The sequence below is a fragment of the Anser brachyrhynchus genome (genome assembly GCF_964034855.1).
Source record: "Anser brachyrhynchus genome assembly, chromosome: 1".
Taxonomy (NCBI): Eukaryota; Metazoa; Chordata; class Aves; order Anseriformes; family Anatidae; genus Anser; species Anser brachyrhynchus.
This window is the reverse complement of record NC_137694.1, coordinates 30,935,239-31,007,327: the sequence shown is the minus strand read 5'-3', so window position 1 is coordinate 31,007,327 and position 72,089 is coordinate 30,935,239. Positions and strand designations below refer to the sequence as shown.

Sequence of the window (72,089 nt, the reverse complement as noted above, 5' to 3'; positions counted from 1 at the left end):
TTCTTGAGCAGGAGAGACAAGGCTAATGCTTTTTGTTGTTGTTGTTGTTGTAACACTTTTATCATTCTTTGTTCTATGGCACAAATTCAAGAAGTAACATGAAGAGAGCTATCTTAGGAAAGTACACTCTTGTCTAGAAATAAACAGAGAAATGGATGAGCACAAAGGCTGTTCTATAAGCCATTTAACTATTGTCTATAACAGCAGCATTAGGTTTAAAAATTAGGCATGTGGTCATTAATGAAAGCGCTTTAAAATACACAGCATTAGAGGTACAGGAATGTCAGAGGTCAAACCAGACATCCCCTGGAGCAAAGCTAAAAAAGAAAAAAAAAAAAAGAAGGAGCTCTGTAGAATGGGGAACAATGATATCGAAAAAATAATAATCTTTCCTGGTTTCCTGGGAATGAGAAAGAGAAGATCTTGAAGCAGAACTCTAGTAGGAACTCATACAGGAATGCTATCATACATTTTGTCCCTATGGGACTAAACCTACACCCTGATTCACAACCAATGTTGTTCTAGACCTTCAAAGCAAGATGAGAGCGCACCTTCAACAAGGCAAGATGATTTGTCTGAGCAATCCCATGAGATCCCAGACACCTTCACAGAGATGAGGAGGAGCAGATGCGGCTGAGTGCACAGCTGACTACTTGCCACCATGTGCCATGACATCTTGTTTTCGTAACGATAGAGACATATATGTTGAGATTAGACACACAGCTCTGACACATGGACCTGCATAGAAGCTCAAAGATGTAAGATACTCACGGTGAACCTTCTGTGATCTGATTTTGTGACCTTCAGAGTAGGTGATTGCAGAAAAGAGGCTAACACTAAAATACAGACTAGCAGGTATTGTTCAATGCAAGCTAAATGAAGGCTGCAGCGGTGTATCTCTACAAAGCTATTTGAGCATGTCTGCATCAGATCAGAAAATGAGCAATATTCAGTCATTTTCTAATCTGCTGTTTACTGTTGTGGAGAAGGGATTTATGAGATGCAGTGTGTTTTTTGCTTTTACAAATAAAGTCTGACAGGATGACTTACCTTCTGAAGAAACTCTTTATTCTTGTTTCGTTTGAGGTAACCGGGAAAGAAAAGCTGTCCAGGAACTGTCACGATAAACAAAGTACTTACTTCTTAGCTGCGTTTTAGAAAGCTCTAAGAGCACCTAATTAGAAGTTCTGTTTGCTGCTTCATGCAGGCTCCATCTGCTTTGCAGTTTCAGAGGCCTTCTCTGCAATGAGGAGCACAAGTTGTCTTCTCTTAGTGTGCCTCTGGCAGCAGCCATAAACAGACTTGTGGTTCTGGAGAATGACCCAGCTGATGTCCTGGGACCATGCTCTTCTCGGAACAGGACTTTTACACCACCTTGCAGGACACCTCCTCTTGTAGTCCACAGTGCTTTGAGACTGCCAGCACATACTCCATGCCACCACCTCTATGGTGCATGCTTCTCCCCACACAGATAGCCCCTCTCTGTATAAACATGGCAGCACTGGCACGTTTTGGGACCAGTTATGTTTTTCCATTACTAAGGGGACAGTGCCCTCTCATGCTATAGAAAATTTGGTTACGTTTGGAATAGCAGCCTGCTTATCCCCCTGTCACTCCTAGATGACAACCGAAAGTCATACAAGGGGCTTGTTGGTTTAGCAGAGCAGCATCATGCTTATCTTTTGGCTTGCTCAGGAAACACGCTCCCTTTCTCAGCACACCTGAAAACATTCTCTAACGTCCCCCAGCCCAACACTAAATCTAGCTGGGGAACTTTGCTGTCTCATTGTAAAGTAGGCAGAAGGTTGGCATGGGAGTCTTCTACTCCTGAACTGCCCAGGGCAGAAAGCAGAAGGCTCATCACCAGCTCCATGTGAAGAATTAACTCTCTGCCCATTTGATGAACAGCCTTACATGTTGGGCATTTGATGCCAGGGGATGAGCTCTGTTAGAGGTGCTCCTGGTAGAATAAGGTTACCAGGACAAGGTACCTACTGCCAGCTGGAGGTTGATTTGTTCTGGGGACTCTGCACTCCTGCAGTGTTTTTGCGATGGAGAACTGACCATGGGGACCTTCTGCAAAGGGATCTCTTCACGCTGCCAGTCTTTCACATTGCCTTTAGAGTTTGGCAGTCTAAGCTCCACCGGAAACCAGATATTTCAAAGTAGCCTGGGGACCTGAGAAATTGTCCTTTCTGGTACTTATAGTGGCTTTTAGCTGCCTCTGGGCTGTTGTGACCATGGGGCATTGTTTTCTGAGGCCTGGCTGCAAGAGCTGCTTCTTTACAAGTAGCTATTGTGAGCAAGGAAAGCAAAGGCATTGTGTCCTGAACAGTAATGATCTCAGTCTTCTTCCTCATTATCTCCAGAAGGAAGAGAATAATATTCTTCTGCATGGCTTGCTTTTTAAAAGGACTGACTACTAATATGAAGTAGCTACAACTCTAATGTAAGGGAATAGCTGCTGAATAACTGATTGCTGCCTGAGCACGGCCACCGCAGCCCCCCGTCCGTTCCCGGAGTGACCACGCAGCACAAACTGCATGGAAGTGATGCTGCTTTCTGGGTCTGCCACGGCGAGAGTACATTACAGCAAACTCCCACCGGTTGCTGACAAAAGATGGTACCAGCCCCCCAGTTTTGCTCTAACACATGCTGGGTATTTTCAGTTCGGGAAACTATTCTCTTTTTTAATAATGTTTGTTTTAAGTTGAAATATGATGAGCCTGCTGAATTGGTTTGAAGAGAGATGACATTTACCTGAGAAGCTGCAGTGAGCTGAGCCCTGCATAATAGATGAGGGAAAGCTTTCCTTTCCTCAAAGACCAATTGAAGTATACAGGCTAGATGTAAAGTGCATAGAAACAGCAAACACGCTGGAAATATTTCATCTTGCTTTTTTCTTTACTTTCTCCAACATACACCGCGATATATATATATATGTGTGTATATGAACCCACACAATATACAGCTGTTCAGAGCACACTCGCTTCCTGCTAATCTCATCTGAGCTTTCCTTACTGATCTGTAGCTCTTCCAAGGATTTATGACATATCTAGAGTAAATTCATTAAAACACAGTCTACTAAAGAAATTTTATTGTCTTTCCTGCTGTATTTATACCCAGCGATTTTTCAAAGCTTTGTTCAATTTGCTTGGTGAGAGCTTTAGGTCAAGTATGCAATAAGAAGTAAATCAGCTAGAATGGACAAAGTGCTTGGGTTTTGAAGTTATGACATGCTTATGTCTTAGTAAACTCTGCAAAATAATCCTTTAGGGCCAGATTTAGTAGTAGCATGGTTTTGTTCTGTGACTCTACATTTAAATAAAGCTTGATATACCTGCCTTTCCTTGTAGGGGGAAAGAAATACTCCCTACCTGGTTTTTAAGCTCTCCAACATTTGTGAATTATTTTTTTTCTCTACGATGTCTGTCATCTTGTTTTATTATTAAGAGTACTGGAAATGTATTCAAATGAGGTGTACATACAGAACATATTTCCAGGCAGGACAGGACATATTTCTGATTTCTACAGAGCAGCCAGCAAGGAAGCACGAAGCAACAGCAGTTTTTCTGAGATTATGCCTGAGAGTGGACACAGAGCAAGTTTTTAAGAAATTACTTTGTGGAGTTTGCTATCAAAATTTTGAGGCATTCTGAAAGCATGCTAACAAACAATACTTACTGTGATGATTGTTATCTCATTCCATAATGAAATAACAGTGTGAGCACAAAAAGCTGTTCCCTTTTCAATTTACAAGGTTTTGAAAACCAAGAAAGCTCTTAATTGTTAAAATCAAAAGTTTGCTGAGCTCACGCATTGCATTTTAATGGTCTCAGTTATCTGTTTAGTTTGCTTTTATGGTTTAATATGAAAATACTGTATTACAGCTTCTTCCTGAAAGATAAGGATTTGGGGTTATTGGTGTGTATTTTTTTATGCTACTGCAACTATATGGTGAGATAGCCACAGATGATAGTCTTACGAGAAACTGCTTAAATTAAATGAAATCGTGAATAAAAAGCAAAATTGCATTACTGCTAAAGATTAAACATACGTTACCAGGGATATAAGTAGGGAGCTGTTACAGAGCTTGTTATATTTTTATATTGTTATGCTGAAATCTTATGTTAGTGGTTTCCCCTTAGTGAAGTCTGCCAACTTAATTAAAATAACTAATAGAATTGTCTTCATTAAAGCTATTAAAATCTTGGAGAAAAAAAAAAAGTCTTTTATTATACAAGTAGCTGCAAAGAGTGAAGGCCATCAGCCAAGTTTTGGACCAGGTGGCACACAAGGACTAAAAGGTGCGTACCTGGAGATACACGACTGCAAGTGCAGGAATGAGGAGGCTGGGGGCGAGGAGGCTGAACTGCGAACAGGTAGGACATGATTCTAGGATATGATTTCAGTTGCATTTAATTAGCCAAGATGTTTATTTCTGACATTTTAAAAAAAACTCTCAGGGGACAGCAGCCCCCTGAGGTCACACCTCAGTAATGTGGCCTTTTGGTGGGGCTGGGGCGAGGAAAGAGCCTGCTCACCTTGCTTCTGCAGTGTATAAGGAGGAGGGACTTGGCACGCTTATTTTTCTTTGTAAATGATGTGATTACACAAAGAATATACTTTATTGTTGGCATTGAACTGTCCTTCAAATGGAGCAGTTCTGCATGGTCTGAAAATTTGACTTTTGGGGCCAAATGGCAGAAGTGAAAAAAAAAGAGTAGTTTTTTTATTATTATTATTACTGGTTTTTTTGCTTTGTGCCTTATCTGGTTGAATGTGAAAGGCTCCAGGCTTATATCACAGCTGTGCCTGGGAGTCCAGCCCTCAGCAAGAACAGGAAGCGTTAACACAGCCCCTCCTGCAGAAGATTAAGCTTATATTTAATACTGGTCAGTATTTTGTTTTGAGAACAGTCTTTTAATGGAAGAAAATCGGGACTATTTGTTGACCCAGCAGCATGTAAGTGTTCTAATCTCTGATGAAAAAATAATGATGCTAATCAGTAATAAGCACTTGCCAGATTTTTCCTTCACCTGTCATGTGCCTTGTATTACTTCAGCCTCTGTCAGCTCCCTTTACCAGCGAGGCAAGGAAAGCAGGATAAATGAAATGCTCTCTAAGTGATGGATCAAAGATAAGACATAATCCTCACCTATTAGGCCTAAGGAGAAGGAGCTGCTGAGGGGCCTTTTCTGAGACAGAGTAGTTTGGAGGCATATAGGGTGCAGAACATCCAGAATTACTTCTTTCTATTAGGCAGCGTTGCTTCTTCTAAAATTAATTGCCTTTTCAATGTCTAGGCATTAAACTGCTTTTGCACAAGGGAATATAGCCCAGGACAACTGCTAGAAGAGGCCGAAGGAAGCATGGCTACCTCCATCGGCTTTGCTACCGCTGTGCTGTAAGCGCATCCACAGGATCCAGAGAATGGGTGCACAATGGAGCCAGAGGGAGGTGATTCCTCCCCTTGCTCCCCCTTTTTTCTGGGCTTTACAGGGTAGCAGGGTACAGGTATACAGCACACCTTTCCCCTCACGCACACTTCCATAAACCTACGGATTCTGCTGTATATGAGGCGTTAATGAGCTCTTTCCTACTGCAAGGGTTAAAAGGGCTTCTGATGGCCTTGGAGCCCGCAGCCCTTCTAATATTGCATTATAGAACCCCATCCATGAATTGTTTTTAAAACTTACACTAATACAGTGTCTTTTGCCCTGTTAATTATTTGCACAACTCTGCAAAATTCTGCACTTGGAACTTTTTTGTTTTCTGTCTAAATTTAATTCTGATCAGTTTAGACACCCTTGGTTTTATGCAAGCGTTGTCCCTTAGTTTATTAGCTCTTCCTTCTTGAAGTATTTTTGAACAAGAGCATATATCCTCTTCCCAGTTCTTGTTTTCTGTGATGAAACAAACCATGCTCTCTTCATCTTCCCTTTGGCAGCCCTTCTTTGCATCTGTTTTAGTCTGAATATCTCTTTCTCTAACAGCAGTGACCAAAACTATAATTATATTCAACTGCTGCTGTCTGCGCCCTGTGCAAAAGAATTGGTATCTTCAGATTGCTACTGGAATTGCCACTGGCAGGAAATACCTTAAAATCAATGCCTCACATTACAACATTTAAAAGTTTTATTTTCTTTCCTTTGGTAATGAATCATCTTTCAATTGAGATCTCCTTCTGCATAGATAATTAGAAACTAAGACATGGCGTAGGGGTGTTTTCTTTCTGATATTGCACAAAGGGAGATTATTTTATGTCTTTACCTTTTCATTTCCTGGTCTGGTCTCTTTCTTCCTGCCCTTTAAAATCAGAGCAAGGACACTATGTCAATTTTGCAAAGATTTGACATTATCACTTTCTAAATTAAAGTATGAACTTCCTGATTTTTTTTCCAGCATGCAAAGCTGGCAAATTCAGTTGTGAACATTCATCTGGGCAGACAAACTTTGCTGTCTTCTCTGACAATGAGTAACCTGGTATGGTTATCTACTATCTTGTGATTTTTAAGTTTCTTAATTTTAGATTCAAAATTCACATCGATGCCTCATTTTTCAGGTTCACTCCCATCTTCCTGCCCATGGAATTCTCCATGGTGCATCGATACACATCGATACACATTGATACACATACTTATTTTTGTAGCTGTGAATTCGCTGACTCAATTTCAGTTTGGAAGCTGGATAAATGCACATCATTTCCACGGGTACTTCTTCAAAGCAGGATTCCTTTAACTTGATTTTCTGCATTATATTATTATTCCTTCCATTGTTGTTATATTTGTATTTTTCAGGGGCACTTTTTTCATTCTAGCCTGTTTTCTCCTTGAATTCATGCTGCCCTGAACTCCCATTGTTCAAAATATTCATAATCCCTCCTAGATTCACCTGTTAATTATCACGTTCTTCAGTCCATTGATTATTTAATATGCTAGTATTTGACCCACAACTAAACCATCTGCTCTCTATCAATAACCCAGCCCCCCCTCAATTTAAAAGATTTTTTCCTTGTCTAGCCAGTTCCAATTTCCCTATTTCATTTTCTTCTGTTTTACAGTATCACATGGGATTCCACACCTAATGCCTCAATAAACTTCCTGAAAATAATTTTACTTTATACTCTCTGCTATAGGAACACATCCATGATAGTTAGGAATCCTTGCAAGCTGCTAACGTTTTTAAAGTAACTTAAAACTAATTACAGTTAGAGCGATAAATCTGTTGTGCCTGCGCATTTTAAAGTGGTTTTGAAGGGAGCACAAACTCCTAATTAGTGCCTGATAGTGCAGCACTGGCAATGCTGAGGATCAAAGAGTTTAGTTTGAAAGGATCTGATACATGCATCCTGTGAATTTATACACACAGTGGCCTAAAACAGTCTGAATTAATTATTCTGTAGCTCAACTCAATTCTATGTGTATTTATAAAAAAAAACCCACACCTAGGAAAAAGTAGTTACAGCAATAAAGAATAGAGGAAAAAGGGCTTCCAACAAAAAAAGAGTATAATTTGCAAATCCAGATCTTGCTCTGAAATAAACACCTCCTTCCCTTTCCTCAAGACAGCAATATGTACAAAAATTAGCAGGTTTTGGCTTTTAAAATGAACCAGAATCTTTTCATAGAATGAACCTCATTTAAACACAGGTGTTTCTTGCTCTTAATATTTAGCCTCAACCTCATCAACTTAAGAGCTATGATTTTTTTTTTACACATAGTCACAAGAATGAACCCGTGTTTCATGTGAGATTTATGCACTATTGATGCTTTATATGCACGTGCTCCATCTCACACATGTACATAGCTCCGGACCCAACTTCCCTTACTGCACACCAGAGATCAAAATCGAGCTTTACAGAGGTCTAAGATGAAGCTTGTGCTCTTCTCATGTCCTTGCTTGTGGGCTGACACTGGGACTTAGCAGCGAGAAAGCAATCAGTTGCAAGTAGCGTTTTGCCTTCACTCCTGTGAGCTGATTAAATGCATTTATGTATATCCATTTGGAAAGGACACCTCAAATAACACGGAGACAAAGTAGACGTCTTAGCAAGTACACTGTAATTTCTTAAATATGGGATCTCAAAAGTCAGCCAAATAGCTGCACTCATCAGACTACTATGTGTTTAATGTATTCTACTGAAAGGCTGATGAGAAAAGCCAAGGCTCTGCGCCAACTGATTTTTTTTTTGTTTGTTTGTTTTTTAAACAGAGCTGTGTAGTGGAAGCTTAAAAGACAGTTCATAAATTAGAAAAAATAACCCAATATTTAAATGAAGCTAATTTGAGATATTCTGTACCTATTGGAAAGACTGCAAGTCAGTCTTCCAAGTTTAAGTTCTTTAATCAACTTCTAGTAATGTTAAAGTTTTCCATGCAAAGAGCACTCAGAGAACTTTTGAATGAAGAAAAACTCCTGCATTACGGCAAACAGAAGTTATATTCCACCTGCAAAGTCATTTCATATTAAGAGACTAGATTAGCATATGCACTTACCCAGGTGTCTCAACACTAGTAACTTGCAGATTTTATTCCTGTAAAAATTAAATGAAATTTTATCACTCTGTTCACTAGGGGTGTTTTTAAATAAGTGCTTATCCCAAAAAGCTATGACTGGAAACTTATGAATTCATAATAGCGTTGTTAATATCCCTATGGATGATGCTGTGACTTTCCTCTTTGCCAGGGGAGGAAGAAGTGTATTACGTATGTTGTTACTGGACAAGGTCCTGCGTTGTCTATTATGATTTAGGATACGAGCAACACATCTCGATGCTATGCAAAGTGCCTTGATCAAAATAATGTTGACTTTTTTATGCTTAAGTGATCTCTTACCAACTGGAGAAGGTTGATCTCATTTTCTTTTACTCAGCTCTTAGTAATTGGATTGAAGAAAGGAAGCTGTATAAAGTACAGTTGTACCAAGATCATAAAACTTCAGCTTTGTAACTTTTTTCTTTTTCCCTTCTCCCTTCCTCACAGACTGAATGACAAAGGCTTATTTAACCCTTATGCGCCTGTTTGTTTGCATTGTGAACTTTTAAAAAGAAATTGAAGGTTACAGCACCTTTTTGCTAATGGCACTTACTACATTTGTTGACCAAACCAAGTCATAAAATTGAGGGAACGCTAGAAAATAATGGGTATGAGTACAAAAAAAAAATCAGAAAAGCACAGGTAAGAGTACTTCTCACATTAAAAAAAAAAAAAAAAGAAAAAGAAAAAAAAAAAAGGAATAGTCCAAATCAAATGTTTTCCTGCAAAGTCACAGAATACTATGCAACAGCTCCTGAGATACCAAAGGATCTCAGATCTCAGTTGTTTTCTTCCAAGTCCCTTTCTTAAAGGTAGCCTAAATCACATTTTTGATGATTTAAGAAGACAAGTACAGAAGGTGACTATCAAAGTGTTATTTTTACTAAATAATGCAATGGCACTTGATTACTCCTGAAAACTAAATGGACAAATGCACTGCTTTTTGAGGAAACTGGACATTTTATGTAGTAAATAGTTTAATGTAGCTGTATACTAATAGGCAAAAACTGAGAAACCAGTCAAGCAGTCTTACTGATGGGTAAATGTCCCAACCTGTGACAGCAGCTAACTCAAATTTCACTGCAGTCATATTAAATCATAGAATTATTAAGATTGAAAAAGACCTCCAAGATCATCTGGTCCAACGATCCCTCAACCACCAATACTACCCAATAAGCCACGTCCCTAAGCACCACATCCAGCCTTTCCTTGAACACCCCCAGGGATGGTGACGCCACCACCTCCCTGGGCAACCCGTTCCAATGCCTGACTGCTCTTTCTGAGAAGAAATGTCTCCTCATTTCCAACCTGAACCTCCCCTGGCACAACTTGAGGCTATTCCCCCTGGTCTTATCACTAGTTATCTGTGAGTAGAGGCCGACCCCCAGCTCCCCACAGCTTCCTTTCAGGCAGTTGTAGAGAGCAATAAGGTCTCCCCTGAGCCTCCTCTTCTCCAGACTAAACACCCCCAGTGCCCTCAGTCAGTCCTCACAGGACTTGTGTTCCAGGCCCCTCACCAGCTTTGTAGCCCTTCTCTGGACATGCTCCAGGGTCTAGATGTCCTTCTTGTACTGAGGGGCCCAGAGCTGAACACAGCACTCGAGGTGCGGCCTCACCAGAGCAGAGTAGAAGGGGATGATCACCTTCCTGGTCCTGCTGGCTACACTATTCCTGACACAAGCCAGGATGCTATTGGCCTTCCTGACCACCTGGGCACACTGCTGGCTCATGTTCAGGTGAGTGTCAACCAACACCCCCAGATCCTTTTCCTCTGCGCAGCTTTCCAGCCACTCTGCCCCAAGCCTGTAGCGCTGCATGGGGCTGTTGTGGCCACAGTGCAGGACCCGGCACTTAGCCATGTTGAACCTCATCCCACTGGCCTCTGCCCATTGACCCAACCTGTCCAGGTCCCTCTGCAGGGCCTTCCTACCCTCCAGCAGATTGACACTTCTCCCCAACTTGGTGTCATCTGCAAGCTTACTGAGTGTGAGTTACTCAATTCTGGCATCCAAATAATCAATAAAGATAGTAAAGAGGATGGGCCCCAACACCGGCCCCTGGGGAAATACATTGGTGACCCGTCGCCAGCTGGATTTCACTCCGTCCACCACCACTCTGGATCCGACCGTCCAGCCAGTTTTGAACCCAGCAAAGCGTGTACCTGTCCAAGCCATGGGCTGCCGACTTCTCCAGCATACCATGGGAGACTGTCAAAGGCTTTGCAGAAATATAGGCTGAAATCATCAACAGCCTGTCCCTCATCCACCAGGCAGGTCACCCGGTCATGGAAGTAGCTGAGGTTGTTCAGGCAGGACTTGCCTTTCATGAACCCATGCTGGCTAGGCCTGATCCCCCGGTGGATCCCCCGCATATGCTGTGTGATTGCACTCAAGATGACCTGTTCCATCCCCTTTCCTGGCACCGAGGTCAGGTTGACAGGCCTGTAGTTCCCCAGGTCCTTCTTAACGACCCTTCTAAAGATAGGCGTTACATTAGCAAGTCTCCAGTCACCTGGGATATCTCCATTTGACCATGACTGCTGATAGATGATGGAAAGCGGCCCAGCAATCACATCTGCCAACTCCCTCTGCACCCTCGGGTGAACTCCATCTGGTCCCATGGCCTTGTGACAGTCCAGGTCGAGTAGCAGGTCTCTGTTTCCACCTGAATTATGGGGGGGTTATTCTGCTCCCCATCCCAGAGTTCCAGGAACACCCCGAGGATAAGTGGTCTGACTAGTAAAGACAGATGTAAAGAAGGCATTAAGAATCTCAGCCTTTTCCTCATTCTCAGAAGTCATGTTACTGTTTCTAAGAACTCACTTGTACCTTCCTGTTGTTGAAAATGTCACTTTACTGATGTCCAGTATTGCCATTGCTTACCACACCACCGTGCTCGATGTAAGCAGGAAGTTGCAAAGAAATGAGTAGTAAGATCGTAGTACGCTGTAAATAAAACTTTGCAACTTGAACTATTTCTAGAGAATTCACATATGAAAGCTAAAAGATAAAAGGAAATGCATAATTTATTATTTCAGGTATCAACTGCTAAATTTCTCTTGCCTAGAAACCTGTGAAGTTTGGCATCCAGAACTGCAGCTTCTATAACAAGCTTCTCACTCGCATAACATTTTCAAACAGTTCACTAGTTATTTCCTGTATTCTCTGACAGGAATAGCAGCTCAAATGAAATTTGGGGGCTTGGGATTATTTTCAAAATAATGAATGAACCAATGTGAAGTCATTCCAATAAAAACAATAAGCAGCAAGTCCCCAGAATATCAGTTAATTTTGATAATTTAATATGCCATTTATAGTCATCCAAACATCTTACTGAATACGGTTATGTACAAAAACATTGGAAATAATAAAAAAGAACTTTGATGTTATCTTTCAAACATAAAAGTGCAATTAACACAGGAAAAGTGTTTTTAAGATGTTACATTTCTTTATATTAACTGGCTACGTAAGAGCCTCAACAGGTATATTGCCTACTCTAAGGCGAATGAAGATTTTATTTTTTGTTAATTTTGAACAAGCCTGGTAGTTGATGAATAAAGGCTCACTGCCACCATAATTATGGTACATACATTGAAAAATGTATAGCACAATTGTTTTCATAATTTTCAGTTTTTACCAACTTTAACAAAATTAAGTAGAACAACAGTAAGATCCCTAAAGTTCAAAAAATAATTAACACCATAAAACTTTATATCAAGTAAGTGTGCACAAAACAGCCATCCTGAACTGCTTTCACCAGAACGCTGCGGACAGCTTTCCAGAGATGTTATTTACCCACAATAAACATTCTTGCTTTACAGTACTGGATGAGTTTTTTGGAATAGGGTTTACATTTACAATCTTCCATGCATTACATATTCACAATTTGGAAAGAAAGGGAAGGCCTTCATACATGTCAGCCTTTAATCTTATCCAATCATGAAACTTCTGCAAAGTCGATTTTTCTTGTGTTAATATTTTTGCAGCTTTTTTCAGTTTTTCTTCATTTCGTTCTAAATAACGAATTCCATCTGTCTGCAGCTGATTGAGTTTCTCTTTCCGACTTTCATCCAGAGGTATGTCTTCATTCATAAGAGGGTTAAATCTGAAGTAAGTATCTGGTGGTAACAGTGCATCCAGCATGGTGTGAACTTCTGTATTTAAAACAAATGTACGAAACTGTTACATTTACAGGAGAGAGACACAGTCCTACAATCTGAACACCAAGTGCTTTGGAGTGACACAATGATTGTAAGTATGTGCTGCTTTGCTAAGTAAACATCTTTCCACAATTGCCTTATCAAAAAAAAAACAACAAAACAACACACACAAAACACAAAAAACCACCTTTCTCACTAGAATTTTGCAGACAACCCTATACATGTTTTTTTTCTCTGGACAATGTTTATCTTGTATTCTAGGACAACCTCAGTTATGATAATCAAGAATGATAATTCTAAGAATCTTAAAAAAAAAAAGTACAGTACAGTACCAATGCACCTTAAGACACTAACCTTCTGTATCAGTTGCACTGCTGATAACATTTGTGAGTTTGGCTTTCAGACTCGTGTATGTGACATTCGTCTTTCCTTCACTTTCGTAACGACCAGTACCCAGCGATATCAGACACTGCAACGGAACATTTGGCCAAAGGCACTTGCACTCGTGAACTGCCAGTGCAGAAGGATTATTTAGAAGCAAACCTCCATCCTGTAAATCAAAAATAAAGGTTTAGCATTATATATAATACATGGTCGTAAAATAAATTACAATGATAAACTAAACTAGAAATAGCATTAATATACAAAACTATTTCAGTGAAATAGGCATTGATTTCCACCTTCCGTGCAATTGTTCTGTTTGTGCTATGCAGCAGGTTTCCTGGGCTTCTGGACTCTCTCAGAGTACCTCTTAGGTTGCTGGTCAGTTCTACTGGTGTGAGTGTTGTATGGAAGAGAGATGTTCAAACAGTAGTATTCACTGGAAAATCTGAATGAAGTTATGAGTTCATCTTCTGAAGATCTTTAAGCTAAGATAGATAAGCTACTGAGAATTTTTTTAACAACCCAGAAGTCTGCATCTGAAAATGTTTATTACTACTATTACAAGGTTATATTCTGTAACAAAATCCAAACCTGCAGATCCTAAAATAAAAAATGACAAGAGCTAAGGATGCTCTATAAGCACAGTAATTACATAGGATGCTATAGCCTGGATTTAAGACTTGGAAAAATGACAGAATGGTTTAGGTTAGAAGGCACCTATTGAGATCATCTAGTCCAACCCCGCTCCTCAAGCAGGGTCAGCTGGAGCACGTTGCTGAGGGCCACGTACAGTTGGGTATTAAATCTCCACAGATGGAAACTCCAAACTTCTCCAGACAACCTGTTCCAGTATTTGACCACTCTCACAGTCTTCTTCTGTTCAGATGGAATTTAATGTATTTTAATTTATGCCATTGCCTCTTGTCCTTTCAGAGGGTACTACTGGGAAGAATAAGGCTCCCTTTAATTTGTACACATGGGTAAGACACCCTACGTAAGCCTTCTCTTCTCTAGGTTGAACGTTCCCAGCTCTCTCTGTCTCTCCTCATGTGCGAGATGCTCCAATCCCTTTGTGGTCCCACACTGAACTTGCTCCTGTATGCACATGTCTCTCTTATACTGGGGAACTGGATACAGTATGCCAGATGCAGCCTCATCAGGATGGCAAGTGAAGATCATCTCCCCTGACCTGCTGGCACCACCGTTCTTAATGCAGCCCAGGATGCTGTTGGCCTCTTTTGCCACAAGAGTGCATTCCTGGCTCACGTTCAGCTTGTCCACTGGGACCCCAAGGTCCCTCTGCACAGCTGCTTTACAACCAGTCAGTGTCAGCATGGGTTGGTGCCTGGGGCTATTCCTCCCCATATGCAGGATTGCGTTTCTCCTCTTTGAACTTCATGAGAAGTCTCCAGCCTGCTGAGATCCCTCTGAGCAGAGACACAACCATCTGGTGTACCAGTGACTCCACCCAGGTAACGTATGATCCGCAAGCTTCCTGCAGGTGCACTATGTCCCATCATCGAGGTCATTAATGAAAATGTTAAACCATACTGGCACTAGTACTGACCTCTGGGATACATCTCTAGTGACTTGCTTTCAACTGGCCTTTGTGACACAAACCCCTTGGCCTGGCCATTCAGCTCATCTGCAATCCACCTCACTGTCTACGGTGCTATGGGAAATGATGTCAAAGGCTTTTTTTTTATTGTTAAGGTAAACAATATCCACTGCTCTCCTCTTGTCCACCAAGGTAGTCACCTCATTGTAGAAGGCTATCAGGTTGGTCAATCATGAGATGCCCTTTGTACAGCCATGCTGACTACTCATGAACATGCAGAAGATTTGGGTTTCAAGATTTCTGTAGTAAGTTATAGCAGAGACCAAGATTTTTTTTAGCTATTCAAAAATCAATACAAAAAACCTCAAAATATAGAAGAGAAAGAATATGGACTACTATAAGCATTATGCAAAAGCTCCCTCAACTCCCTACGCCCTATACCTGACAACCATATTACAAGAATAGGAAAAAAAATGAATCAACTCAGCTCAATAAGAGTTTGGAATAAAAACTGTTTTGGAATCAGTGCACGCTTTACTGAAACTCCTTTTAACTACAGCTGTGCTAGATAAGTAAAAACAGGATTACTGAGCTTTGATTTTTTTTTTTAATTAAGCTTCCATTTCAAACTACAAAAAGATCTTTGAACTCCTTCTGGACTACTGTCCACTTTGCTCAAAACACTGCTAAAATGAATAGTCTTTTCAGTGCCTATTATCCTTACGTTTAAATTAGATTCCACAAAAAAAAACTAAATACAAGGATGTTTTTGTCCTTGATAAAATTCCCCATGAATCTTAATCTGAAATCTTAATACTTATCTTCGTGGTGCTTATTTTCTTTATATCCTAGATGAAGAAATGCTTACCAGATAATTTTCACTAAGTTTGTCAATATAATTTAATTAAACTTGATTTTTTCCACCATGGGAAAGATTAGTGTTATCAAAATACACGATGTAGTTAATACTAGAAAATTACTGCATTTTTGTCAATTTGACAAATAAAAGACCTAAGGAATGTATACTACACATATCAAATGTGCACTATGATGACACTACCAGCTTCATGCAACTACTTCCATACTTCAACATTCTCCAATTTAGGTTTATTGGACTGACAGTAAATATCCACTCCTAGTAATTTTTGGACACCTTTAATATAATTTCTAGCATTTATATAGATATATGTAATTTTTGGCAAGTTTTGAGTAGGACTCAATAAGGAAGGGAACTGATTTCTTTTCTTCACCTGCAAACAGATTACAATTGATAATGACCCAATCAATATCGTGTTTCAAATCAGCTTACTCTGTTAAACAAAGGTGTTCATCCTGTTGCTCTTCTGCTTACAATGATCGACTACTGAAGCAGTAAATAATGTTACTATAAACTGGACTTCTGAGGACTCAATGAAGAAAATACTGCAATAATTTATCTCAGAAAGCTTAGAACAAATTATGTCAAAGAATGAAATCTCGATGTAAAAAATATTGCACAAGTTGTAAAATTGGTTTCAGTGATCTCACATGTATGTGAATTGTAAGGAAAACTGTAAACAAACAAAAAATCCAGGTCTAAGTTTAAAAAATTGACCTTTCTGATTCTGAATAATTGTTTGCTTTCTTAATCTTCATAAAATTGCACAAAAACTCTTCCTTGAGAAATAAATTGACTATCAATATTGAATGACATTGACTATCAATATGAAAGATTACTTTCTTTAAAATTCAAAGAAATCATGACATATCTTTCTTCGTGTTCGTCCTTGGGACACTGGAATACAATTCCAAGTGATTCAGTCTGCAGTTTTGTACGTAAGATACACTGAGATTACAGGGATCTTCACGGATCTTTGCTAAGGAATTCCCCTGCGTTCAGCCTATCAATTTAATTTGAAGAACCACTGAATTTATTTGGTATCTTTATTTTTTTTCAATTCTATTTAATATTTATATAATTTTATACAAAGTGATACAAATTATTTATAACTGACCAATTAGAATGTTTCTATTTTAAGTGCTTAGCTTTTTAAAGATATATTAACCACAGTGCAGTGTAACCAAGAGACTGAATGGCTGCTAGTAGTATGCAACATCCCTTGAATAACACAATAGCTTCCTCTTCCATTATTACTTTCTATGAGCTTTCTTGCCACTTTGAAAAGTTTCATACAATTAAACAGCTGGAGATAAATGATAAAATAAATTGGCCTTGTTTATTTTATCTATAGGTACAGAGATGCCTGTTGGCCAAAATCTGATTCTTGTCTCTATTTCCAGAAGGACGTCATTCAGTTTATGGGTCCATTCCATTTCAAATGCTATACTTTCTTGGTACAATCTCTCATCTTTAATCCACCTATTTTTCAAGCTCAGATTTAAGTGTTCCACTTAGTAGGAGGGAAGAACTAGGATCTACACAACATGCTTCTGCAGCAGGGAGGAATGACAAACCAAACATGGTAATCCAGAAGGAAGAAGTTTCACCGAGGCATTTAAATGTATTGATGAAGGACATGGACAGAAGGACAACCATGGCTGGGGAATGTACAAACCAAACATTAGTAAAATACTTTGTAGGAAAAACAACAAACTAGGTAGTTGTGATGTGCTATGGGGAAAAAGTATGATATCACTGAAAAGATATGGGAAACTAGGTATCGTAGTGACAAGCTGCACTCAGTACTTCATGTAATGGCAACTTGGATGTGCCTGAGTTTTCACAAATAAAACTATTTACAAAATAATGCGTTTTACAATGTTTGAAAGTATGGTGATTAACAAATGTTGATATTAGCAAGACATGCAAAATGCACTGTGACAGAATGCAGCCTTCAAAGTGTATGAAAATTCTTGTATGCCTCGTGTCCATTATCTATTTTAATTAAACATTTTCACAACGTTATCTATAATGGAAGAGCAAACATATAATGGATCCATGCTAGGATAGCACAATTCTGCTCTCCCAAAGCCTTCATATAAACAAAATAAAGTAAATAAAAAAGCGTTTTTATACCACATATAGCATCACAAAAATCTTGTTGACATAAAGTGATAGTTCAAATTACACTATAAGCTTCAGATGCGATTCCAGTTCTAGAAAGCAATGCTTTGTGTGGCCCTAAACCTTTTCGCTTCCTAATAAATTCAGTTCCTTTTTGACAGACTAAAGCATTTCCAAGTACTGTGGTGCCCCTTTTATCTACATTACTAGATAAGAGCCATACTACAGCAGTAATCTGTGTACATATAGAAAAAACAATATGAATGGTTTATTAGACATAATACTATATTATCAACACACATTTGCATGCATGAATACTGATGACATATTAGGTTAAAAGCATAACCAGTAGGTCGAGTGAAGTGGTTATTCCCTTTTATTGAGTACTCAGGGGGTCACACTGGGAATATCGTGCCCAGTTTTAGACACCCACTTATGAGATACTGAGAAACTGGAATGCGGAGAGTAAAGAACCACTAAGATGTTTTGGGGGCTGAACATGAAAAGTGAGAAGATTTTGGTTTGCTCAGCCTGGAAAAAGAGAAAGCCAAGAAAGAGTCTAATCAGTCTTTTACTATTGAAGGGGGAGGAACATGCAGCCAGACTCTTTTTAATAAGTGCAGAACAGAGTGCAGATAGAGAAAGCCGTACAATCTCCATTCTTGGATACTTTTGAAATTCAGCTGGGTGAGGCCCTGCCCTGAGAAAGCTGCCCTAACTTTGAAGTTTACCTGCTTTGGAACAGGAGGCTGGACAAAACCACCTCCTGAGGCCTCAACCTCTTTCGATTTTTCCTGAAGTTCTACTCTTCTTGAAGAAATAGTACATGAAGCATTGTAAAGGCATGTTATTTTAGCTGTAAAATGAACCCATTTTAAAAGCCATTCTTACAAGAAATGGAACTTTGTCAGTACCATCAGAAGTCTTATAAAAACAATATATATGCAAATATGCTTTTTCCACTTGCTGCTCTTAGTTTGGAAATGAACCGAAACTTATAGGAACTCTTTAAATGACTGAAGTGCTGACCGACATCCACAAAAATGTGCAATTATCTGAAGTTCTGACTATGTGCTAGGCAAACAGCCAGAGTAGAGCAGTGCCTCACTGTTTGTTCTCCCATTCTTAGATCGTTTGTCCTTGACTACGTTTCACCGTCTTCTCTCGTTTCATTAGTTCTCAGTGTAATTGCAATCTTTTTCACTTCCCAGACATACATGAGTCACCCCTTTCCTTTGTGTTCTGTGCTGCTGCGGTCAGTGCGCTGGCATCTCCTGTCCACTTCTCCATATTCTGAACTCTGCAAAACCAATCCACACTTAAGGCAACTTCATTTGCTGGCAGCACACTGAGCACAAAGCGCCAGAGTAGGAATGTCACTGCAAGCAAGTGCTGAAGAAGAGTTTATAACTTTCCTAATGACAGTTAACAGTAGAGAAGGCTTTAAAAAAAATCCAGTAAAAATAATTGAGGAATTTAAGAATCAAATCTTAAAACAGAGACACGTATAAACAAGCTTGCTTGTGATAGCAAAGCAATAAAGTCACTCAGACATTACTTTCAGTCTTTTGCCAAAGGCTTTCCAAGTGGCAAACATACAATTATTATGCTTTACTCAACCTTTTATCAAGTAATTCCTAACTGAAGTTTATGAAATGTTCTCCCCTCCCCATACAGATTTTTCTAGAACTTTCCCAATGCAACTGTAACCTTATTTTTAGGGACTAGTGTTGGTTGGCTAGAGTCTAAAGCTGTAGCTAATATTTTCTACAAGTGTATTTAAAGTTACAAAATAGTCAGGGAAAGCTCCCTCGTCATTTGTCTACCAGATCAAATTATTTAAAGTCCCCCGAATTCTCTTTTTGTAGGCACATGCTCCAATGAAATCTCTTTACTGAAAATACATGGCTTACACAGTTCTAGTGATAAAGAAAAGCCTGGTTAAATATTGTCAATTTTTCCTTCTTTATTTCATAATCAGAAGGAAGACACCAGGAGGTCTCAAAGAAAGCAAGTGCTGCAGACCACCTGGAGCCTGGTAACACAGAACCTGCTGAAAGTCCTGTCCCATATAAGTAGGTATGGTGAAAGCACACAAAATCACCACTCAGATATTTATCTCAGTAATTTAAAACCAGTTATTAAACTGATGTTAAACAAAAATCGGTTTGAACCACACTTTACTATGGACTTTAACTGAAATTCAGAATACACCATACGCTCAAAAGCTATCATTACATTTCTTAATTGTGTCAGATTCAAGTTGTGCCTTGTAATTGCTCCCTGTAACATCCTGTGTGCTGAAGTTTCACTTAAGTGATGTTAAGCTTTGTGGAGAAAATAATTTAGCATTGGGTGAAGGATATATGACTTAGGAAAGCCAAGTCTGATATTTGGAAGCCGAGTTTGTTGGCTCCATAGTAACCATTTCACCTCACTGCCTATGCAGACATGCTTTGCATTTTAGTTCACTTTTACAGACTTGCTCTGTTGTTTACTTTCATTGTATTTGTGGAAGAAGTGGAGACAGAATTAGTACAAAGCTACCAGAGGCTAAGACAAGACAGGCTGAGATTCTGAACAGACTTTTTTCAAATTTTTTTCAAAAAAGTGTTTTTCAAATTCCACGTTTAAAATCAACATAATCATGAACAGACACGGATTAAGGCTAGGGCTTATCGTTTCAAATGAGGAGTTTGAAGAGTCTGCACTTTTGCAAGTGATTACTTGGTTGAAAAATTAAAATACTTATTCCAAAAACATTTACTAGAGTTTCCATAGATAAAAAGGTATGTCTTGCCGAGTCAAAAGCAAATTCAATATGTTTACAGGAGTAGCAGCAAATGTTCTCAGAGTAGAAAACAGGAGGGTTGTTTGACTACTTGTACAATCTCCCATACCGGTATCTTCAAGATTCAGATCCCAGTCAGTCCTCTGATTGCACTGGGCTCCCAGCGCTGGCATGATACTATTTGTATATTCACACAGAGAGCGTCATGGCTTGCTCAGCCAAACGTCACTGGGCTACCAAATTACAGTTCTTAATACATACATTGTGAAAAAGGAGAGAGTGTGTATTCAGATTTAACTGGACAATAAGCCAGCTCCCATAGCGTTCAGTACAAGTATACTCTCCTCAGTACAAAAGTTAACGTTTAACAAACCAGGGTAATCATGTAATCTAATATTTCAAACTTTTTTTTGTATTATGGCTTTCCTTTTGTGAGTAATCAGTCAGGGCACTACTAAGGATGACTCCCAGCAAGCACAGGAAATCTTTATGTCCCTGCACAAACTATTTTGACCCTATAAGATATTGTTACAAGCAGTAAAGAGTGCATTAGTAGAACTGTTTCCTCTCTATTGGTAGCAATGGGAGGCAGTGCCAATATTCCTAACACATCTCTAAAAGGTACGGTGTACCAGAACAATTTGGTTTAGCTTCCTTCTAATGGTGGGTCTGATTTAATTTCATGCTTGAAAGATGAGTGAGAAAACTTTTTTAAAATAAATCAGATTATCTCCTGTACAGCATACAATGACGTACAGTTAGCTCTTTATACAAATGCCTCATGCACTTTAAGAAAAGCCACCCTTGCCTCACAGCCATGCTAACAGAGATGTCACTGGGCCATCTATGTACAATTTATAACGTCTTCTGTGCAATGCTGCTTCCTAACAGAGGCCTTGCTTGGTGACAGAGGTTTAATGCACTCCTCTTACACACCAAATTTTTAACTATTACAGAATGAACAGATGTCATTACTTAAGAAGAGGCAGAGATGTTCCCTTAAGTTTCCTCAAATGTCTTCTGGTCATTACTCTATAAGGCTATCAAATTTTTTTTTTCCCCAGACCCTAGAAAAACTAATGCTCAAACAACTGCTCCAGTGGCGACTGGGAAACCGATTCCACTTGAACTGGCTAATAGCAAAAGTCTTTAGAAGGTGCTCGTACAGAAAATTAAAATTAAACACATTTGCATTTATATTGTTAAATGGCACTAATATTACTCCTGTCTTTGACAATTAAAAAGAATTTAAAAGCTGTATTTGTACTTCTGCTACATCAGTTGTAAAAAAGAACACCCTACGCTGAGAGATCACATTACATAAAAGATAAAAATATCTAGTAAAGATTGAAAGTTTATTGAAAAGGTTACTGTTCGCCCATACCGTACTTACTTTTCTAAAAATTAGCAGTGCCATAGCATACTGTTTGTATACACACAAATGTCATGCTAAACGCTTCTGAGAGCTACCAGCACTATTGCCATCACTAAACATTTAGTAATGTATCTTAGGTTTTTTTCCCCCTACACTACCCATGTTTGCTCTTGACATTTCTTTAGAATGAATGGTTGGCTGCGGAAGACTAGGTGATTATCTTAAATTATTAACTCATCCCAGCTAGTCATTAATTCACAGAAAGTGACCAGCTGTTCTGAAGACATTATTGAATTAATGTTTTTATGTCAGATAAAGAAAATGTACTTGCATTGTACTGATGAAGATTTATTAGATATTGGCAGACATCATGAAAAAAATAAAATATAGTCAGATATTTCATTAAAAGCATAAGCCACGTACCACATTTAATTACACTAATTTAGCAATGTCACTAGGATAGTACGTATTTAAACTGGTTCCCAAACAATGAACAAGAGAGGATTACAGACTGCAACCCAAGAAAAAAAAATAAGCTGGCCTGTGGTTGAATCCATACTAGCCCTAAACACATACCCCAGCTTGAGAAGCACAGGCAGTGTTCAAGATGAGTTTTGCCTTTCATATTGTAATACCCAACTGAAATTGGGCTTCCCATATATTTTTTTTTTATTTAACAGAAATCTATGCAAGATATCTGAATCATTTAATATAATTTTATTCTTTATTTGTTGACTCAGACATTAGATTTCATTGCAATTGGAACAAAGCAGGTTGATAACTAAAGGATTTGATCTTAAAATGGACAAAACTTGAGAAAAAAGAACTAATTATTGCAGATAATTGCCATGAAGGGTTGGGATTTGGATATGAACTAGTTAGTATTTGCAGCCCCAACGAGGTAGAGAGGGGAGAAAGAACTGAAGGAAAGGTTCTGCACCCAAACAGAAAAATAACTCTTGAATAACAGAATCGTATCACACAGAAAACCTGTGGAGAGGGGAAAAAAAAGTACTGAGGGTCAGAAAATGAAAAGGAACGAAAGATTAATTTGTTAGAACTCATAAAAACATTAAGAATTTTTTATGAGTAATCTAAAGACAGAACAGGGAACAACTTAAAAGTGCCTATAGCTCATGCTATGTTGAGTTATTTCAGCTGTTCTTTTCTTCATATGTTTTTATAGAGATAGGCACATTGCAGAGGTTGGACAATGGTTGCAAGGGTCGCTTTCCTTCCCTGTTCTGTGGTAGTATTATGTTCATTACTAATGAAGAGATGATACCATCCTTTTTTAAATAAAGTTTTTTGCAGCTAAACAACACTTTCCTGAGTCCTGTAGGAATTCATTCTCTAAATTAAACACATGCCTGGATGATGAAATATACCATGGATTTATTGAAGGCTTGATACCAAAATTGAATCAGAATTTTTAGATGAAGAAAGTCTGGATTTATCAAGCACCTTACATACCAGACCACTGGAAAGTGATTAAAGAGACTACAGTGGAGAATAACCAGATGGGACAAGAGTCTATGTGAGTGAGGAACTCTTCGGTTGGGGACTGCTTTCTATCAGAAGTACTAGAAGGCTGGTCTGGGTCTCATCCTCTTCACCGTTTTCTCAGAAGTACGTAACTACTAATCAAGTCTGCTACTACAAAGTTAGAGGCTTTGTAAATACAAAGACTTTGGAATAAATACTGAATGACTCTGATGCCTAGGAAAACCCAAATGAGATGACACATGACAAAAGTGCTCATAAACACAAAGCTGTGATCTTCAGAACTAAGCTGGGTTCAGACCAAGAATGAGAAAGATCAGGGTAGAGCACCATATCACAATCATTTAAACCACCTACACGAGGTAGCTGTTGAAAAGGCAACTGTAATTCTACGCTCTATCTTCCTTTGAAAAAAAGGAATTTAATGACACAGCTAAAACATCATCTAGAATACAGTGTTCCAGCTGATCAAATTTGCTTCTCTGAATTTTGCTTCTAATTTAGAAATGCTAATTTTGAATCTGGTGTATCATTCCGCTTTCCACAGTATGTCTTAGGTCATGCCAAAACACACTGAATAGTCCAGTTTCAAGAAACATTACCCAAACTGCAGCAGGTGCAATGAAGGACTATTAGAATGATCAAGGGAACACAGAGCCTATTTTGCAAGACTGAGACAGCTTGGCATAGACAGACTAGCAAAATAAAAAAAAAGGATAAGAGTACTTTCCATATACACATCAGAAGTGTAAATACTACTAAAAGAACAGTAAATTAAACTGGAAAACAGTACTGGCACAAGGAGAACTTGTGTACACTTGCTATGAACAGAGTGAAAACCAGAATTTTTCTGGCCATTAAAAGATGAAGAAATATCCTTCTCTAAATAACCTTCTACTAGGGCAGCAACAGCAAAGACCGCTTTACATGTTTATGAACTACAGTCATCAAACGCAGTCCATATACTTGGCGACTATGACAGAGGACTGGATTTGACCCAAGGGAAACTTGTTTTCTTCTATGCTCTTATCTTTTTCCCCTCCTGAGGAAATGCCAACTGAAATAAATCTAAAGGGTTCTGCAGCCCCAAATCTAAAATATATGTGCTACTAAAACCAGCAATGCATATATATATACCCAGTAAAACAAAAATTGGAAGATAAACAATCTTTGAAGAGATCTCCAACCTGTTTGAGATTTTCAAAATTAGCACTACAGATAATCCTTGCAATGGAAGAGAAACTCAGCACAGGAAATAGGGCTTAGGGTACCCCACTCAACTAACGTAAGGGGACTTGGTATTAACCAACTTCATGCATATTTTCTATACATGTTAAAAATTATTAACATCACCGTGGTAGGACCTGCATCCATGACAATCAGAGGGCAGTCTCCCAAACTATGCTATGGACGGCAAATTAGAGTGCATGGCAAGTGGCAAAGCATGAAGTGATTGCCTGCAATACGCATCAGACTGCCATATATCATAAACAAGCTTTCCTTAAGGGGAGAAGTTATCGTGTATGAAGAATAACACTACCTTATTAGGCTTTCCTTTGCAATGACTATCAGGAGGCTATTTCAGACGGAAATATGCCCCCCTTCAAGTCAGCATTAGATGAATATTCAGCCTGACAAAGTAAAAATTACAAGCGATAAAAGAACTGACAGCAAGTTGTCCGTATGATCTCCTAAGAAACGATGGTCAGCAGCATCAGAACTAGCGAGGAGCACCCTACATTGACTGGACAAATTTCTGAATTGACTCAGCTCTTACTATTCCATTGTACCAGTCTCCTGATTTTACAAGGTTTATGTACAGTGAATATTAGCTGGTAAACTGTGTCAGTAAAGGTATATACACTCGGGAGTCTAAACAAAAATATTTAAATATAATACAACTTCTTTGGAAGTGACTGTCTTTTCTTTAATAAGCCCTCTGAAAATTACATTTACAATAACAAAGTATCACTGAACCATGGTAGAAAAAAATTACAATGCTTCCAAGTTAAATGCCTACACGAAATACCCTCTCAATTTTGTTTCACTAAACAAATCTTCCAAAACCAAGCCACTTAGCAAGTCCCTGCAGGGAATCCTGCAGGGAGTCTGCTCTGCAGAGTAACACTGGCACAGTAAACAGCATTTTCATGAAGGCTGGTAAACCGCATCATCAGCATCCACCCTAAGAACTGATAACCAACCCTACAGAATCTGTAAGAGAAAAAGAATTGCATGTATCCATGTAGCTAACGCATTCCAGTAAATTCCTCTTCCTTAACCAGTAGGAGGTATTACCTCAAAGGCTGTAGGAAAATGTGTATGGCAACAAGTAGACAGAGAAACAAAGAAATACTTGTTTCTATCATTGTGAGAACAAGATACACCTATTAAACCACAGTCTGTATAAGCTCTGGTGCATACTGATCACCGTGGCATATCCTAAGAATGAAAAGAACTCCAATGTGACCTATATTCTATGTCTTCTTAGAGCCTGGGAAGCACCCTTGAATCTAATTTTAAAAGCCACCATGTAAAACCAATTAGGGCAGGATCCACTAAGTAAATCACTTTTGAAGCCTCTCCCGTAACAAGCTACAAAGATGAAATGGCTTGGCAGATTTACCATCTCATAAAAGGAGGGGAAAAGATGAAAAAATACAGCTTCTTATTTTTCAGACAAGGTGAAACTTGAAATTTTAGTTACATGTTATTGTATTGTGTGCGTGTATATATATATTTATTTATAGGTCATATTCTCACCATATGTACTGTTACCCTTACACTAAAGCTCCACTAACAGACTAGCTGCCAATTTTTTAACCACTTCAGTATTTGATTTGCTCCAAGGTCAGAAAACATGGTTATTTGAACACTACTGTAAGTCAACACCAGCATTTCATTAAATGGAATTGTATTGCAGCAATGAAATCATGGGAAAGCACCAAGAAAAAGTCGTTTGTGTTAAACTGAGTATATTTTATTTTTAGAAAAATACATGGCTTTGTTAAATTCCTCTCCCTCCTCCTCATTGCCCTTTTAATTAATCCTGCGGTGCAAATTTAGTTTTTGCTGTAAAACCAAGTAAATGAAGTGTGCATAATGATTTTGTTAAATCTTAAAACTGCTCTATTAATTAATTGGCAATTTGCTCAGCATACCACACTGTCTACTGAAGTGACATTATTGAACAGCTAAAAAGGAAATGCTTTTTACACTACAGAAGAAAAGAGGAATCTAAGAAATATCATCCCTCTGTGAGAAGTAGGGAAAAAAATGACTGGTTTTAATGGGACTGGGGAGAGGTTAAGACTCCCTCAATACTTCCTAAGTAGATTTTAATATAAAAAAGCTGACATGTGGCAATACAGTTTCAATACTGTGACATCATGACTTGGTCTCTCTTGACTTGCACGGTTTCTGGAGAAGCATGTTACAGGGATTAAATCCCTTTGAATACTAATGTGTTCCTCTTTTGAACCACAAAGAATATTAATCCTCCTCCCCTCATCTACCAACAGCTGCACTGTTTTTCCTTCTTGACAGGGTGGAACAAGATAGCATGGCACGATTGACCTGAATGTAAATATTGCTATTTGTTTTCTGAACTGCTTAATTTTGTGGAAATTTGACTAACCTGCCATCAGGTTATCAGCAGGACGAACAAGAAGAGAAGGTTTAGGCACCTAGAAATGTATTTCTTAACAATTAGATCCAAACAATTATAGAAATAATTAGCTTATTAATAAATTAATGCAGTACAATTCTCTCAAACATTGAGAGTGGCTAACACAGGAAGTCAGACTGGAATGTTCCCAGAGAAAGGCCATGCATGTGCGTACACAAATACGCATGCATGTATAAATATACATAGGTATGGAAATGTCAGTGTTAAAGTGAACAGCCACAGTTCAGCCCAGGCATGATTCCAGCATATATGGCTGGTTATTCAGTCTTAAGGATTTTATGCATCTCAACCCTACACAATTCTTAGGCATCTTCTTCGTGCAGTTTCAGGAAGGACACCAATTTCAACAAAGGCTAGGTAACAAAAGAGATTATGCAGACTGACCATAAAAAAATCCACTAAGTTCCCATTATCAAAATAAGTATTTTCATACATTTGAAGAGTCCTAAGTCAGGTCAACTGCCACAGTGCCTTTCATTCAGATATAAACGTACAACTGAGTGATAAATTAATACAAAGCCTGGCTTCCAAATAAAATCCTTTAGGGTCCCAAACTTCAAAATAAGAAACAAATCCCATCATATTTACCATTTTGATTTTTCACAGACATTTACCAGTACTTCTACCTTTCTCTATTCTTTGAAAGATGTAGGAATATCAACATTGCAGAAGTAGATTATATATAGGTTAATAAGGAACTATCATAGTTTATGTTCAGAAGAGATTACATTGATGACTTAATACAAGTTTCCAATCCATTAAAAAATCCACCAAAGTACCATCACCTTTCTGATACCATAGTACAGCATTGAATCCTCTGGCATACAATTAATGCGCACTATGCTGATGCACTTTACAAAAGTCATGGTACCATTGAGAATGCCTAACGATGGTATGCTTCCTTTATTTCTGCAGTTCAAAAAAAGTATTTCCACATAAACTATAGAATTTAGCATCATACACAGTCTAGCCAAAGAACTTAACATGACTATAACAATGCACTTTTGCAATAATGATGCATAACAAAAATCTAATAGTTATATGAACTACAACCCAGGATTGAGTTATTAACATACTTTAAAAATTCTAAACCTGAAATATTACTAACAAAGCCACTTTGGCTAAATACTGCCTGTATTGGCTAAATACTGACTGTATTTAGGACTCCATTAAAATATATTTATGCATACATACTGTTTTCAATTCATCTTGTGTACTTATTAGAGATAAAACCCTTGGTTACCTTACATTTTCTACTGAGGTACCATTACATCCAAGCACGTAAGTGTAACAGTCTGCTAAAGGCATGGAAGCTCTTCCCCAAGGGCTAAAACGAGGTAATTCAAGGTAGCTTGATTGTGCACTGGTGGAATTGAAATCTGAGATACAAATCAGCACACGAACTGTTATGTTATGTAGCATTTGTAATATAGCACCTTGCTAGCCTGTCCCCCATTAAAAAACAAGCACATCCCATGTGCTAAGAAAAATGCAATCTGAGGAAACAAAGCCAGGAAGGCATGGAAGTTGACATCCTTTGGACTCTACAAGAATACAAAAGCATTAAAATTTCATGCTTGGGTGGAAGACAGATCTCTCAGATGATACTAGATAGAAAATTTAGCATATAGTTGTACTACAGTAAGTGGTTTTAATACTGAAAACATACTCAGTTCTCTATAGCTTACAAAGGTCAGCACCTCAAGAAGAATACAAAACCTATAGCCTTGGGAACTCATAGGTGTGAATTCTGTAGAATTAATCTAACCACATCCTAAGCCCTTGTTCTCTAGCAATTAAAATACATCAAGTAGCATTTTAACAAAAGAACATCGAGTTTGTGAAACAGTGTTGATAAGACGATATGGAATGGCTTGGCCAAAGAATCTTGAGTAAGAAAAAGTGAACTAGATGTCATTCTACCTCTGTGTATCTAAGAATACTGTACCTGACCTCTACTAACATTAATCATAACTTCATGTTCTCTGGTCTAGTAAATTGGACATAAAGTGAATACAGATGGTATCAAATATCCACTTTACTGCATTTCACACAAGTCTGGCAATTCAAAAACAATATTAAAACAAGTAATTGTCTAAGCACTCTGTAAAAATTAAACAACATACTATTTAGCTATTCTTCATATAGAAGCACACACAAACTTTGATGTGCTCTCAATTCAAGGGAAGAGGGAGCGAAAGGGTGAGAAGAGGAAGAAAAGTGCCTCACATAGCTTAACCCTGACCCATTCCAGCAGTTAAGGAGCAGCTTGGAACAACTCCAAAGACTCCCTTTCTAGCAGCTCCCTTTCTAGTTCTGCTTGGACAGATGGAAGATAACTATGTTTCGGGGTTTCAAACAGAATATCTGTGTGAGACTCCCTATTTAGCTTTACAAAAATGAAACACAACTTATTTGCTTATTTCAGGCCATATTTGATTAAAATGCTTTGGGGATAACCAGATGTAGCATAAACAAGGGGGGAAAAAAAGAAAAGGGCTCTAAACAGAGTGGAAAAAGAATATGAAGAAAATAGAAGTGCTCTCAATCTGGTTGATGCAGTAGAACTATCCTGCCCTCCATGCAAACCCTTGTCCCACAAGCTGTATAGACTTTTTACAGAGCTGGATGTAATTATCCCACCTCCTTCCAGAGGTTCATTCAACATATAGCTTAACTTTTGAAGTTACTGTTTTCAAACATGGTGTTGAATGAGTATTTAATGTTTTTGGAATGCACACATGAAATTGCCAACATATGAACAGTTTCCATTAATTAACATTTAAAACTAGATAAATTCATCGAATCTGAATAAGTTAAGGAAATTACATTACATAGTAAAAAGATGTGTTATATGAAAAGAAACATACTAAGGCCTACAATAAGCTTTCTTGTTATCCTTTCCAAAAGCCTCAGCAACTGCAACAATGTATGTAACAAAAAGAAATTGAGCACTGAAAAAAAAAAATATATATATATAAATGACATGTTGGATACCCTCAAACCTTAGTATGATGTATGACTATTAAATATATGCCTCATGCTGCTTATGAGTCTAAAAGCCATGTCCTGCACCATCCTCAAGTATTTTTACCCTCTGATATGGTGATTTAGCTCTCCTACTTTATCAGTCTAGGCAGAAAATACGCAGACTTGCTTTCACTTTCTTAAGAGGGCAGTTGCAGACAAGTTTCAGAGAACTGTTCTCCCAAGTGTGCTGATTTTTTCAGGTTAAATTCTATCTGGTTTGCTTTTGTATCAGCGCTTCTGTTTATTGACTGTTAATATAATGAAATTTTTATTTACAGTCCTTATTTATCTGCTAAACTTTGGTACTACTTATGAACCTTATTATGTTAATGAGATTGCAAAGCCTTTTAATGAACACCATGAGAAATTGTGGACGTGATACAGGTACACTTGTTACTGAAAATATGCTAGTACTGCTTTCCATTAGTTAATGCTAATGCCATCATATTAATTAGCATGATAGGAATGTAATAGATGTTTTCTTTAGATTTAAGTGACAGAATCCTACGCTGTCTTTGTTCAAGGTCTGGGGTTCAGTCATCTATCACAGTTCTTTCTGCCACAGACCTGAAATACATCTTTTCTCAAATAAACACTAATATTTTTAAATATGTTATGTATTGTAAAAACAATTCCTTTAAACTCAGAGTTATGGAACAATCAAGGGGCACTGGAGGGCAAGAACAGAAAGGTTAAAAAAAATCTATTAAGTAAAGTTCATTTGCCTCGCTCTTCACCACTCAGGGTCACCAACAGGAGCTATAATAAAGTAAGAAATCATTCACTGTTGACAGGAGACATTGCTTTATCCTCTAGGGAATTTCTTCTGCAGTTGTCTTATGATTTTAATACAACTGCCAGAGCATCTCCTACTTTTTGCTGTTAAGCTCAGAACCAGTGTAGAGCTTCATAAACTATCAGTACAGGGAATTAAAAGTAGCCCATAAACAGAAGTTATTCACTAATAAAAGGAACACTGAAACACACAACTTGAATTTTTCACACCTTATGGTATCGTTAGATAGTAAGCCATACCATCTGTTTAGTGAAATAATGCTCAATGAAATACCAGTTGTAAGCAGGAAGTCAGAGGCAATTTACAACCCGTATAAAGTTTCCTTCCAGGCAGAGAAGAAAGGAACAGCAGAAGAACTTAAGTTTGCGTTAATACCACAAAGATTTTTAAGCCAATACCCTTCTACTTCTATAAGGGCTATACAAATCAAAAGTTTCCTTTCTTACTCCTAAACTGCCCTAGATTTTCTTTCTGCTATGAAGGTATTTGCTTAGTTTTGATTCAGAAATTCAGACAACTTTCTTTTCCAGAAATAATGTTGGAAAATATTTACTAAAGGATGAGATTTCAACTTACCTGATGAAGATCATTGCCCAAGACATATTCCTGGAAGTAACCTGGTGCAGCAGATGACGCTCTGATGGCCTGCCAGAGTTTATATTGACAGCCTCCAATATAATGAGACTTAACCCCAGGAAAGTGATTGTAGTTTCTAAAAACAAATGCTTTGAGTGGTGTTCCTCTGTTTACAATGGTGCTTACTGCAGCTACCTAAGGAGTTAGAACGAGCAAAACTGAATTATATTACATAATAGTACGATAATGACAATTTCACAAACTATGAAATTCAATCTATAAATTTAATGAGTCTCTGGAATCCTTTGTACATATTTTATTAACTTTTGTTTATAACACTTATATAAATTTTAAGAACTTAAAGAAACAAGACAATACAACCTCCCTAAAGAAAAAGCTTTTTTAAATCTAACATTGTTTCCACTATTTTGTTTCCACCAAAAAATTTCCACCACTATTTTGTTTCCATCTATCCACTGATATTCAAACAAAAGCTAGTGTCATATATGCCATTAAAAAAGTTTCACCTTCACAAATAGCAGTTAATGCTAACGCTACAAAACAAAGCCAATTCTCTTTATGTGTGCTAGATACACATACAAAACAATACCTGCATATTTATTTTGTTGAATTATTATTTCAAATTCCAAGTAATTCAAAGTGCTCTAAAAGAGCAATCCTAATGAAAGTGAAAAGTGCACTAGAAGTAGGTCTGCACAATTCTCACACAGTAACAAGCAAACAGTAACTTACATATGAAATACATATGTAAGAAACATCAATCAATTTCTTTCTCCTAGGAAACAATTACTTAACATTGCAACCTCTGTTAAAGGATTGCAGGAAAAATCTCTTTCAAAGGGGGAAAAAAAATCTTTGGAAGACTTTCTTTCAAGGTTTTTTTGTAAGGACATGGAAACATCATTAAGCCACATACATAAGTTTAAGTGAAAGGCCACAACTGTATTTCCATAAAATGCATGACTGCAAAATTCAGCACATTTTACAGATCTAAATGCATGAGGTGGGAGTACCTATAATTATGGGTGAGCATTAGAATTTGCAAGACCTTTTTGTGATGATGCACCAGACTGCCTGGCCCTGTTTAGAACAATACTCTATAGCAGACAAGTGGGTGTTCAATTCTATTTTGTGTACTGTTTTACAGAGTATTTTTTTGTGTGAAACATTACTCAACAGCAGTAGCAGCTGATGCTGTGATATTGCTGTATTCATTTCCATTCTTCAGCTACATAAGTAGATCATTTAATACACAGCAAGTTCACCTTCATAAAAAGGAAAAACAAAAGTATAACTTCTAGATGAAAATGAAAAGGAAAATGTGTGCATGATTTATATTATATCATTTGATGGAGAAAAAAGTTTCCTGTTTTGTCAAAAGAAAAGCCTGGTTCTCATCACTACAGAAAAGAACACTGATAAGTTTTCTATTAAATTTTCCAAACTGATGCTTGATTATTATTATTTTTTTTTTTAATACCCATATAGCCCGCTTCTTGAAGCGAAAGCGCAACTTGTAAAATGCCAGGCACCTTTTGGAAAAATCCATCTCTTCATGAATTTAACAGCAGCACAGAGCACACAACTGCACATTTTGATTTTACTGGCCCCGTAAAGAGTGCCAGCACTACAAAGTGATTACTGTGAATAACTAGTTTCAACTCTATTTATATTCACTTTTTATTACTGAAGAACATGGAAGGAAGCCAAAGATCCCAGTTCAAAGATAACTTTCAAGTCAACATAGAATAGCTTCTCCCTCAGAAAGTAACATACCACTCCAGCCTTTTCATGTCCTTGTTTTAGGCATGGAGTAGGAACACAATCAGTCAAGCACATGTTTCTATGTTTAGAAAAATGTGAATGTCTTCCATTTAACAGTAAAGCATTGAATATACTGCTATGACACCAAAACACCTGTTAATTACAGATTGTTCTGAAATATGTGCTATTATATTTCCCTTCTTTCTTCACACCCTATCCTTCACCAAAAATACCCATGCTTTCTCATCTTTCACTCTTGTGCTGCTGCTGAATATAACACCCCTCCAACTAAATGGTGCCCTTTAGATGATACGGAAAGGGTACAGAACTCAAGCCCTACAAATGTGAATGGAGAAAACCTGGTAATCCAGATAAACTGAAAAGAGACTCCTTCCTGTTACTACACACAGACACCGCATTTGACATGATCTCCAGATCTCCATCTGATCTCCAGATACTAGAATTTTCTTGTATCCAAAAACAAATTTTGCACAACTTCAAGAGGCTAACCTAAGTATCTCTCTGCTTACAAACCTGAAACATACTCTATCTTACAGTGTTACCTAAAACCATGAGAAATTGCTAAAGAAATTTAAGTATCTAATTAATTTTTATTCTTTATAAGCATGGGTTATCTTATACAGATGCTTGCAGAGCTTATCGATACTCTTGCTGTTTATCCAATATTCTTCTAGTGATAATACTCTTACTTGAACTCTTAACAAGTACTTGTGGAGCATACAGTTCACATTGACCTCAGAACACTGTACTTACCTTTGGACATTTGGAATTTCTTGCAGTTTCAATCAAAAGATTTGAGCCCATTTTTTCTCTACAAATAAATGTAAATAATGGAAAGCGCTCCATCAGTTTAGCATGAACAAAAGACATACATTTTTATAAACCCCAACTTTTATAAGAATTTTGTATTTAGAAAAAACAATGCTTGGATTTCACTTTACTAATCAGAATTCCGCAATTAACTTCAAGAGTTAGTGAAGTTAATTTCAGTTAACCAGTACTTCATAACTACTAGGCTGTTGGAAGTAAGTCTGAAGAGTGACTGAAGTCTTGATTCAGTTACTCACTTTTTGCTACATACTGAAACAAAAAATCAGCAGGATTACTCAACTACTTTATGAGAGGAAAGCAAAGTACTTCACAGCATTAAAGAATCCAAAAATCAATAACCTCATTAGGTAGTTTTACAAGAATGAAAGTAACTCTCCTGAACCGTTTTACATTCTGCAAATAAAAACTAAGAAAAGCTAAAACTAAGAAAAGAAATGATTTAGAAGAAAGTTGTAATCTAATTCTCCATAATAATAACTCAATATACATTTCCCATTCATTTTTCAGGTGGAATTTTTTCATATTCAGTTTTCAAATCACTAACTAGAAGGTAGCCCTCCTGCATAATGCAGGACACTGGAGGATATCGGCATACTAGTTAATAATCTCATAGCAGCATCTATTTCAACTTCCATTTGCTTAGAGTCAAGATATAAAAGCCTATTGAGTGGGTGCTCATCCATAACAATTCCAAGGAGGCTTTCATTTAAGTCAGCAAGTTTTTTCTCCAGTATTAGATTTTAGTTAACTTTTCAAAAAAAACTCCTAGCTGCTCACTAAATTTCTCCAGTTTTCCCTCAAGATAGTATGAAAGGAAAAAAAAAGTGTATGATGTGAACAGACAAAAGAAGACAGAAAAACTGCAACTATACATCAAGTTCTTCTTGTAAATGCAATTCAATACAACATTACACAGAGTGATGTACAGATTATACAGTAAGTATAATTTTCTTCACAAAGTAATAAAAATATCTGATTAAAACCATTCTTCAAATTGTAGCACAAGGAGTCAATAAGAAACGTTAAAATAAGTTAAAATAATACTAAGACAATCGATTCCCTGTAACACTGAATAAGAAGTTAAACAAAATTAGTTGTAATTTTCAGAAATGAAGTTTATGCTATACCCCATGAATGAATTCAATATTAGCCTTAGCCTAATGCAACACTAGCTGAATTATTTTCAGCAAGAACACTTCTCCTGGAAGTAATCCCATCAAATGCTAAATGTATGCTGCATATCTGAATATTGGAAATTTATACTCTATTTCAAGCAATGCTGACAAACCTAACTACCATTTACCATGGGAAAAAATACCCTCAGCATAGCTAAGATTTGAATTTAAAACAAAATACAAAATAGTTTTCCCATGCAATTACTTAAAGTTAGATCTGAGCTTCTTATTTCCATAAAGAGATGCTATATGTCCTTTCAATTTCTTTCTTAGTTCTAGGCTGTGAGGAAACCTGCATGAAATCCTACTGTTTCAATGAAGTGTTGTGTAGGTATAGCATCTCCCTTCAACACTGCAGAATTGGGTCAAAAAAGAGTAATTTGTTAATCACTGAATTTTATTTTTAATCTATGAATAATATAATTGCCTTGCTTTTGTCCACTGTCCATGAATAGAATACTTTACCTCCTTCGTGTTATATGCAGCTACAAAGAATAATAGCATTTTAATTAAAGGCCCACAAAATACTTCCACACGAGGTAATCCTGGTCTTTGTAAAAGACTGTCTTTCAGTTGGGCAGGGGAAGAAAAGAGGTATTTATTTGCCTTGCCTCTTTTCTGGGAAAAAGAGGAACTTGAGATATCTCAGAAGAAAAAAGACATGATATTGGTATCGTTAACATTTAACTTTCCTAAAAAATTGTAAACTCACAAAGGTAAAGTGCTTGGAAGCCCATCTTCACTTCAACAAAGCAGCAAGACGTTTAAACCTCAGGCAGCACAGGTCCAGAAGAGAGGCTTTCAATCCCATAAAATGCATTAACCACATTTCCAAAGAAACTTATTATTTATCCAAAGAAGCTTTTTATCATTTTACATTTTGCTCTCAGAGTAAGTTGTTTCTATTCTTTCAGAATCAGTGTCAGCTAAAAATTATAAACAACTGGACCATTGTCATAGCTTTGACTGGGATGGAGTTAATTTTCTTTGTAGAGGCTCACACAACACTGCTTTGGATTTTTGATGAAAACAGTGGTGATAACACACCAATGTTTTTAATTGTTGCAGAGCAGGGCTTATACAGAGCCAAGGACTTTGCAACTTCTTCTGCTGCACTGCCAGTGAGGAGGCTGGGGGTGCACAAGGGACAGAACCAGGACAGCTGACCCAAACTGGCTAAAGGAACGTCCCATATGATGTGGCACCATGCTCAGCAATAAAAGCTGGAGTAAATAAGGAGGAAGACGAGGACATTCAGAGTGATGGTGTTTGTCTTTCCAAGAAACCATTACGTCTGATGAGCCCTGCTTTCCTGGAAGTGGCTGAACACCTGCCTGCTGATGGGAAGCAGCAAATAAATTCCTTCTTTTGCTTCACTCTCTTGTGCAGCTTTTGCTTTACCTAGGAAACTGTTTTTACCTCAACCCATGACTTCTTGCACTTTTACCTTTCTGAACCTCTCCCCCATCATTCCTGGGGAGACTGAACAAGTGGCTGTGTGGTGCTGAGCTGCCTGCCAGGGTTAAACCACAACAACTATCAACATGAATACCAATGAATAAAACTCATAGAATTTGTAATAAACATTAGCTAATTTCTTCCAGTGATTCTTTCCCCCATATATCCATTAACACACCTGTATACATATCTCTGAACAAGTATCTTTTCATTGCTAACTCTAACAAATTGGATATTTTTCATTGCAATCCTTACAGCTCTTTTCACTTTTCAAAGGAAGGGGAAGTGGGCCAAAAACCTCAATAGAGCAGCTAAAATTAAAAATCCCTACTACAGCATATTATTTCATTTCTTGCTATGTCTCCTTAAAAAATAAAAAGGCACAGCAGGTGGCTAGTAAAATCTGTAGCAGATCTGTAATGAGTCAGATCAAGCAGACTTGGCAAACAGACAGGAATATAATCAGAAATCAGTGCACTAAAGCTTACTTTATTCCCCAGAAACAGAAACCATTACATTAAAGGCTTTAAATGTTTTGGTAAATACGAAAACAGATATTTCAAAAGAATGAGAACACAAACTAATCCTTTTTCTTTGTTTTAAGAATTTGCTTACCATGGAAACAATAACAAAAATGAAGGCTCTCAGACTTGCATTAAAAAATCAGGTTAAAAATAATTTATTTTTACTTACTTGAGCATTTTTTCCCAGATATCGCTGTCATAAAAGGCATGGCTCCAACCCATTTTGACTGTTCCAACAATTACATTCTGCTTAAAAACGTCTGATCCTAACTTGCGATACAGTTCTTCACAATCATCCAGAGGAATATGGAACAACCCCAACATAAAAGCTAATATAGCTCCTGAAAAGAAATATTTTGAAATGTTAAATATAACATGGAGTAAGATTACAATGACAGATTACCATTAACACAGTTCATAGGTTAGCAGAATATCTATCTTGAAAAGGGAAGATCAATTGACATTTATATCACTAAATTACTGTTCAAATATCATAAACTGTGCTTTAGAAGGACATATAGGAGACAGGAAGCATCTACTTTCATAAAGAGAATTTTGGGAAGTTGATAAATAGCATTTTGTTTTGCAGATTTCATCCTTGCAAAAACACACATGGCTGATAGCAAATTAATTCCACTGCTTTATTTGGAAAGAGAAACAAGTAAGAATAATCTATGCTGTAGTATTTAAAATATTTGGAGCACTGCTTGCTATCTTGCAAACTCCTTGATTGACTGAAGAAAAATTCTAGGAAAATTCTGTAAGACAACAGGAATTTTGACTGTTCTCAAATACATTTGGTGGCAGCCATTTACAATCACTCACTCAGAGAGGCCTTGCAGAGGGATCTAGATAGATAGGAGCATTGGACAATCATCAACAGCATGAAGTTCAACAAAGGAAAATGCTGGGTTCTGCACCTGGGACAGAGCAATGCCAGGCACAGGCTGGGAGACGAGCAGCTGGTGAGCAGCTCAGCAGAAAGGGATCTGGGGGTGCTGGTCGACAGCACGCTCAACATGAGCCAGCAGTGTGTCCTAGCTGCCAAGTGGGTAAATCGCGTTTTAGGATGCTTTAAACACAGCACAGCCACCCAGTCCATGAGGTGATTCTCCCTTAAAAGTAGCATTAACATGGCCCCACCCTGAAGATTGCATGCAGTGCTGGTCTCCACAATATAAAAAGTATGTTAAGGGTCTTGAAAGTACCCAGAGGAGAGCACCAAAGCTGGTAAAAGGGCTGCAAGGCATGTCCTGTGAGGAGAGGCTGAAAACACTTGGGTTGTCTACTCTAGAGGCTCAGAGGCAACCTCGTTGCCCAACAACTTCCTGAGGAGAGGAAGTGCAGAGGCAGGTGTTGGTCTTTTTGCCCCCATAACCAACAATGGGATGTGCAGGAATGGCACAAAGCTGCGCCAGAGGAGGTTCAGACTAGGTATTAGGAAAAATTTCTTACCATGAAGGTGGTCAAACACTGGAATGGGCTTCCTAGAGAGGTGGTTGCTGCCCTATGCCTGTCAGTGTTCGAGACATTTGGAGAATGCCCTCAATACTAGGCTTTAACTTTCGGTTAGCTCTGAAGTTTTCAGGCAGTAGGACTGGATCTCTGAAGGTCCCTTCCAAAAGAACTTTTCTATTCATACATACTGCCATCTAGTGTGTGCCTAAAAACGGCATGACCTACCCTTGTAGGAACAAAACAGTTTCCGAAAAGGAAGACTGCAGAATACCATTAAAAAGACTTTTGAAATTTACAATCAATACACTGCTAAAATTCTTAGGTATGTTAAACTGAAAGGGGTGTATACAACCTCTGAATCTAATTGTGCAATGCTGAGATATAACTGAAGCATCAAGAATAAATAGGACTAAGGTCTTTCAAATTTGGAAATGAATGCAATACATTTGACTAAAGTTAATTTCAAAAGGAATAAGTTCTTGAAAGGAATTAAGAATAAAACACACATGCAGAAATAACTACACAAAGCCATAGATGGCTTTAAAGGAAGCACAACTTCCAAGCTTCTGCCCTTCTCACAGACCCCATCATCATGATAGCAGTGTCAATGTATTGACAGTCTCAATTTATTAAAGCATAGCACACATCCTTAATTTAACCTGGGGCTACTTGTCACATTAAAGTTGTGTCAAGAGAAACTTACTCGACTGCAGTATCACAATATTCAACACAGACCAAATATCTATCAGCAAAGGAAGGAAGTTTTCCTAAATCACGCAAATCCTCTGCTACTTTATTTTCTTCTTTATTCTCCAGCACCAATTCTACAATATCATGTATTTACTGTTTTCATGAATAGTTTCAAACTGAAGGACAAATTTCATGCCACATACAAGCTCATTTTCCTCACCACCACCAGAGAAACAGCACCAAAACCCTCACTCTGTGTCAGCACACAAGTGGCAGTAGGTATTATCAGAGTCAAGTTGCATGATAAAGGGCTTTGCCGAAACCTGCTGCATGGTAACAAGACACTCACAGGAGAGTAAGCTTAAAATCAAAGATAGAGTCCAGGCCCTATCCGATGGCCTAGTGAAAGAGCAGCTCGCACTCTCAGTCTTGACTGCCAACACTTCAGGGGAGAAAAAACAAAACAAAACAAAAAAAAATGGGAGGCTAAGGAGCATATCTTGAAGGATGTGGGCAACAGGTCGCTAATAAGACACAAGATAGATAAGAATATAACCTGAAAGAAAAAGTATTTCTTCCTTATTCAGCACTAGTAAGAGTTCAACTGAAATGCTATATGTTGACTTGCATGATGTTCAAAAAAAAGTGGACAAACTGAAAAAAATCCACAAAAAAACAACCACACATCAAGGAAATCTGTCGACAAGGAAAGCCTGAATAAACTGGGTATAGCAAAACCCTTCATATGCATAAGTGGCTAATGCAAAGAGAAAGAAAAACAATGTCCCTGGGGAGTCGAGACAAGAGGAAACATTTGAATTGCAACAGTAGATTGACATTACATTTGGAAGTTTTGTGCTCTGCTGTCTTTAGACAACAAGTTTTCTGAAGACATCTGTTGTGATTCAAAATCTGACAATTGTCAGCAGTGAAACATACTTAGTTGATCCATCCCTTGGGAAATGAGATAGCCTCAGGTCAATGTCAGCTCTATAATACCATGACTTGACTTATTTATGAGTTTTCCTGAAACTAGATTTCTGTCAGAAAGGTGTTCAAAAAGCATTTCAAAACTGGAAAGAAAATATGAGGAAAAAAAAGAGACTTTAATACAGAGAGATGCCAACTTTGTTCCAGGACGCTCCTAACCTGCAAATCACCAAAGGCTGGGAGAATGCATAGGGGAACCAGCCCCATGTTGTTCTTGTGAATTCTATATTGCACAGGCTTTACATTAACTTTTCCTCCATAAAACAACATTCAGTGGCTATCACTGTTTCATGGGCTTGCGGATTTTCTGGTGCTTCCATACCCAGGGTATTGTGCTCAGCAGTAGGTAAGTGAGCTAAATATGCAGGGCTCGTTACAGCATCATTACAGCGATCTTCCTGTGTGGCTGCCACATTTATACCCCATGACCAACAGCGTAGACAAGTACAGAGAAGCTAACTACAAAGATAGAGTCTGATGTTGAAGTCACAGCAGACTGATTTCTTAACCTCAAAGGCAAAACAGCTAAAGGATTGTAAGAGACGTGAATAGCACAGCAGAAAAAAAAAGAACTGTAGTGCACAAGGGGTATAGCTCTTAATATACTTAATCACTTAACACAGCACTTTTGTAAACCACCATTCATCCAGCTGCAAGCTTCTGCAAATCCAGTTGGTACGTGTACTGTCAACACAAACTGCAGTGGTAACGTACACAGCTAGCACGTGCTGGCAAACGCGCACAACCTTTCCCAGCCAGGTACTGTCACCCATTGCACATTGGACTGGTGCAGACAAAAACTTGCTTGAGGAAACAAAGCTTACCAGAAAGAGTTAAGTATTAGCAGTTACAAACCCCAATATCTGGTGAGAAGGATTAAGAATAAAGTTAGTTCTAATCAGAGTAGTGGAATTGAATTGAGTAAGAACAGCAGGCTTCTCTAGCAAAGATAAAACATGTTTATCATGATTGAAGATGACAGTTTCACTAACGGAACTTTTTTAATACCTTCCAAAAGAAACATCCCTTCACTGCTAAATAAATTTATCAAGAATTTTTTCAGAGACTATCAAAAAAAGTAAACCAGGCAATGACAGCGTGTTTGCAAACAAATTCTGTCTAGTAGACCTAAACATTCAACCCCTTCTCTACTATTTTGAACCTACTAAGCACATCTTTGGAAACATGAACAATGTATTTACGCATAGTGATCTGCATTTAATACATTTCAGAACTGAATTGTACTGGAGAATAAGTCTACTGAAAAAGAGAATTTGGGTTTCAAAAGGAAACTGAGCTAGTGAACGTCAGCATACCTCATGTTTTAAAACAGTAATATGCCGCCACCAATCTAGCATAACATCTAAAAAGCAATGATAGTCTTTCTAAAATAAGCTTATGTTTACAGTTTCCTACTTCCAAAGGAGAAGTGACTTATCATTGAGTCACAGAGTAATTAAGGCTGGGAGGGACCTCTAGAGATTGTCCAGTCCAAACTCCTGGTCAGACAGGAGTTTCAATTAGAACAGGTTGCTCAGGACTTGTTCATCCGAGTTTTGAGCGTCTCCAAGGATGGATATTCCAGTCTGTTCAGGCAACTCTTCCCAGTGTCTGACCATCCTTGCAAGGAAAATGCAATCCCAGGTACCTAATAATCGTTTCCTGTACTGCAGCTTGTGCCTGCTGGCTTTTCTCCTACCACTGTGCACCTTCAAGAATAGCCTAGCTTCTCTCTATTTTCACTTCAGCTGAAACAGCAATAAGCCCTCCCTTAGCCTTCTCTTAAGGCTGAACAAACCCAGTTCTTCCAGCCTCTCCTCACACGTCATGTCCTCCATACCCCTAACCATCTAGGTGACCCTGTCAGACTCAACCAGGGTGTCAACGTCTGCCAATGCAAGAGCCAAAACTAAACATAAAGGGGCCAGAGACCTTTAATCTGCTAGGTACATTACAAGCCAGTATGTGATCAGCTTTTTTTTTTTTTTTTTTTTTTTGCTACAAGGGCACACTGATGATTCATGTTCGACCTGTTCCAACAGGACCAGGTCTTTTACTGCTGAGCTGTTTTCTAGCCAGTCAGCACACACCGCGTATATTAGATGAGGTTATTCCACCCCAGATGGATGACTCTGCGCATGCCTTTGCTGAACCTCAAGCAGTTCCTGTTAAACCATTTCAAAGAGCCTATAAAGGCTGATCTGAGCAGCGTCCATCCCTGTATTGACCCTAATATGATATCATCCATGGTCTTAGTACAAATGTACTCTGTGCCATTGTACAGGTCATTAATAAAGACAGGAAAAATTACTGACCCAGTATTAATCTATGAGGAATGTCACCTTATTTTTCTGTAAATCCCATAAACATCTTAAGATATTTGTAACCCTGTGCAAAAAATCGAGGTTTCATATTCACTAAAAAAAGACAAATCAGTTGGAAGTTTTAATCAAAAGCAACAAGCATGTCATGAATCACCAACGTTTTTGCTCAAAAGAAAAAAAACAACTTTAAAATTACACCTGTACTTTCTCAGCTTACACTCAATGTCAGAAACCTGGCAAATTCTGCAAAAACTACATCTATCTTCAGATGTTCTTGCTGTATTCATAGCAAAATGCCAACTTGTGGATTGACAGTTACCTGTGCTTACACCACAAATGTAGTCAAAAAGATGATGAACTGGCTTTCCAGTAAGTTCTTCTAGTTTCCGTAGTGTTTGAAGTGCAACTAAACCCCTGAAACACAAAAAAACACACACACATATTATGGCAGTTTTATCTTATATAGATTTAATTAAGCATACCTTTGATTAATTAGAACCGATAAGTGCAATAGCAAGAAGCCTGAATATTTCAGGGAATGAAGAAGTATTGATATCAATACTTTCCAGTCCTATGCTAAAGAACTGCGTATGGCTAAAGCTGCATCAAACCAAGCACCACCTTGCTAAAACATCCTGCTGAGATCAGCCCCTCCTTGCTACAAATTATTTACCTTAAAACAAGTTTAAATTTGTATATTTTTCCATAAGCACTTAGAGTTTAAATATTATGATAATCATACATTGTATTAACGTACTAGCCCCATATGTTTAAGATACTGCTATCTAGTGCAAACACCAGGTTTACAGAAAATAATTACACTTAACAAGAAAATCATATAATGGTTGAAGGCAACTATTTCATAATTATTTGCTGGCAGGATGCCAGCATGAAGAAGGCAAATTGAGAATAAAAGTCCTTATAATATCACTGACCTAGAAATCTAACAGAAAAATTAGAATTTTATCAATATATATAAGCAAGCATTCACATTTTTATTAAAAAGTAAACACGCAAACATGCATTATACTTCTGCCACAAGCATAATTATAATCAACTGCATTTACTTATTTGCTCAGTGTTGAGATTTAGTTTTACAGCTCATGTGAGCCTGCACTTGTAAGTGAAAGTATGTGACAGAAAACATCCTTGATAGCATGCTGTTATCTGTGAACCATCTTTCTTTCTACTTTGTGGTCCATGATGAACTTTCAGAACCGTCCAAGCTGAAATTTTGCCATATGCTTACTCCTTATTGAATGCAACTGATTTTGATGCAAATATGGAGAAACAAAAAGTTGGTGAAACTATTTCTGCTATGACTTCATACTCCACTCTCTATCAACAAAAATTTATGAATATTTGAAAAGAAAATTTCTTCAAATGTGCCTGAAAACATAGCTTTTAATAAATGTCAGATTTTAAACACTGCATATGCTTTCCCTGCTATTCTTCACAAATTGTGATAGGTGAATAAATTCATGCAAAACTAGAGCACAGGTAACTGAGGATATGTGGTACATCCATTAAACAAAAGCAGGCGTTGGTAGTAGGTAAAGAAATATAAACCAAAAGCACTGCGAGAAGGGCTTTCACCATTACCCTATTCATTCTTTCATGAGACTAGTCCTGCTAAGGTAGATCATCCTCCAGAAGGGTACAAGAAGAGGTTTTGTCTTATTAAGCTGACGTAAACATTAAAGTACAAAATACTACAAGCAATTCCTGCCAATTTTGAATTACGGAGATGAGCAGACTAACTGAAATGACCGTTTAATTTACTCATTTCCAAAAGAAAGGGTCAGTCCAAGAAGCACTTATGTGCGTAGCCAACTTTAAAAGTAATTTCAGAGGCCCAGGACTATTAATCCATGGGAATTTAAGTACAAATGAATACAGAAGTAAGTACCCATCACTTGAATAGTCAAATGCAACAGAACTGTAAATCAGACTTTGCATGTTTAGTCACAAAATTATCAAACAGAAACTGAAATTCTATTTACAGTTACACTATGAAGAGATATACAAGCATGTATTAAAAAAAGTTTTACCTTGTTCCTCCTCCATCAATAGCAAGGACTCGAATTCCCCAGCCTTTCACAGGGTCTGTATATCCAATTATTGCTAAAGTCTCTCTAACAGCAGCCTGAAGACTTTCGTCATTTGCTTGTCTCAGTCGCAGTAGGCAGGGGATTACTTTTTCCTATAGTTATGATAAAAGATCTTTGTATTTATCAAAATGCTTATACCAAAAGAATTCACACTCATATTCACTAGTTTCACATTTTAGAATTAATGTAGTATATGAGTTACTGGAAAACTTCTTTAAGCCTATATTTACCCACCTCTATATCTAACAAGGGGAAGAAATGACACCAATATTATGTTGTACACCTCTTTTTGTTAAAAATAACCAGCTCTCTCAACTCAACAATCAAGCTGAAATTAAAATCCTTCTAATAACTATAAAAGCTAAGTTTACTGATATTTTAGGTTTTTAATTATTTAGCCAACAGTTTAGTTTTGTGGACATTAATGTCACATTTCCCAAATAGAAACTCAAGTATTGAGCCCATGAAGTACAGCTAAAAGCACAGATTTTAATGAACAAATATCACACTGTTTCAAAGTAGAAAGTGCCTTCAAAGTATATTAATATCAAAACAAAACTTAAAATTCTTCACACTGACTGATTGCTAAATTTGGAATTATTATCACAAAGATATAAAATATTATAATCAAGATGGGAGTAGTGAGTGCACTCTCTCTTAATAAAATATTTCATAACTATTCACGTGCACGTCTGACCAGTGCCCAGCCAGGGTAATTCGCCGGGCCTGAACTCCATCCAGCAATTTTACAATCCCTGTCACCCAACTGTCACATCTTGTGGAAAAACACATGGAACTGACAAACACCTGATTGGGCTAGAACAGCCTACCACCCACCTCCTGTCCTCACTGCATGCAGGAAAGAGAACGAACAGAACTAGATTACGTAAACTTCTTTGATTTCTACACTCCACTCGTGTCCTTTCTATAAAGGGAGCATGCAAAGAAGCATCAAAACTGTTACACGTATGTAGATCAACCGTACAGTACATTCCTGTCTGGTCAATTGCGAAAGAGAACACAGTGTACGACCTTCATCTACCACTAGAATAAGCTATATTATCTACCCACATGACAATGCTGCATGCTTCTAAATTAAACATAGCAATCTTAACAGCCTTAGGCTAGACTACTGATAGTTTGCATAATGAATCTGAATGAAAAAGCTAAAAGATATTCACACCATAATCTTTACAAGAAGAAAATATGCCTAGCCCACAAAAGCACAGAAGTTTTATGTCATTTTATAAGAATACCTCTGTCAGATATTTATTGCTCATCTAAGCATAAATATTATCTGCACCTTAATTGCAACTCCTCTGCTCTCTGGAAATTCCAGAAGATGATAAGTCAGTTCTTCAACCCTGCTGATACAGATTCTTCGATTAGAGGATCTTCGTAGGGCTTGAACTAAAGCTCGAGTCCTGTTATCAATACTCACTCGTGCAATGATCTAAAACAGACAAGAGTTATACAAAGAACATAAAGCTACTCTAAGATACGTATACAATTTGTCAAGACTAATTCCAAAAGGTTATTTTAAGATTTCACAGAAGTCCTGGACAGAGTGTTGTACAAGGATTTCTTAAACAGAAGCAGGCCTTGTTTACCAGGAAACAAATAAAGAATTCTTAGAGCAACCAGACACCAAACAAACTGGCGTCAGGATTTCTAACTGGGAGAATTTTCAGGGCAACTCTGAAATGATTGGACCATGAAAGACTATGATGTTACTGTCACTAAAACCAAAAAAACAGCTACAGCTACAATGTATATAATTATGAACTATATATATACACATGTAAAATACACATCTATACAGACGCATTCTTACATAAAACATTAATATGCATAGAAATAAAATATGTAAAAGCAGGAAACAAAGACTTGCCTTTTCTCTCTGAATGGACAGATGCTTTTCCCTGTCTTCTGCAGTCTTACTCTCTTTTGGTTTGTCTTCCTCATCCTTCTCAGACCCTTCTTGCTCTATCGGTTTACTCTTTTCTGGTGCAGCAACTTTTGTTTCCGACCTTAACTTGGGCACCAACCCACCGATGTAACTGTCTACAAAAGCTTGTACACTGTTACTGGGATAGGAAAGAAAATTTGCAATACTTTTCTTAGTGGAAACTGGAAGAGCAGTACTTGTCTTTTCAGCATCCTGAGTCTCTGTTTCAGGAGCTAAAGTGGCTGCTGAAGTCACTGTCTTTTCTTCAGTAATTACAGTATTTCCTGATGAACCAAGCTTATTTGTCACTTCACTTTTAGAGTCCTGTAACAAAGCATTGCTCTTTTTCTCTTGATCCATTACGGAATTATTACTGAAGTACCAGTTGATATGGTCAGCTACAAAGTTGTAAGTCTCTCCAAAATTTGTAGATAAGTAGCTTATGTGAAAAAGGTGGGTTTTAGAGGCTGAATCTTCTGAAGTATCTTGATTAGCGCCGCTTGAGTTTTTTAACAGAGACTCCAAGCTTTCATTTGCATCAGTGGATTTCCTGGCAGCTAGGCCTCTGTTGCAATCCTCCTGAGTTCTGGCATCTGTAACTTGTTTACCATTTTCCAGACTGGCACTGAGGTTATTTTCACCTGCATTACTTTTAGTTGTTTTTCCTAGAGTACCTGAGTGTGACTTTAACCGAGCTATCCGCGACACCAGTTCACTGTGAGTGCCAGACACTGCCTTTGAAACAGACTCTATAGTATTCTTAATTCGTGACATGCGACTGTTCACTTTTGTGAGTCCTTTGGAAGAAGAAGTCAACAGTTTAGAAACTCTGTAGTATAAGAAGTCATGGCTGTAAATGTGTTTGTTATACCAAAACGTCCTGCTTCTGGCCCATTTACACTGAGGCTCGCTTGTATGGAAAACTCTAAGATGAATGCCATGATTTATCCTCCAGAAGACTTTAGGTCTATACAAACACAGGTATTTGTTTCTTTGCTTCCACCAAAGACTTTTTGGGTTAATCACAAAAAACAAATATGTATCTAAAGACAAATGAACTGTCATTACTTATAAATAATTACACCTTTCCTACGTTGCTTGTCTACTTCATTCCAGAAAATATATTTCAATAAATAAGTCCCATATCATGGTGTTTGTTACCTGAAAAAAAAAAAAACAAAAACAGAAACCAAACAATGGAAACCCCAAACCAGCAACAAGTTAGACTGAAATCTCAGAGTTGTTTAAAGTAGGTACAGCTTATTCATTGCTCCAGTAAAGACAGACAAACATAATTACGTAATCCTGTTGTGATACCGAGTGCTGAGGACATTCAGTACCGTCATCCCAACTATTTAATTTTAACACGATCTTCCTAAAAGGCCCGTTTACGCTCATTTTGAGGAATCATAGAATCATTAAGGTTGAAAAAGACCTTCAGGATGTGACAGCTGTCAAAAACACTTTGTGGCACATAGCAAACTGCTTGCTAGTCCTCCCAATAAGCAGAACGCTGTACCTCCTGCTAAAACCACTTAGTGGCATACAGAAAACTGCTCGCTGGTCCATCCAGCAAGCTGCACCTCCTCGGCACCTTACCTCGTGCCAAGAGACAGCCTTCCAAGCGGCGATGACATTACACTGCCATGAAGGACTCCTCCGAGGGTGAACGGGCACCGGTTCTCAGCACGACCCTTCGGTACAAAACCCCAGTTAGGCTGGACGAGGCTTTTACCCCCCTCAGAGCCCCCTCAGAGCCCCCTCAGAGCCCCCTCAGAGCCCCCTCAGAGCCCCCTCAGAGCCCCCTCAGAGCCCCCTCAGAGCCCCCTCAGAGCCCCCTCAGAGCCCCCTCAGAGCCCCCTCAGAGCCCCAGCACCCAGGCCGCAGCCCCACACCCTGTTGCCCACCTCAGCCCCAACCCTCACCCACGTTGTCCCGGGCTGCTATACGCACCCGGGGCGGGCAGCGGTGTTTATTTATTTATTTTTTTCACCCCTCCCCTCCCACCGAGGCCAGACCCGCCGGGCTCCTGCCAGGCCCGGCCCCAGCCCCCCGCCGGCCCGCCCCCACCGCGCCAGCGCAGGAAGCAGCTGGGCCGCGGCACTGCTCATGCGCCGTGCGCAGCCCGCCGGAAGCGGCTGAGGCCAGAAGGGGCGGGGCGGTGCCAGGAGGGGAAAGGGTAAGGCAACGTGGGTGGGGGGTGCTGCGCATGCGCGGGGCGGTGACGTGCGGAGCGGAACGGCCGTCATGGGCGGCGGCGGGGGGCGTTGTGAGGGGCGGGCATGCTGTAACGGGGCTCCGCCGGGGGTGCTCGAAGTTAGTGGCGCTGGTCGGGAAGGGTGGAGGATGTCTGGGGTGGTTCGTGGGATCCTTGCCCTGGTCGTCACAGAGGCGGTGGTTCCTATTGGGGTTTGGATTCCAGTCGCCTGTCTCTGCGCTTACTGATTAAAAAGAGTAAAGTGGATTTCTTTTCCTGGTGTTTTCTTTGCCCGGGGAAATTTATGTTATTTGTGTGTTGTAGTTAGTATCAAAATCAAATGGATTGAATTTCCTCCATCACATCATTTCCAGCTCCTGAATATTGGGTGAATCACAGGATATCCCAGGTTGGAAGGGACCCACAAGGATCATTGAGTCTAACTCCTGGCTCCACACAGGACCACCCAAAAATCAGACCCGGTGTCTGAGAGCACTGTCCAAGTGCTTCTTGAACTCCAGCAGGCTCAGTGCTGTGACCAGTGCCCTGGGCAGCCTGTCCCAGTGTCCAGCCACCCCCTGGGTGCAGAACCTTTCCCTAACCCCCAGCCTGACCCTCCCCTGTCCCAGCTCCATGCCGTTCCCTCGGGTCCTGTCGCTGTCCCCAGAGAGCAGAGCTCAGCGCCTGCCCCTCTGTTTCCAGGGGCATATAGCACGCTGAATAATTTATAGTTCCTTTTTTGCCCCCTTTCAGATTTTTATGATTCTTAAGAGCAGTACAGAGGCAGTTCTCCCAAAGCACTCCCTCAGTGAAGTGCTCAGTGGCTCTGAGAGCTGATTGTTGTCCAGGATCCCCATGGCACTGCATACCAGCATGTCACACCCAGTTGCTCAGATCTTCTCTCCAAGGCCTTCTCCAGGTTGCTGCTTTCTGGACTGCATCAATCTTCTGCAGGTGTGGCCTGCACTCCCTTGTCCATAGATGATTACCTATCTGTTTGTATTATTTAGTGATGGCCTACTACCGGCAAATGTTTTTAAGACTCGTGGGCTATTCTTCAGTTTGTTGTGTGTTTTCACTATATATGGTAAGGTTTGCTTTTAAACCAAATAGAATCATAGAATCATCTAGGTTGGAAAAGACTTAAAGGTCATTGAGTCCAACTCTCAGCCTGACCTACTGAGTCCCATCACTAAACCACATCCCTCAGCACTACATCCACCCATCCAAGGATGGGGGCTCCACCACTTCCCTGCGCAGCCTGTTCCAGTGCTTGACCGCCCTCTCCATGAAGACATTCTTCCTGATACCCAATCTAAACCTCCCCTGGTACAACTTGAGACTGTTTGCTTGCATCCTAACACTTGTCACCTGAGAAAGGAGACTGACACCCTCCTCGCTGCAGCCTGCTTTCAGGTAGTTGTAACGCAGGCAGCAGGTAGCCCATCGTTTTATGTGTTTCTTTAGGTAAAGGCCACTTGCTGCTATGAGAACAACACAGTACTGGTAGATTTTAGGCTATGGTACAGGAGTAGTTTCTTTGCCAGTGGTGTTAGGCTAAGCAGCCTCCCCTGCTGCACCTGCCCTTCTGCATGCCCCAGGACTCCTCCTTGTTTGGCTGCCTGGTGAACTGGGGTGGATCTTGTAATATGGCTTAAGAAGCAGTTGCCCATCTAAAGCAACAGTCTGAGCTGGCACTTAGTAGGATAAATTACATTCTTACAGCAACAAGGAGTTAGGCAAAACAAGACCAACAACTTCAGTAAGAAGGAAGTTTGGCCACAGGCTGTCCATGCATATCCTGCCTTTCTTTGACTGGCAAATTATGTGGTGAATAATGCGGTCCCTTTTATCTTTACATAGCTCTTCCCTGAACAGTCACCTTTCTCCCATAAGGTCTTTGTAAAATTCCTTTCTGTGCTTGCTCAGGCGTTCATTTTACCACAGAGATATGTACAACATGTATTTACCACAGAGATATGTACAACATGTATATACTACCGAGATTCATACCTCTCCTAAGGAAAAGATTCAGGGATTTCATATTTCAAGTCTAATTGCAAACCCAGACATTCTTGCCACACAGGTCTCCCCGAGGATGGCTCGACCTGTCTGATCTGACTTGTTCAGAGGCCTGTAATTCATCAGGTTTGCAAAACAACCACACAAATCAGCAAAAAAACTAAGAAAACACTGGACAAGTAGGCATACATTCATGTATTCCCAGGCACAAATTCTGCATCCACACCTTCTCAGACAGTTTTAGTTTAGCCTTGTCTTTACTGCAGAGGTGACCTTAAGAAGAAATGATTTCAATTAATTTATCTTAAAGATAGACAACTCCACTAAGCTAATTTTGTGAGTTCTCCTAATAGTTAAAAGAGAGTTGATTCATCCCATTTGACTAACTGCCTGCTTTTTAGGTAAGAAAGGTGAATCTATCTGAGGCACTCAGAAGGTGGCTATCTCCAATTACAGTACTTTTCATATAATATGTAAATGAACACATTTATCACATTTTGAGATGTATTTTAATTTTAATAGGATGTACATTAGCTATTTCAAAATTACTTTTGCTTCAGTGCTTTCTATGAAAAGCCTCAAAGAAGGATTTGTTGTGATTATCAAAATTTTGTTTGCTGATCTGTATTAGATTGCATACCCAGCTTAAGCTTTGTCAGAATGGTCACTTAAAATGTGACAGTTTCCAGTTTAGGATAATACTGAAAGTAGTTTGATTTTAATGAGTGCTGTTCCTGTAACTTAATTAAAAAAAAAAAAAAAAAAAAAAGGCTTTCAAAATGTTTTCTTAATGTACATGCTCATGCATGTTTTTGTAGGTAAGAGGCAAACTGTAAATCAAATTATAACTCAAAAATTGTGGTAAATCTCACTGCTTTAATGAAAGAGGAATTGTTCTTTGGTGTACATGATTTCTGCCATTTCAAAGCCAGACTATCATCTCCATACTGTGCCCATTTATAACTACGCTATACTTTTAAATTTCAGTAATTATTTCTAGCATTTACAATTATAAGTGTCTTGGACTGCTGCTTGTGAAGAAAGTCATCACGCATTGCATTATGAGGCAGTTGGATAAAAATTGGATATTTACTAGAAGTAATTGTTCCAAAATTTGTCTTTCTAGGGTTCTCTCTTCTGATCTATGATATATGAAAGTTTTCTATTTCCTTACAGTCTCTTTCACTATAAAAGGTGGAACAGATATACTGAAATTAATAAATCCTGGAATTGTTTACAAAATTAAATTTTACTCTTCATTGTTATTTGACGGGCATTTACATAGGTAACCTGAGACTATGTCTCAAGGATATAAAAAGGGTCTGATTTTTACCCCAGATGGAGCTCTCCCTCTCCCTCTCCCTCTCCCTCTCCCTCTCCCTCTCCCTCTCCCTCTCCCTCTCCCTCTCCCTCTCCCTCTCCCTCTCCCTCTCCCTCTCCCTCTCCCTCTCCCTCTCCCTCTCCCTCTCCCTCTCCCTCTCCCTCTCCCTCTCCCTCTCCCTCTCCCTCTCCCTCTCCCTCTCCCTCTCCCTCTCCCTCTCCCTCTCCCTCTCCCTCTCCCTCTCCTCCATCTTCACCTATCTCCCTCCTCCAGTGCTGCACTTCTTTCTTATTTTGAACAGGTTGAAGCTTCACTGGACCATTCGGTCGACTCTTAACTCTTGGACTGAATTCTCAGCTCCGTGACACTCCACACCCTGTGGCATGGATCAGCATCGAAAGTGAGACTCTGTCCATTACTTTGGACTGCTTTCTGGGCCCACTTCTGGTGATCATCCTCTTCTGAGACTGGCTTCCTCAATTTGGCCTTTGAGGCTGGTATAACCTTGATGTCCTTTCTGGGGTCTGTTTGATGCATTAGGTACTGATGATTTTATGCATATATATGTATATATATGATCTGTCATAAGTACATTTTTGATAAGTATAACATAAGTATAGGTTATAGTGTATAGCATAACTGTGCTGTTACAGTATATATAAATTTGTAATCCACAAGTATATTCACTGCCATAGTATTACTGACAAGTTTGTTGCACCTATACTACTAACCTATATTTCCTACTTTATTAGTGATTTTACTACCTCTAATTGCCTCTACCACCCAACTCTTGCTACTATTAAACCTGAACAGAACAACTTCCAGGGGTGAGAATTTAATTCTGAGAACATATTTTTGCACATATATGTATATATATATGCACACTTTCACTGTACATTTGATATAAAGGTATTATAAGTACAATTTATAATATATTATAATATTATTATAATATTATAATATTATTATAATATTATAATATATTATAAGTATGTATGCCATTTGAGCATATACAGACTATTTTTTTAATCGTTTGCCTATTGATTATGGATGGCATTCTGGAAATGCAGCACAATCATCTGTAGTCATCAGCACAATCATCTGTAAGACACTCAAACAAACTGAAAAAAAAAAAATCCCAAGGATTTCAAAGCACTAGGACAAATTAACATAAATTGTTAGAGTAGTATTCTGCTAGTAATGGTATCTGAGATAATTGCTTAAATCTAACATCTTCAATTAAGCCTTAGGGAAAATGCTGTTTTCTGTTTTCATCAACGTAGCATGACAGGCAGAAGCTGTGTAGTGCTCCCATTTTTTCAGCTTTCTAAATGCAGAACACAGGCATTCTGCTTTTTAACGCTAGATGGCAGACAAAAATGAGAAAACATTTCATTTTTTTCAAAGATCCCATATTGAAAAAGTAATTTGCAACTTGAATGAGCATACACTGAAAGTTCTCAAAATAATAAGAATGAAGACTATCGGACACAGATACTTATGACAGTTTGGACACTTCCTGCAGCCTTTCATTTGGATGGATTTTTTTGGCACAAATACTGCAAAAAATCAAGTGGAACATTTCTACATTATTTTCTTATTGCTTTTTTATCTCAGTTACATCCCTTCAATATTTTTCTCTTGTCAAAGAATGACTAAAAATTCTGGAAACCTTAAGAAGGCTTAAAAAACTCAAACAGAAGAAAATTTTTCAGAGACAACTGTCCTTGCTAGTTAGTCTCATGCTTGTGTAATTGCTGTCAGTATATTCAAAAAGGAGGCAATATAAAACCTTATATAAAACTTAGTATTTTTAATCTTACATCAATTTTCTAAAATAATTAGGCTGCTTTGCTCCTTATTGAATCCCAGAAAGTAATACAGAAGTAGCGTTTATTAAGGAGGAAGTTCAATTTCATAGAAATTGCTGTACTAAACATTATGTCATTCGCCTATCAGCCAATTAATATTTTGGGCTGTTACCCCATTCCTGTCCCAGATGTGTCTTCCAAAAGAAGTGTTTGGCAATTCCTTTAGCAGGAGGATCAGAATCCCTGAGAGCACATCCACGTTCAATCATTTGTCAAAATGTAAATTCATCTAGCTATAGCACCACACTAGTGTGACTGCTCGCAGGCCCTGGGCTGCTGTCTGCACCATGGAGGCAGCATTTGCTCTTTGTGTGTGCACCAGGTTCTATTAGTTAACGCGAGAGTCTCAGATTGCTGTGCAGAAACCTGCTTTGCATTGCCTATTATGCACAGGTGTGTGCTGCATTTGTAGGACTGGTAACCAGTACAGACTTCATGGTGTGCATACACAGTACTGGATCTGTAACAGGTCACACCAAATCAAACCTGATCTTTCCCTCTTTGTGCTGCTGTTGTGGCTGCACAGGTTCCACGCCAGCCTGGCTGCCTTCAGCAATGCATTGTGCAGAGCATGCAACCGAGTAAACTATAATCAGAGAAGACTCAAGTTATTCTCATTGCGTCTTTCTTATAGGGGTTGTTCCAAATGAGAAAAGTAAATGTACTGGAGCAGAAGTGCAAAAGTAAATGTGGCTTTTCTGCCTCATCGTTAGGAAGTCACCTACAAGGATGGCCATAGCTTCTGGTCTTGGTTCATCAGATTCTTCTCATTATACAATAGTTTTTGGTGTAAAATGCACATACAAGACTAAACACCAGCATGGCCTTCCCCTTCCCATGAGAGTGTTTTAGCCACAAGGCTGTAGAGCTATGTCCCTTTCTCATAGAATCATGGAATGGTTTGAGTTGGAAGGGACTGTTAAAGATTATATCTGGTTCCCATGGTTTCTTCTTGGTTCCTTGAATCTTCCATTCTTTTCTGCATAGTCATCTAGTTTCAACAAGAGGTGAAGAAAGCATTTTATGTTCTGCACTGCAAATAAAACAATAAACAAGAAATTATCTTAGGGAATCAGAAGTATGTATTTTTTCAGCCTTTTCAGGCTGAAAATAGCACTGAACCAATTCTCTTGCATCACCCGGGCAAATATTCTGTTCAGAATAGTGTTATACTAGATATTGTCAGTGACCTTATTGCTTTTCCTCTTTTCTCCTATTCCTGCTGTTCCTTCTCTCCCTACCCAGGGATCTTCATTTTCTTACACAGTTTAAAGGAACTGGATGAGTCCCAGTGTGTTCCTTGAAGGAATAGTTGTAAGACACCTTTAGAATTACAGGCTCTGCATTTTCAGTGGGTGAAGATACCAGACTCTTGTTGGGAGTTAAGAACTTAGATTATAGTCTGAATATAGATTTCAGCTATGCATCCTTGTGTTCATTTTCGTACTTTGCTACTTCCAAGCAGTTTCCTGTTTCCCACACAATATAGGGAGTTTGGATCCCTAATCAGGGTTTGTGATTCTATTGGTATATAAAGTTCTTTATAGCTAGCTTTTATTTCCTGTGTCTCCACAGCTCATAGTCACGGTCTCTGGCCTTGACCAGAGCTTTTGTGCATGCTAGAAATCAAGCCGCTAAAAATAAGAATGTAGTAATCAAATAATTATATTGTAATTATGAATAATGCAGGAGATTACTTAGAATTTGTAATTCAGTCCCATGCTAGAGGTCATATTACAAATCCTTTCCAGCCCACTGTGATTACTATAATAGTTGCTCTGTTATTTTTCAGCACTCGAGAACTGATAGAAGTGAATTTCATTACTGCTGCATCTGGTTGAGAGATTGTGTAAGTGTCAGACAACACTCTTGGCATGAATGTAAGAGGTCAAAGCACAGTCTCTTTAGGTACACTGGAATTAATTCACTATCCTCATTGTTTGCTATTGCTGATTCAGTATTGTCTGAATCAGACAATGAGAAACAGACTCACTGCTATTTATTTTATTTTTAATTCAAACATTGAAATAAGTCTGACCTTTGCACCAGGCCATGAAGTACTATACTAGGTTCCATCTTAGCATTTCTCCCTTTGTTCAAAATCTCTGTTTATAACTTCTAATCTGTGGAAGAAGTACTTTGTCATTCTTCTTCAAAACCATTCAATCTCTAAACCAGAGCTCCTTCTCCTGAAGTTACACATTATTTCTCCGTTTTTCTTAGCTCTGTCCAGAGCCTCAGTGAGGCTCCTGTGGGTATCCGTATCTGTCAATTGTTTTCCACAGCACTGGTGGCAGGTGAGCTGGCAGGCCATTTAGTATCTTAATGAAGAATCCAGACTGTCTGGAAAGCAGCAAATGAAAAAGATAGGTTTTGGAAGAAGCCTACGTACCTAATTTATAATGATTTATTTATGTCTCAACTTAAAGTAGCCTGATGAAAGTTGTCGAAATACTAGTAAAAGCTTAGTATCGTACCACTAAACAGTATTTATTGAAGTTGCATGAATTTTTACAGCTGCTATGAGAAGAAGGTGTTATTTAGAGAATAATCTACAAGCTGTGGAAAACAATTCTACCACCGCAATTCAATTACGTGGATTAAGGAAACCGGTTATAGTCTTCGGGCCAAGTGGGACTCACTCACTGCTGTCAGTAACAGCTTTGAAATCAGAAACATGCACAAAGGATGAGGTCAGCACTGTGAATAATAAAGTTTAAAGTTTTTTTTGAAACAGGTTAAAAAGTTATTCTCTCGAACATAATGTCCTTAGGGATTAAAAAGAGGCACGTAGTAATTTACGTAGTTAGTGTTACTGTTCTGTGACGAGTACCTACAATATAGGACTTCCACGTCAGAGGAGGTCAATATCTATTGTTTTTTCTTCAGCTTTAATGCCCATGGCAAATTCCTACTGCACTTAGTTTAGGAGAGTCTTGCTCCAAAATATTGCCTAAGAGTAATAATAGTAATTTGATGTGTTGCAGTCCAACATTTTGAGGATATAAAGACTTTTTTTTTTGTTATGTAGGTTTTAGTCTTACTGAAGTAACTTTTCCTTCCTTTAAATACACCATTAGCACACTCACCTGAACACAGTTTTACAGAAAATGAAAGGCATCCAGGTTGTGTATAGGGAAGCAGCTTTTGCACACACATACATATATGAGCACACACATGCACACGTGTACACGAAACATAGGCATGTGCGCAAGTAAGAGCCTAGTCCACTTTGAAGGGTTTGAATTTCAATTTCACTATATAAATAAGTTTAGCAGGACAGAATGTTGTCTCATGTTCACTACCATGTTAATCTGAAAATTTAAGGTAGTTTATAGTATATCTGGATTGAAAATTGATGAGATTTTGGATTGTCCGGACATATTTTATAATAGTCTTTTGGCTTTCCTAAAAGTTCTGCTTCTTGCTCAGAAGTTCTTTTGTCCAAATCAAAGCTTTATTCTTTCTGAGGAATAGAGTTATTGACACTATTCATCATTTTGTGTCTTATCCTGTTGTGACAAGCGTTAGTAGCTGCCTGTGTTGCATAATTGAATATATACTCTCTGCAATATTGTTTTCAGTATATTTTTCTCTGTCTTTAGTCATCACCTTTGATTTCTCTGTTGCATTTGAGGCTGCTTTATTTCCATAGCCCCTCTCTAATAACTTTCTGACCATACAGGGCTGGAGTGAATCATTATGCCTGGTCCAAAGAACTTTGTGTGTTAATGAAACTATTAAAAAACTGGTGGTTTTCTTTGTTTGTTTGTTTGGTTTGGTTTGGTTTGGTTTTTGTTTGTTTGTTTTAAAAAGAAACCAGAACTCTAAGAGGATGTACCAATACAGCAGCAAAACGGTGTACATAATTTTGGTCCAGTAAAGATGACTTACAATGAAGTAGTTTATATGCCAAATCTAGGAATAAACCATGTTTTAATATTGAAAAAATATGAATCTACCTTGTTCTAAATGCATCAATACTACAGGCTAAATTCTTGAGCAGTACTCACATAATTTTCACTCATCTTGTAAGTGAAAAAATCCATGTGCTAGAAATTGTACTACTTCCAAAAGGAGTTACATTTTTTTGCTACTGGTATACATTTACACTACTTAATGCTTTTCCTAGAATGTATTATCTATCACTACAGCAATTGCAGTGCAACACTATGCTAATTCTTTTTATCTCCCCTATAATATATTACTAAGTAAATTTTTTATATAAAAATATATTAAGAAGTCAATATTTCTACTATATTCTTGATAACTGAATCTTTCACTGCACACTCATCTTTTCAATCCTACAGGCTCTAAGGTAGTTGTTTTTTACGTTTGGAGGTTTTAAAAGAAATAGAATCACATCACCACTTAGAAAATCAGCTTCGATTTCTCCAAAATCCTTTGGCGATGTAGCCAACTATGCAAAAATTTACTTTTCTTAATTAATTGGTCTTTGTGATTTAATGAGTACAGTAGCAATAATCTACTAGCTCTTTAGATCTACAGAATCTCACGGGGAAAAGAGGCAGACCTGTGTTTCTTAAGTCAAAACAGACAACAGTGTTTTCCACTTGATCTTTTCTTAAATAGGAATTTTTTAGAACCTGTTTATGCATTCCAGAATAAAAGAGTGCAATCCTATTATCTTCACAAGTTGTATTTAATAAATAATGTCTGCCATGAGATGAAACAGCTGATGTTTTTTAGAACGCTTTTTTTGTTGTTGTTGCTTTTAACACTGAAATGCACATAATTCTACTTCAGCATATATTTCTTGCCTGGCTTGGCAAAGAATATCTGCAATACATTGAGCAATTCATGCAGTTTTTGGAAGACAAATATTGTTTAGTCTGGCAAAGATTTTTTTCAGGAGTAAACTTATACCAGCCTATAAATGCTTTAAGATCAGCTACAGAATTAATGGAACAAAATTCTTCTCAATGGTGGCAGATGATGCAACGGCAGCCAATGTGGGAGTCTCTGAATGAGCATTATGAAATAATTCGTCACCAAGAGCACTGGAAGAAGCTTTCCATAGAGGTAGATTTTCTGTACTTAATGGATTTCAAGACTTGAGTGAAAACTGTGTCTGACCTGAACGAGTGATAGTGCCACTTCAATAGGCAGTTATACTCTGGAGAAAGACCTCAAGATGTCCCTTCCAACCAATGTTTCTGTAATTCTGTGATTTTATGATTAAGGTACTCAGGCTAGTACAATCAGTATTGTTGCCGTAGGAGAAATTATGGCTGAGATTTGCCTAATCCTAGCTTTGAAAATATCTTCTTAAAAAACAAAGTGACTTGAAGTCATTACCCAGCTACAGGTACAGAAAAAAATGCTTACCTGACTTACATCTTATATAGCCTCAATAAATTAGGATGGATTACCTGACAGTACCACAGATATAAAGTATCAAATGCTAGAGGAAGGATAATGGAAGGAATGATTGTTTGAATAATGTTGGAATTTTGCAAATCACAGAAATAACAAAACAGTGGGCTATATATCATTTCAAAGATAAATTTGAGAACTAATACACTGAGGAAAGTACATGAAAAGATGTTAGAAAGTTAAATATTTCCACAGTCCTTACACAATGGTAGGGTAAATCCTATGCTAAATGAATCTTGGGCAATGTCACTAAGGAAACTCAAAGGGTACTCAATACCTATGTTACTTAGCTGAAGGCTTGATATGTTTTTTGTATGTGATGGGAGTTGAGAGACATAGCTCACATGTAATCCGTAGGTCAGAGGAATTAGTTATTCGCCTTTACTCAGCACTTTTTATACCGTGTCTGGAATACTGCCACCAGTTTTGGAGTCCCAGTACAGGAAAGATGCTGATGAGCTTGAGTGAGCTTGGCATGGGCCCATGAAGATGGTTGGAGGGCTGGAAGATATAACTTGTTAGGGGAGGCTGCGTGTGCGGGGCTTCTTCTCTGCACAGGAATGAGGGGGAGAGAGGTGATGCTGACTCCTCTCTTGATCTCAGTAAAGCCCAACAGTAATGGATGTGGTCAAAAAGCTGTTTTAGTAAGGTAGGATATTGGGACTGCAGGTAGCAAGTAAATCTTAAATCTTAGTCCTTTCAGATGTTGGGAACCCCTCTTCTGTGTCGTATCAGAGAGATCTTCCCTGAGCACGTTGCACACATCCTGTCTGTGAAGAGGTCCCTCCTTTCTTCCATGCCATGGAGCCTCATATTTTGTGTAGCAAATCATCACATATCTTCTCCTGACAGGCTGGAACATCATCTGCATCATACATTCACCGCTAAAGCACAGGCTTTAAGTGCAGGGCCCAGTAGAGCACATACGGAAAGATTTTCCACAGTGACTATAATTGTTAGAACAGGCTACCCAGGGAGGTTGTGGGGTCTGTGCTCTTGCAGGTTTTCAGGACCTGAGTGGACAAACCCTAAGTGAACTGGTCTGAATTAAGTGTTGACCCTGCTTTGAGCAGGAGGTTGGACAAGAGGCCCAAGAGGCATTCCAGTCTGAAGGACACACTACAGCCGTGTGATTCTGGAGTTGTGAGCAGACACCTCATTTAAGTGCATTAATCTGTGAGTTGAATCCTTCCCTACTAGCTAGCTGACAAACATTAGATGAGAGCCCATACTGAGAAAATCAGCAGAAGTTAATTAAAATGTGTCTTCCCACACTACTGAAAGTAAATAATTTAGGGAAAGAATTTAACTTGGACAGATATGGTTGGGAATGAAGCAAAGCTGGGCAACAGGAGAAGGAACTATCAGAGTAAAAGAACAGCTAAGACTGCTTAAACATTTTCATCTGTTATTCTGTTTTTCTTTTCTCAGAGAGTAATATTCCCAGAGTGGAATCAATTTCAGTATAACATTATCCTAAATGTCAGCTAGCATGGATGAAAAAACTGGAAAGGGCACAATTATAAAGTTATGAAACCATTAACATATATTGAACTAATTATATGCAAGATGGAGTGGAGTCTTACATCACTAGGACAGTTTGTACGAGGAGCACCACCTCCCTTTTTATAAACATGGCAAAGGCTGACGTGTTGCAGTGTGCTTGCCCTTCAGCCCATGTCCACATACTGGGTCTGACACCCATTACAGCACATGTGCTGCCCAGATGGTGTGTGCTGTGTCCATGTGCACACCTCCGAAGAGCTGTGTGTTCCCAGGGATCTTGTTCTAGGTGTAGGTGATAAAGCACATTTGCTCGAAATACATCTACCCGTACAGTAAGCCCTGTGAAAATCATACAGATTTGATTCTGGTACTATCTTCTGGTTAGTCTTCCGATACTGTCCCAGAAGTGACTTGTGTTTCATATTCTAGTCTTTTTACGTATAATTCCTTCATCATCTTTCAGATCACAAAGTGTAAATTTATCTTCCATGCCTGACCCTGGGCTTGGTTTTTGTTCAGCGTGTTTCTGCTTCAACCCACTTAGTCCCAGCACTGCCTGGATGGAGATGTTTACCCTGTCTCCTGCTAGAAGAACAAAGACAACACCTGGCTTTTTGTTAACTCATGGAGTGAGGATGCCAGGGTAAATGATTTCGGAGCACACACCTGAAATTTTGTCTCCATCTGAAGGCAGAGTTGGAGATCAGCCAGCCTGCTCTGCAGCACAGTGTCTGCAACCAGAATAATTGCCAGGGATTCTTGGGCTGTGGCCAACTCAGTTATTCTCCTGGAAGTTACCAAGTGAAGGGAGTGTGAGGGTAAGTGCAAGAACATTTGTTCACTTACTCTCTTGCCATGCTGTTTTCCGCTAATTGGGATGGATTACAGACCTGGGGGGGGGGGGGGGGGGGATATAAAAAGAAGCAACCTTAGGAATCCAACTTTGTTACAAACAGGTTTCTAGTTATGAAAAGGTAATAATAAAAAATCAGGTATATTAGATTAAGTTGTTATGATTCATAGCCTTTACAACACAGTCATAAAGAAAAGCTGTTGTAGACTCAGGCAGCTGCAGCAGCGTTCAGATAAATCTGGGATAAGGACTCTAATAGCTGCTGTCAGTGGCGAAGTTTACCGAAGCTGTTCTGCTTTTCTGTTGTCTGCTCTCACAGTCTTACTCTTGCTTGAGATATTAACATCAGTCCCGTGCTGGGATGGAAGGGGCAAAGAGACGGAGAGAAAAGGGATCTCACTGCCCTTATAAACCTTTGTAGTTCAGCATCCTGTTTATGAATTTTGCCCTACCCCTGTCTGTTGATATGTGAACACATTCAGTTTCAAGATGTCTATTCATCTTTCAGCTGCTTTTATAACATAGTCATGATCACAAAGATAAATCAGTATAGATGTATAGCGTACTATACATGCAGTGTGTATACTTTTAACCTTATCAGTTTCCTCTTCAGAAGAACTTCAAATTACCAGTCCCCTGACCTTATCCAAAAGGATATGAGTGCTCTAGCTTCAGACAAGGTTGCAAACCAATATGTGTTATCTTTCATATTGAATTAATTCCTTTTATTAAACCCATCTTTTTGTGATTAAGAGGACAGACTGAGGGAGAACAAATGAAATTAAATCAAAATTGTTATTCTTATCTGCCACTACCAATATGCAAAAGTTACACTGGAAGATTGAAGAACAATGAAATTCTTGTGGTCATAATATGACTTACTACTCAAAGATAAAAAGGATCAGATAGTGAAAAATGACCTCTCAGCCTTTAGCACTAGGAGTATAGAGACCCTAGGAAACCGTTTCATTGTACAGACCTTTTCCTCAGTTGGATTTCCCACTGAATTTTCACTTATTTTCCTATTAAATTCTCAGTAGACTCACAGTCCCATTAAAAGTAACTTATTTCACATGTGTTATTTTTCATTTTGCTGAGAAACAAACAAACAAACAAACAAACATCCAAGGCTTGACCCCATTCTTGAAATAAAAAGATTATTTTTAGGGCAGTTAAAAGCCTTTTTTTTCTTTTCTTTTCTTTTCTTTCTTTCTTTCTTATTTTTTTTTTCTCAGAATAAGGTGACTTAGATACCCCCCCCTCCAAAAAAGAAAAAAAAAAAAAACTATGGAAAAATGTATCTCTTTGTCTGTGCTGCGTTTAGGATGTGGTCTTGCCCCAGGAGCCCAGAGAAGCGCAGTTACGATGCATCTGAGCTCAGGGGCCCAACTTTCCATCTACGTCCAAACATTCCTTCTGATTAAGCTGAAGCACACACTCCTGGGTTGCGTAAAAAATATCCGAGCGAACTCTCATGAGTAATATCGTTTGAGCATGATTTTGGCCGCAGCTATTTACAAGTTCGGCTTTTGACTGAAGTGAGTAATTTAATTATGTCGAGCCTGTGAAGTTCTCCTTTTATTTATGTATTTCACCCAATTGTGTGGCTCGTGTTGCTATTGGCTCGGGTCCCTGCAGCCTACCAGATGACTCTGGAGTTACATAAGGCTCGACTCGGAGCCTATATAAAGCCTTTTTGCACTCCAGCAAGAGGCAGAATTTTATCGAGACACAGGTCCAGTGCTTTGGTTCGCACAAGCAGGAGGAGATTCGCTCGAAGATATCCTGAAACCTGAACCTGTGCTGGTTGATTCGCCAGCCAGCACTTCACAGCTGTCAACCTGAGTCGCAAGTAGCAGCTACTGTGAGTAGCTTCCGTGCACTATGAAGAATTTTTCATTTCCTATGCAGGATAGCACACATCAGACTGAAAGTCCTTCTACTCACAGATTCCTGAGTTTGACAAATAAGTCAGATCCCGTTGGAAGACCAGAAAGAGATGAGCAATTAGCTCAAGTAGAGATTGCTGTACTGGGGGTGATATTTCTGACAGCGTCTGTGGGCAATTTTATTCTCATTTTGGTGCTGTGGAGAAGAAGAAAGAAGCTCTCTAGGATGTATGTATTCATGCTTCACCTCAGCATAGCTGACTTAGTGGTAGCCTTTTTTCAAGTACTGCCTCAGCTTATATGGGATATTACAGATGTTTTCATAGGGCCAGATTTCTTGTGCAGAATTATCAAGTATCTACAATTGCTGGGCATGTTTGCCTCCACTTACATGATAGTGGTCATGACAGTGGACAGATATCAAGCAGTTTGCTACCCTATGGTCACTTTCCAAAAGAAGAGAGCTCTGTGGAACATTCCCATTTGCACCAGCTGGTCTATATCCTTGATTCTTAGCCTACCACAGGTATTTATCTTTTCTAAGACTGAAATATCTCCAGGTATCTTTGAATGTTGGGCTGAATTTATTCAACCGTGGGGCCCTAGGGCATACGTGACTTGGATTTTTGTAGTTATATTCTTCATTCCCTCAGCCGTCCTTATCACATGCCAGGTTAAGATCTGCAAAATAATCAAAAGAAATATATATGTGAAAAAACAGAATGAATATGAAGTAACAAATCAGAAGCAAGTCCTGCCATCCCGAGCAAGCAGTGTGAACTGTATTTCAAAGGCTATGATCAAGACTGTAAAAATGACAGTGGTGACAGTTGTTGCATATGTTCTCTGCTGGTCACCTTTCTTCATTGCACAGCTGTGGTCTGTGTGGTTCCCAAGTGTCATTACTGAAGGTAAGATACTCTCCATCCTCATTAATAACTTCATAGCAGGCTAGCACATAGCTTTAGATGTGGACTTTGCTTTTGTGTAAAAGTTATCTGTGATCATTTGGCTATGATTAAAAATAAATTACTGTATTGTTTATCTACTGTATAGACTTAGATACAGAGAACTTCATATATTATGTGTTGAAAACATCATGTAAGTAAGGGTGTGTGTGTTTTGAGTGGTGAATGATTCTGTGATTAACAAACAACACAGTGAAAGTAATGCTCTGGCAAGGGTTCAGTTCAGACTTTTGGAGGTTTCAGATACTATCGCGGCAGTATTTGGGGCTCTTGCGATGAAAAGAAATGGTTAATTATTCAATGTAATAAAATAAATATTTCTTATTTAATGTATAGAACAGTGGTGTTCTAAGAAATCTGATTTTTTGAATATTGAAATCATGTTGATGAGTATCTGTAGTACACTATAAGACAATTAAAAGTCATGAAACAGCTCTTTATAAAGAAAAAAAAAAAAGCCTAGTAGATGTATCAAAGAACACCATGCTGGAAACAAGATTAATCATGTCAAACTTATACTTGCCTCTTTGTGAAAGGCAGGCTCTCTGGTAGGTGAGTTTATTTAAGTTCACCTATTGAAAACTTAAAGATATTAACCCTAAAATATATAAATAATAGCTGTGTCTGATAAAAAAAAATAAATCTGATCTTTGTTTTAAGAATTCTTTCTATCAGTGTGAATTTGAGTATTACTCTACATATATTTATATCAATATCTGTGTTTGTATGTGTCTGTATAGCAAGTTAGCAATTGCTTTTAAATGTAATGCAGCTACATCAAAAAAGAGCTGTAAAGAACTATTTAACTCTGAAATGCATACAATACAGTATGCTTTATACCTTAGACAGTTAAAAATGGCATTGAAAACATGGGATTTTCCCAGTATTACTGTAACATTAATATATGAGCAAGTACACCATAAAGCAGCAGATTGTGAAAATGTTACTTGCATGAATGCTTAATTTACTCTGTTATCCCTTTAACTACTTCATTCCAGGTTCAGCATTCACCATTATCATGCTTCTCGGCAATTTAAATAGTTGTACCAACCCGTGGATTTACATGTATTTTTGTGGCCACATCCCATATTGCACAAATAAGCAGCTGGAGAACACCTCAGCTCAAGAAGAGTCGGTGATCACAGGAAGCATTCATCTTGTAGACAGAGACCCTGAGGAAAACATTACTTCTGCATAAATGTTGAATGCTTTTTCTTGTTTTGTTACATTTGCCATGTTTGCAGGACATATCAATATTTCACCATCGTATCTTGTTTTGTGGATAAGGAAGCTGGAAAATTGCCTTTTGTTGTATAAATATATTTTTCTGCAGTTCTGTAGCATATGCAGAAGTTTCTGTGTTGTGCAAACTTGAATCAATACTTCCATCACCACTGTGTTATCAAAATGAATTCTTGTAAAGACTGGCAAAGATACATAAAGTATCTCAGATATTTCACGTCAAAAACTACTTCTGTGATTCTGGATTTCTAAGTAGCAATTTTCTATAACTTAACCCAACAAACTGAGACATACTTGGAAAGGAATCTGACATAAGTAGACTTGAATATGTTTTTAAATTGAATTGTTTGTCATTGTAACATGATTGGGGGACAGCTTGACAAATCTTGAGAAATAAGCAGAAAGTCTTTTTTTTTTTTTTGCCAGCTGTAATTAATACCTGTTTTTATTAACTCCATATATACATGTATAAAATTCTGAGTAGCTTACTGCCCTTTTTAAAAAAGAATTCAGTTTCCTTGTGACACTGACAACCTACTTCAGTGTCTGATGCTGTTGTGAATCACAGAAGGTCAGTAGCACAGTGACGTTCCAGGTTTGTGGCTTCCTATTACAAAGCCATCAACACGGGATTTGATCTCCCATGCATTTCTTGATGTGCAAGCAGTTAGCTGAAACTCTCCACACATTTTAAAATGTATACATGCCTTAAATAAAAATAAGCACTAGGAGTGTACACTCCCATTTGGCATTCTGCGTATTTTTATGCAGGTTGTATTCAGACCTATTTGTTCTGGCATGTGATTTATTGACAGAATGTGCTCAGAACCTCTTCAGGTTCTAATTCAATCATTTCACCTTTGTGGTAAAAATAAATCTGCATATCTTTATTTCAAAACGCCATTCGCTTGCTAGTGTGTGGGTGTTTTATGCAGGTAGCTATTTATTCCCCTCCCAATGTCTACAATCTAATCCCAGCAGAATGGAAGGAATATTAGCAAGGCTCTTTCAGGTGTGACCAGAGCTGCATTCACAGAGATTATTGGTGATGCTTGCATATCATCTGCCTACATTATATCAATGCTATATCAGTGCTATTCATGCATCATTTTTATGATTGCTAGCAATCTCAAACTCGTATTTCAATGGAAAAGCAAAAGTTTTTTTTTTAATAACCTTTGAGTTGTACTCAAAGTAATACTGAGTAAATACTGATTGAATTGTGAGAAGCGGCAATGTATAATAATAGTTACACTTCAGGTTAATGTGTGCTGATATGATTGAATATCCTCTCATTTCTATTTCCCACATAGTTAGACCAGAAAGGGGTACTGCTGTTCTTTAAGGTGGAGAAAGCTAGTGTCCCAGTCCAAATGGCTAGAAAAGTCTCTAGCAAGAAGGAAGAGAAAGAGGCTGGGTGAAGATAGTGCCAGAGCGAGACAGGAATGGGATGAATCTGTATAAAGACTCTATTATAACTGAAATTTTAATTTTTTATTCACCATTTTCCTCCCCTCTTTTTAATTAATGTTTAGTAATTCTACCCCTCAACATGTTCCCAGTTAGATCAATTACCAAACTTAAGTGACAATTTCCTTTGGGGTACAAAGGTCCAAAATGTAATCCGTACTATTGATGGGATATTTGTTGTATGAAACCATTCTCTTTCCAAGACTTTATTTCAAATTAGCTCTCAGTTAGGTTGTCCCTGTTGACTTAATCCAGTGGTTAAAGATATATTTATTTTTGGTCTTTCTGCTTCCTTCAATTACAGTTAGTTATATAGTAAAACATGCAGTGTTATAGTGAAGTGTAAATATAAATGCTTCAAGGAATGACCTGTGTCCTAGTTCTACTGAATTTGCAGCAAAACGCATTGAAAGCCTCAAAAGGTATATATTTTCATGGAAACAGGTATTCAGATTATGTGCAAATAGTCACCCAGATCCAGAACTGACATAAGTCACAGTACTGTCCACAGACTGCCATGGAGCCATTTCCGTTTACACCAGGTGAGCTGGTCTCTGAGAGTAAAAAAATGTAACTTCTGCTGCTTACATTTCTGTGTCACTCATATACTTGTTATTGGATTTATAAATAATTTGGTAGAGCTTGATTTCTCAAATAACTAGCTCAATGTCTTCTATAAAACTCTTGGAGCAATATTAGACGTCAATATTTCAGATATCTTGATCATGTACTGAATGAAATGCCACAAATTCTTTAAAACAATCAATGAAGGATCACTGTCTGTAATGTTCAAAATAATGATATTTTAGGCCCTCAAATGTTTTATTTCTCATTTTTTTAATTCCCCCCCTCTTCCCCCCACAAGGATCAGTCCAGATGCTAAGAATAGAAATAAAGGTTATTGTACCACAGTGTCAAACTACAGGATATGAACACTTCTACATTTATTCCATCATGATGTATTTGAACAGCAGTTATTCCTGCTTATTTATTCATTCATTTATTTATTTATTTATTTATAGCATAGTGGATTTGGCTGCATTTTCCAGATCCTGATCATCATCCACTCTTTGCTTGTTCATCTATACTTGGGGGAAGATAAACTAAAATGAACTGTGCAAGGGAGAACCCCTCAGAAGACCCAGACTGCCCCAATGGCTTGCTCTGCCTGCCCCAAGGGCATCACTGCGCCCTGACTGATAGCTTTTTTTTTTTTTTTTCATTTTTCCCCTGATTAAGTTCTTTGCAGGACTTCCTTTACATTTTAAAGAAGAAGACATTTAAAAATATTATAAACTTTTTTCTTTTGCAAACTTGGCAATTTTTTTCTTGAGAGTTATATTTTGAATATCTTGTGCTCTCATTTGCCTTTGCATTTTGATTCTTTAGCTGGACTGTATCTTTTCTAATTCACTGTCACTTAGATTTCCAATAGGCATCAGTGTCTCATTAAGAGGGATGACTGACACATTCCCATAGTCTGGCCAGGGTGTTTAATCCATACAGCAGAATCAGAGACTTGAATGTACAAGTCTCTTCAGGCACTATGGAAGCACATGCAAATGAAAAAATCCAGTTATCAAATGAAAGCATTCCTCACCAATGCTTAGATTCTAATTTCTCCTGTAAATAATTTCTGAAAGAGAAATGCAGAGTTTACAAGTTCACACTCCTAAAGTAAATAACTATGTTGTTGATACAGGCAGTGCTATATAGCTTCTGGGTATCTGTTTTTTATTTTGCTGTTGTTGTTTTGTTTTGTTTTTTAACTTGCCAGGGTTTTGTTACCAATTAGGAAAGGTGCAGTTCAGTAAAATACTCAAGTTCTTTCCTAAAAATGATTGTGTTTTGTTACACAGGTAACAAGAATCCAAGATCTATCAATTACGTGTGCATTTACTACAGGAAAAAAAATAGAAGGAAGATCCAGCATATTTTCCTGTCTTCATGGTATATTTTTATGATTCAGTTATTCTACAGAACCACTGCTGTGTTTTCATTGCCTGTCTCAGTTCAGATACTTGAAAGTGGTGAATACTGAAATCAGAGGTTTTGGACATTAATATTTATCTTTAATTTTGCAATAAAATGATGCTGACAAATTTTAAGGGTGGTGCCAAACCAATGTCCTGCCAATTTCTCTTTGATCGCGTAGTTCTGACAATAACAACTGATTATCAGGTCAAATAAAGTTCTCCTGTCTCCATGTTACTGGGGGAAGACTGGCAGCATAATGTACAGACCCAAGCTGGAATTGGCAGAGTTTGTTATGTGAGGCAGATGTGGCATGCAGACACAGCTGTATTGTCTAGTTCCCAAACACATGGTTGGGATAAAAGTATCCTGAGGAGCAGGCACAAGTTAGCTATTCTTAGCTGAATAGTATCATGAGCAAAGGCAAAGGAAGAAGATCCAGCTACTCAGTTCTTGAAAACCAATTAGTGTTGGATTATTCAAAATAAAACAAACAAAAAAGAATAAGCAAGTAAGCCACTTTCTGTTGTCTTCATAAGCTAGGAACTTGGCCCTGAATAGCCTGGGTATCTACGGGAAGCGTACATGATTGCAAACCAAAGGAATCATATATGCAGTGACACAGGATTGCAAAGGAAAAAACTTCAAATGGCAATTGTATGAGAGTAACTGGTCACAAATTTATTTACTACTGTATTGGCTGATCCATACAGATTTGAACTGAAGGCGAATTGCGTTGTTAGAAAACCAGAAATAAAACCTGACATAATTTACACCACCACACCAAAACTCCAGCTGCCATCCTAAAACCCTGCTGCCCAGTCCAACGTGTGCCAACCACAGGCTTCTCTGCGCCCTCATGGTCCCAGGCAGGGCCTCGTGATCTGCAGTACTGTGCCTGAACTGTACCTGCCCAAATCTCTTGTAAAGGTGCCTCGGGCTGCTTTCACTTGACCTCTCTGAAACAAAAGGATAAAAGCTGCATCTTATTCTTGGGCTTGTACAAGGCTTCTGTTATTGACACTTGAGGGCTTTCTGAGGATCAGCTCACTAAGAAAGCAAATTCTGGTCATCTTTACAAGCCCTCTGTAAAATCTATATTAATTTGTACTTCATTTTTACAGGAACAAAAGAAATAATGGGCTTTGAGTGAAACTAAGCAAGCCATAACCCCCCTCCCCTCCTGCTTTCTTTTATTGCCAGCACAGCAGACCAAAGCATATGCCTTCTACCATCACGTGACAGCAACTAGCCTATTTTATCACTCAGTCAATAATGAACTTTGCATGTAATGAAACTTTAACGCTTCTTGAATTTCCATCAAGTGTTGGATGGAGTGTTGGATGGAGTCTCTAGAGATGCAGTGCAAACATATCCAAGTGCTATAGCAGTCATCAAATGCTTTTTATATCATGTGTGACACCCTGAAAGAGCTTCAGAATTGGGGATTTATGCTTCTTGTATCCCTTGTTCTATACTCACTAGCACTTATGATTAATATTTAAAATTGTACATTACTCATATTTGAGCAGCAAATCTGAATTCTGATGCAACAACCCAGGAATCAGTGGGACCTTGTGGAGGAAACTTCTCAATACGGTCCTGAAAAAAAGTTTTGGAAAAAAAAAATTGGTCCTGAAGCTCTATGGAATTTTTGGCTGGGAAAATGGGTGCTACTAGTGACAGGATTCATCACTGTGTATCACAGTAACTATTTTTTCAAGAGAACTGATGTAGTAACAGAGAGAAATAACAGATATGAGAAAGATCTGATATTATTGTAATCATCGGCATCAGCATCATCATTATCATAACTATTATTTAAATGAAATCAGCATATAACCTACCTTCAGTTTTAAACAAAATACAGACTTGGCAGAGTACAACATATTTAGAGCAGTTCTGAAGCTGAAGTAGTATGAAAGACATGATTTCAATCACAAAGGCAACTTTTATCTCTGATGTTGCTACTTTATTTAGATAATAAAGCATGGATATTTTATACTGTTCCAAGATTAATGTTCTAGTCATCGAATTCCATGAAGCTACACAAAGGGAAATTTTGTCACAAAACACTAATTTTTTTTTCCATGTTTTTATACTTGGTCATGTACACATTAAACCAAACTTGTTGCTTATAGATGCTGGTCTTGTACTCCTTAGTTTATTTTTGAGTTCAGTTTTTATCTATATCATCACCTTTGAAGGGAGACTAGGAATAAATTATCTGCTAGCTATCACAGTCTACTGGAAGTGTTTGCCCATGTCTCTAAGTGTGTTAATAGATGTCTGGCCTCAAATGATTTAATGCTAAGTGGCTCCAGCTTTTGACTTACTGATGGGAAAAATTGTACTTCATCATAGAGAATACAAGCCTTCTGGCAAGATGTTATGATGTGAACACGCTGCTTATTGATACATTTAATACAAATTCCAGTCTGCTGGTGGTGTGATTTATATTCCCAATCCTCTGTTGACAAGATTGATACAATCTCATGTTCTGAGGTGGCATGTGTTCAGCTGTAACTATCTGTTCACAAAAAATGTTAGCAAAACCTCAGGAAAGAAATCCACATTTTCTTCTCAGCACCTGGGTATCTTGGAGTTTATTGCATTTGCTGTAGAAGAAAAGATTAAAAACTCCACCGCAACATTTGAGCTTG

General features: G+C 38.3%; 2 protein-coding genes across 9 annotated transcripts; one reads left to right on the top strand and one right to left on the bottom strand.

Annotated features, from left to right (window-relative positions):
- Positions 1 to 11,817: 11,817 nt before the first annotated feature.
- Positions 11,818 to 48,828, bottom strand: PNPLA8 (patatin like domain 8, phospholipase A2). Of its 8 annotated transcripts, none has more exons than XM_080557303.1 (11): positions 48,670 to 48,828; positions 48,316 to 48,410; positions 46,660 to 47,877; positions 46,072 to 46,221; positions 44,709 to 44,860; positions 42,977 to 43,071; positions 37,365 to 37,536; positions 33,961 to 34,018; positions 31,402 to 31,596; positions 13,051 to 13,246; positions 11,818 to 12,690 (listed from the first exon to the last, which is right to left on the bottom strand). In XM_080557303.1, exons 3-11 carry the CDS (start codon positions 47,779 to 47,781, stop codon positions 12,416 to 12,418), a joined length of 2,415 nt encoding a protein of 804 aa, XP_080413429.1. In that variant the 5' UTR covers positions 47,782 to 47,877; positions 48,316 to 48,410; positions 48,670 to 48,828; the 3' UTR covers positions 11,818 to 12,415. The 8 variants fall into 8 exon arrangements, with proteins under 8 accessions (XP_080413429.1, XP_080413431.1, XP_080413432.1 ...); XM_080557305.1 differs by having other exon boundaries at positions 46,660 to 47,513; positions 48,670 to 48,811; XM_080557306.1 differs by having other exon boundaries at positions 46,660 to 47,513; positions 48,642 to 48,794.
- Positions 48,829 to 62,244: 13,416 nt separating this feature from the next.
- Positions 62,245 to 70,604, top strand: LOC308199123 (arg8-vasotocin receptor-like). The gene is made up of 2 exons (XM_080602722.1): positions 62,245 to 64,683; positions 65,739 to 70,604. The coding sequence occupies exons 1-2, from the start codon at positions 63,768 to 63,770 to the stop codon at positions 65,936 to 65,938; spliced, it is 1,116 nt and encodes a 371-aa protein (XP_080458848.1). The 5' UTR covers positions 62,245 to 63,767; the 3' UTR covers positions 65,939 to 70,604.
- Positions 70,605 to 72,089: the final 1,485 nt, after the last annotated feature.

Bases quoted from the DNA above. Each gene is read 5' to 3' on its own strand.
- PNPLA8 (XM_080557303.1), bottom strand. From the start codon at position 47,781: ATGACAGTTCATTTGTCTTTAGATACATATTTGTTTTTTGTGATTAAC. The intron at 46,222-46,659 runs GCAAGTCTTTGT...TGTCTGTTTTAG, and splicing joins TGTCCATTCAGAGAGAAAAG to ATCATTGCACGAGTGAGTAT. The intron at 43,072-44,708 runs GTAAAACTTTTT...TTTGTGTTTCAG, and splicing joins ATTGATGGAGGAGGAACAAG to GGGTTTAGTTGCACTTCAAA.
- LOC308199123 (XM_080602722.1), top strand. From the start codon at position 63,768: ATGAAGAATTTTTCATTTCCTATGCAGGATAGCACACATCAGACTGAA. The intron at 64,684-65,738 runs GTAAGATACTCT...ACTTCATTCCAG, and splicing joins CCCAAGTGTCATTACTGAAG to GTTCAGCATTCACCATTATC.